The sequence below is a fragment of the Euprymna scolopes genome, chromosome 9, assembly GCF_053919585.1.
Source record: "Euprymna scolopes isolate OS-2025 chromosome 9, ASM5391958v1, whole genome shotgun sequence".
In the NCBI taxonomy this organism is placed as follows: Eukaryota; Metazoa; Mollusca; class Cephalopoda; order Sepiida; family Sepiolidae; genus Euprymna; species Euprymna scolopes.
This window is the reverse complement of record NC_136490.1, coordinates 38,714,190-38,786,278: the sequence shown is the minus strand read 5'-3', so window position 1 is coordinate 38,786,278 and position 72,089 is coordinate 38,714,190. Positions and strand designations below refer to the sequence as shown.

At 34.8% G+C, this 72,089-nt stretch overlaps 1 protein-coding gene and 1 long non-coding RNA gene across 2 annotated transcripts; both read right to left on the bottom strand.

Annotated features, from left to right (window-relative positions):
* Window positions 1-35,040: 35,040 nt before the first annotated feature.
* On the bottom strand, window positions 35,041-56,132 carry LOC145284504 (uncharacterized). The gene is made up of 4 exons (XR_013868853.1): window positions 55,987-56,132; window positions 51,970-52,044; window positions 45,751-45,831; window positions 35,041-35,214 (listed from the first exon to the last, which is right to left on the bottom strand). It is a non-coding gene; the product is annotated as an uncharacterized LOC145284504 (long non-coding RNA).
* A 5,059-nt stretch (window positions 56,133-61,191) lies between these two features.
* LOC145284553 (uncharacterized) lies at window positions 61,192-62,028 on the bottom strand. The gene has a single exon (XM_080133465.1). It carries the CDS (start codon window positions 62,026-62,028, stop codon window positions 61,192-61,194), a length of 837 nt encoding a protein of 278 aa, XP_079989591.1.
* Between the last annotated feature and the right edge of the window lie 10,061 nt (window positions 62,029-72,089).

The following is a 72,089-nucleotide window of genomic DNA, read 5'->3' as shown; positions in this document are numbered from 1 at the left end:
TTTGTGTTAGTTAATAGACTTTCTTGTGTTTAGCATGATGATTCAGGTGGTAGAATACCGATCAAGCATGCAAGTGATTCAGATTTTGAATCTGAACTGCAGATTTGCCCTACTGATGAGCCCAAAGGAGAGTGAAACTCGAATCTACAAATGTTTGACAGACTAAAGTTTCACAGTAGATTTGAAACAATGTTTGCGTTTTTTTTTTTTTAATTTTTTTTTTTTAAATCCTATGATTCACCTGCCTTTATAATGCTGGTCCGGAGTTTTCAAATTAGTTACCAAATACATATATATGCATACTCACGTTAACAGACTGGTTCACAGTAGATCACTGAAGTATCATTGAGTCTGGCTGGTATAAGATGGGTGAACATTTGGGAATACTAGGCGCTGTATGTAGCTCCTGCATCCCACCTGCCCTCCAGCTATCTTGACCCTGTCCTGCCACTGGATCAGGCTTGTTGAGAATGAGAGAGTGAGGCTGGCTCTGCACAAATTAACTTTACTTTAAGCAAACATTCCTGACGTAACTAGGGAATGTGCGCTTAAAGTAAAGTTGGAAAACCACCTGATCATCCCAAGGATGTCAGAACCATAAACTGATCTAGTTATTGAGTTAACATTTCAATTTCATATTGGCTGGGAATATCAATACGAACTGGAAAAATACCATGGATCTTTGAATAGTGCTCACAAAATAGACAGGCAATTGGTACAATGTTTGTTGATGTAGTAGTGTTGAGGGTTAATTGCTAAGTCAGGTTAGGGTTAGGAAGAGGAACTTATTAATTTTATTAATAAGGTGCTCCAAGATCAAAAAGAGTCATATCTGAAATGGTGTATACCTTCTCTGTGGCAAAAGGCTTAGTGGGGGTATAAGAAGTTACTATTGAACTCCACACCCCATTTTTCCCTCTTAAGCTATATCTCTTAATCATTATACCAAAGAAGTTTATTTCTTTTCCAATTCCAACTTAACAACAAATACGGATTGTACCCCATCATTTTCACCTTTTAAGAGAAAATATTTTTCTTTTTTTTTTTTCTTCTTTTTTTTTTGTGAATTGGATATAACTCTACCAAATGTTGACGGATGACAATCGGATACTTTTTTTTTTTTCTATCATCATGGGATTATTTATAAACTCAATCTAAAGAGTGGGAAAAGATAACTAAACCAGCTAAACGGATATTCTTAAGATATGTTTATTTAATGTGAAAATGTAGCAATATAGATGCTATTTCAAACTTAAACAGACCAAACACAAATTTCAAACTTAAACATAACAGACCAAACACAAATTTCAAATTTAAGCATAATAGATTGACAAATTTTTTTAATTTTTGACAAAGTTAAGCATAGCAGATCAAAAAGAAAAAAAATGAAAAATCAACAGATCAACAAAAATATATTTCAAACTTTTTTTTTTCTTTTTTTTTCAATCTTCACTCCAAACAAGGCAAGTGCCACTTTGAAGTAGGGGGCTACTATCGGTGACAATTTGCGGGGGCATTAAGAAGGGAGATGAATAGAAAGATGTTTGTTCACATTACACTTGAACTTCTGCATATCAGTACAGTTGAGAAAGCAGTATCCCGGAAGGGAGTTCCAAAGACTTACAGTTCTGGTGAAGAAACTATTGGAGTAAAAGGCTTTCTTACACCTAGGGATCTCGACTGTAAAGGGGTGGGACTTAGTTGCTTGTCGGGGGTAATCACGTCGAGGAGGTACAAGTGATTTTCAAACGCATCTATTTCGCTCTCCCTTGCCACACACGTACACACAAAACTATTTAGAATTTTTTTCCTTTTTTTCAACTCTTCAAAATTCTGTGTTCCATCTCGGATGTTGATAAGAGGGCTGCCTAATCGAGTTGTTAACATTTTTCTTCAGACTACTGTTCTTATCAGCCGATTCCGCTTTCTGTCAGTTTTATTGTTCGTTTAAAATGATGCTTTCCCAGTATTAACTACGCTTTGGTGTTGAAGGTACATTGACGAGAACAATAGTTTGAAAGATAAAAACAATTTAATCAATGATGGAACTCCTCGGTGGAAAAATTCGGACAGAAATTTTAGGTTTCAACAAGAGAAGGGAAATTATGGCGCGAATTTACCCAATGAGGTTTGATTGCAAAAATAACGGAGCTTTATTTCTGCATTGCATTTTTAGTTGACAAATTATTTTATGCTGATTATGTAAAATAAGTTTAATCTGTTTTAATATTGTAAGTATAGTGTGTCCGTTATTAGGTAATTAGAACATGAAATTTGATGAGGGAGGGAAGTGAAGGGAAAATTAGAAAGAGAAAGAAAGGAGATAGAAAGAAGGTATATATGTACAGAAGGAGAGAGAAAGAGGCTGGGTGTATATATATATAGAGAGAGAGGGAGGATATATATATAGAGAGAGCGAGAGAAAGGGGATAGAGAGAGAAAGGGAAGAAGAGTAAGAGGGAAGAATGTGATGGAGTGATGATGAGGAGGAGGAGGAGGAGGAGGAGAAATGAAGGCGGAGTGGAAAGGATAAATAAGAAGTAAGGGAGGGAGAGGGGGAAGAAAGAAAAGGAGGCTATAAAATCTGAATCATTTACAAAAATAAGGAAAAACTTTCAGACACAATTTCTTCGCATTTGATTTTAAATGCGTAATTGTAGGAATTAAAAAATGTTTAAGCATCCACTTTTATCATCAACAGAACATTATTTGATAGAAAAGAAATATATCGTTTACTTTTAGAAATTTCTCACACAGTAAATAATTTTCAAATATTACATAAAACTTTTTAAAAAATTATTGTAATCATTATGGCAGCCATTTTTTTTTAACCTTACATTTTCCCCAACATTTTGCCTTAAATTAAATTTTTAAAATTAGAAGAAAAATCCTTGGTATTTGTAGTGGACAGATCGATTTTTTTTTTAATATATCGTTTTAAGCAAAACAAAAAAACAGTAGTTGTCATGTCAAAAATTTATCCAAAAATTACGAAAATTCATCGGATAGAAAATTATTTATAATTAAAAGTAATTTTTACGGAAAATCTAGGGAAATTGCATTTTCCCTAGATGTGAACACCTTAAAGATTGCGAATACAGGAGATATACTTATCTCCTTTTTGCGCCACTTTAATGGCGGCATTTTTAAAAAAATTTTTACTAAAAACAAAATAGTAGTTGAATTTTCGTACTTTTTTAATATATGATTATTTTCGACGTGACAATCAAGGAAGTACTGTTGTTTTTTGCTTAAAACGACATATTTTAAAATTCGATGTGTCGACTCTATTTTTACAAGCACCAAATCCTTTTATGTCAAATTTAACTTCAGTACTGCTGGTGACGTCATGTACATGTATTTTTTTCCACTTTTGTTTGAGATATAAATCAATCTTTCATTCAGTTTGGAATTGTAAGCGAATAAATGCGAGCGAATGTTGAAACTAGGTTTCAAAATTTACTAGGATTTTTGTTTTTTCTTTTTAATTATGCTGGCATCATGTGAACGTTTTTCTTATGTGGGCTGAATGTGGAAAAGAAAAAAAAAACAGATATGGATATTTTTTCTATAAATTGAAACTTTTCACAATAAAAATTATTAAAAACAAAACATTTTTTTTTCTTTCTTCTTTCTTTATACTAATGAGTCACTACTTATGGCTAAAAAAAAACAAAAACATTAACTGGTGTTCCTAGTATGAGATATTTTATCTCACCTGTTTTTTGTTCCAAGGCAGCGACAAAAAATTAACAATTGCAACAAAGCATATCTCTAAACTTTGACACGAATTTTCTTTCTTTGTTGCAAAAAAGGAAATGCCTAATTTGCCTCTGAAATAGAGTTGGTAACAATCTCGAGAGGTAATGGTTCATTATCTACAGCAAGAACTGGTATCCGGGTACAGCACTGTTCGAAGATTGGATTAATTGCAGCCGTTTGAAGGGAGTTCTGATGTAAAGATGCAATTTTTGACTTGAGTCGATATTACAGAAGTTCATAATTAATGTTCATTTGAAGGAAACGTAATTAATGACAGGTCGACTATTCAGATCTTAAAAAAGTCTCTTAGAGACACATATAATAACTTAACCTAGTTATTAAGGCTTAAAAATAAAGTTCAAGGAGACGAAGGGTATAGGCGCTCAATTGCCTCATATCCAGAGTGAGTTGAGTTCCTTCCTTCTTATTCGGCTGCATGTCTAGAACTGAAGAAAACGCCTTCAACTTCCTGCCAAGCACATTGCTCAGCGGTTAAAACAATGACCAATTTGATTAGTCTAAATAAAGACAATGGGTGGCCAAATCGGTCAATGAGGGACTTGCTTATAATTGTAGAATTTCTCACACTAGATCAGACTGTCTGAAGATATTGGCTTTCTGAACTAAAATTTACCAAACATTGATGTTATTGTGCTACTCCATTGTGCAAACCGGAAGTCAGTAATAGTGCATATTACGAAACGATCCAAAAACCGTTAAAATTATTATCTTTTTTTGTTTTGTTTTTAAATAGGATTTTCAAATTAAATTCAATTTTTACAATATTTTTGTTTATTAATTTGTTAGATGAAAGTACAAAATAGTTACAAAACACCCTCCATGTTAAGAATGGCTCTCTAAATAATAACGTTATTTCAGCACGGTAACATAGATGCATAGGTACCTGCCATTATGGTTCCAGTAATACCAGACATTTATGAGAAATCCGGTTCGTAATATGCAGCAGTAATGACATCTGGTTCATACAATGCACATAATGTACCATTATTGTTTTTGTTCCTTGTTGTTGCAAAACTCCATGTTGTGAACAGTCAAAAACAACAATTTTTCTCAACAAAACAATCAAGCCAAACACAATGAATAAATATTTGGAGATATAAAAACCTTGAAGCATAAAATTTTGTTAAAAAATCACTGGATTCGTCATTAAATAAACTGAAAAGGATTGATATACCGTAAGACAAAATAACTAAAAAAACAAAATAAAAACAAAAAAAAACACGTGAAGCATGCATGGTCCCCCGTGAGTGCACAGTGAACGAGGCATAAAAAAAAAACTGAGTTCAGCATTTGCCCCCCCCCCCCCATTTAGCCCCAAAAGTCCCCAGGGGATGTCAAATCCTGGTGAAAATGAACAAACGGTGCAGTTTTAGGCCTCAACGTAAATTTGAGTTCTACACCATGCAAAAAAAGAAATGTCTAAGTCCATCATTTGCCCCCCCCGCCCCCATTTAGCACCAAAACTCCCTAAGGCCTTAACATATTTAAATTTGAGTTCACCACCATGCAAAACTGCTAAATAGACATACACAGAAAATTTTGGATAAGTATGGTAAAAGAGTCCCAAAAATGGGGTGTTTTTATTAGTCTTAAAAAGTTATCTCGAAGTATAGATAAACAAAATTATATAGAATCAGTTAGTTACAACTTTTCAGAAAGTTTTATAAAAATCCAAGGCATCAACTTTTTTAATAAGCACAAAAGTGTCAATTTTAACCATTTTAACCCGAAAGGCATCTCTAGGGGGGCAACCGAAGTTTTCCCAGAAAATCCGTTCTGTTACTTTTTTTTTTACTCATATCATGTTTAATGTTTGTGCAAAATTTCAAAAAATTCCAAGGCGTAGAAAAGTGCAGACGAACGGACAAGGGTGAATTTACAGGTCCACTCTCCTTTTAGTCGGGGGGGGGGCAAAAACATTCAAAACTGAGTTAATGAGATAGATTGAAAATTGAATGATGATGAATATATTAAGAGGATTGAAAATCATCCATTCAAAACAACAACCAATCTAGAAAACACTAACAGCATACCTTTCCCCTTTGTCAGAAGTATCACTCACGGAATGCGACGACTAAAGGACAAAATATGTAAGAAACGAGATTTACTAGTCGCCCGAAAGTAAATCCAAAGTAAACTTTCTACTTTTGAGATAAAAGAGAACATTTTTTGTTTTTATTTGAATGTTTTCTTTTTTATCAAATGAATTAGATTAATTCCGAAAGAATGGTAAAACAAAAAGAGTGCACTGTTTGGAAATCTCAGATGGAATATTTAACAGAATATGATTTGTACATTAATACTAGTTGATGATGTATTCTGTATTCATGTTAAGTTCCGGTTTCTGTTTTTCAAAACACATCATTTTATTGTTTTTTTTTGGGGGGGGGGGGTCCACTGCAAAAATTTTCATGAAATAAATTAAAATATAAATAATGGAAACTTTTAAACATTAAAAATATATAAATGCTTTTTTTTTTCTTTTCGTTTTTTTTTTTTTTCAAACATCTTAATAATTTACGTCGTAATACTTTTTAATCTATTGTGCATTCATTTTTTTTGCGGATTGTTATCCTCATCTTGATATTTGTTGTTGTTTCACCACGTTTTGACCAACTGATTCTCTGGCTTTCTTCAGGTGGTTAACCATGACAAGATATGAATGCTGAGTCTCTGTATCGAAACTGAACAATAACAATCCGTTGGTTCTACAGAATTGACAAAATAGGATTCACAAAAGAACCGGGACCGCTCTCATTCGAACCCGGAATCCGTCCAGTACAAAGAAAAGAGAGATATGCAAATTGTGGTACCATCGGGATTAAAAGTGACTGCATAAAAGGACATTTTTTTTTTTTTTTTGAGAGAGATAACGTAATTGTGATTTTGTGAAGAGAAGAGAAGAATATGATTCGATTGCGTGGGCGATGAAAGACAAGTGAGGAAACGTTCTAACTCTTTTTTTTTTTATCTTCAAGCTATTTTGGCATTATTAGTATGACATTAAGATAGTTTGACATTTGGCTGATCCCCGAAGTTCAGCGATGGAAACTCTAATAAGGGAGTGGTTGGAGGACCGGGAGTTGAAATGTGAGTTATGTGAAATAATCAAGGCGGAACGAGTCCTACTACTGAGATTGAAGGGTACGGCTTGGGAAATACAGCAGAACGACATCAAGGAAATTAAACCTTATAAAAGCCTATGAAATGGACCCATTTGTAGCCTTCGAATGATTCACCACTCACTGCCTATGTTCGAGAGAGACTGTAGACGAGTTTCTGACGGACTTGCAATGGCTAGCACAGCTTATGGGCTACCGTACCATGTCAGGGGACTTTTGCGGTTGTCAACTAGAATGGATACCCTATCATTGAAAGAATTGCTCAAAAGAGCATGTGCTGTGTTGGTAGACAACAGGGACGAGGATCTTGCCACTGCAGTGCAAACTAGACAGGCCCTGTACGCACCAACATCTGGCCAGGGTAGCAGGAGAGGTTGTGTTAATGCAGGGGCCTAAACCATCTGACCAGCAACTGCATGCAGTGTGATAGTGGTAGCAATTAGAGAGATAGATCAACCATGCGTTGTTTTTCTTGCAACAAAATAGGGCACAAAGCAAGAGAGTGTCCAGGAAATGGAAACAGGGGCAAGACATTAGCCCCACTTCCTCCCCAGTCAAATTAATAGGGGCACTCCCCATGATGAAATCATGGTTAGTGACAAGAAACATGTGGTGCTGGTAGATTCTGGATGCGCTCAGTCCTTCATGACTGGATCGCTGTGCAATCCCCAGAGTCGGTCAGTATCGGAGGTCCTAACAGTCGACGGTGAAATCCTCCACAGCAAGGATGTCGGGACTATCACATTGACAATGGAAGAGGCAAGCCCAGTGAAATTTGATGTTCTGGTCAATATGCTAATCGGAATGAATGTAATCAAAATGTTGGGCGGAGTTTGCATAAACCGATTCAGCGATGTTACTTTTGCTAAAACGGGGCTTTGTGCCTGCACCGTGATCAGAATAAATGAACCAGACTTCAGTGCTGAGTTCAATGAGCAGACTAAAGCTTGGATGTCATCGTGGAAATGGTCAAGCAATCAGCCACCCAATGGACTTACCAACAAGTGTAGAGTATCCAATGTCCGACCAAATGTCGTGAATTGGAAACATAGTTGAGCAATGGATGGCTACTTCTCTATCCTGAGGAAGAGCTTTGTCCTCCGAAAGGCATGATTCCATTAATAGCTGTTTTCTAAGAAAATAAGTTCAAGGTGCACTCAGTGTTGGACTTTCGTGAGCTGAATGAATCCGTCGAGGCCTACACGGTGCATGACAATGTCTGCACACAAAAGTTAAGAGAGTAGAGGAGGAAAGACTCCAGTGTGTCGTTACTTGATCTTCGAAGGACATATCTACAAGTGCACGTGCATAAATTTTTGTGATTGTACCAGACTGTGATCTTCAAAGGAAAGAGGTACTGCCTAACGCGCATGGGTTTTGGGCTCAATGTAGCACTATCCGTCATGTGAGCGATTGTTGAAGCTACACTTTCAAGGAAGAATGATATCCGGCAAGCAAAATCGATATACATTGACAGTGTGTTTATCAATGAGGACGTGGTTTCTGCAAGCAAAGTGAGACATTTGGCTGATTTTAGATTAGCTAGCAAGGAACTGGAGCAGCTGCAGAATGATGCAAGTGTGCTTGGCCTATCAGTTTGGGAAAAGGACCAGAGTTTGGTGAGGGAATGAGGTCCCCACCGTAACCTGTGTTCTTACCCAATGAAGTATATTCTCATTTTGTGGAAAGTTAGTTGGGCACTTCCCAGTGATTAAGTGGCTCAGGTGGCTACAACCTTCATTAAAAGGAGAGTAGTGGATGTGACAAAAGGTTGAGATGACAAAACAACTGACGGTCCTTTAACAACAATGATTGAAGAGATTGCTGCAAGAGTGCACGAGGAAATTGGTGTGTGGATGGTCCTGAGCTAGATGTGTGAGTTGATGCAAGCTCCTTAGCCACTGGAGTATCACTGGAGCACAATAGAGCTGCCATGGAAGATGCAAGCTGGTTGCGAAAGGAAAGAGCTACGCAGCATATAAATCTGGCGGAGCTGGATGTCATGCTAAAAGGAGTGAACATGGCATTGATGTGGGAAACAACCATGCTGCATCTTCACACTGACTCTGCTTGTGTGCACAAATGGATCATGGACACCCTCACGGGGGAAGGCTAGGATGCACACCAAAGCAGCAAGTGTAATGCTGATTAGACAGTGACTTGACACACTCACAAGTTTGGTCAAGGAATATAAACTGTCAGTAGATGCAGTCTTAGTGATGCTGCGTAGCTGGATACATCATGGGAACAAGACATATTACGGAGGATGAGAATATAATGGTGTATACGACGATGACGATGACACAATTCTTGGAGATTTCATATTATTAATATGAGGCTGAGAGAGATATGAGAGAGAGATGTGAAATGGACAGTTCTTTTTTACACGGAGAAGGGAATTCATTATTGATGATGGGGACAGAGAGTTAAAAGTTTGGAAGGGTGTTTCATATAATACTCATTTACAAAGACGAATCACAAAAACACATTGCCTTTCGGTGGATGACAAACGAAGACATTTATTCCAGCTGGATGAGATGATGATCACGTATTCGATGCCTTGCAGAATTACATTGTCTTGTCTCCCTTTCTGGTGTGCTTCCGAAAGAGGGCTTCAACAACAACAACAACAACTATAAAGATGAAGATAAGTTTGCAAAAAAAAAATAAATACACAAATTATGAAGCCTCATCTCCAAGGATTCTAAAAACAATTTTTTAAATAAATAAAAAATTTTTCACATATCGTAATACTTTAAGATGATATACAAAATTCAACTAATTTTATTGTTTACACTATTGTTGCCATGGAAATTTACATATGAAATGAGAAACCAGAATTTAAATTACTTGAGTTCATTAATTTGGAATACTAAAAACATACACCCTACCGATATATGTTACCAATATACCTGTGATTCATTATGCCACGACCACTGCCACTACCCGGTCATGGCTAGCGGAATGAGAGTATGCTATCCGCATGAATTAAATAAAAAGTTCTGTTTGAAATTCTGTGCAGATTCCTTGAGTTTTACAAGATACACTTGAAGAAGGTTGGAGGTTACATCAGCCGAAACGTTGTGAAAATAAGACTGAAGATGAGAACAGTAGTCCGAAGAATCCAGGTAATACAAATAGTTGTATCTACCTTGCACTGTCCAGGAAACCTTTTGTTCTCATTTTTTTTACCCCCCCCCCTTCCCCGTATTTTTGTCTTTTCTCTCAATTTCTTCAAACAAAAAAATTTACATTTTTGGAAAACTAATTTCGTGAAGGAATATGTTGTTAGAAATCTGTTTTGCATAAAATCGATAGGAAGTTTTATGAAAAGTTGAAATTTAAATCGCATAAATACTTTCAAGTTTGTTTCACCTTTTAAAGACAATATATATATATATAGTAAACTTTTTAGTCCATTAAAAACAGGTAAACGTTACAACCTGTTGACTTAGAATAAGTACTTGTTAAATATTGACTTTGCTGCACATTATCGTAAGAAAGGCCCATACAAAATTTCAACCAGATTAGTCCAGTAGTTTCCTAGAAAACTTTTAGGACAAATGTGGTATTGTGAAATTTCTATTAATCTGTTAATTTGAAATGAGAGCTTTCTGCTAAATTGATGGCTAATATGGTTAAATTTGTACTCATTTTTGCATTAAATAATGATCGCTATTAATTTCTAACTGGTCATTGAACAAATACCATAATATATAGTTCACTGCACCTTATCATAACAAAGGTCCATACAAAATTTCAATCAGATCGACCTAGTAGTTTCCAATAAAAAGTAGAACTTAAATACTAATCATTATTAATCTTTATCTGTGCATTGTATGGATAGCATAATACTTAGTTTGCTGCACCTTATCATAACAAAGATCCATACAAAATTTCAGTCAGATCGACTCAGTAGTTTCCAAGGAAATGTGAGACAGACAGACAAAGAGAGATATAACTAATATTTATTTATGTACATACTAGCATGGGTGCCTGGCGTCGCCCGGGTGTTTGGAGGCATGTGTTGAGCAAAAAAAAAAAAAAGTAATAGTAGGAAGGCAGGCTCGAACCTGTACTGCGTAGGAGGAAAAGAACGGGGGAAAAAACGTGACGTCTCTGTTGTTACGACCACCATCAAACCGGAAGTGACGTAGGTTTAAATTAAGGCTAGACAATCGAACAGAGGGGATGACTTTTGAAAATATCGGCGAAAAAAGCGACCCCTCTCTATTGAAAAGTGCCCAGTTGAGGGTGAAGAAATTAATGTTTTTAGCCAATTTTTCGGTATTTGTCGTCTGAAGGGTCGAGCTTCAAAACGATACTGATCTTGTGAAAATCTGCCGCCTCTGTCAAAAGTTTTAGGTAGACATGCAAACATACACACATAGATTTATATATTTGTAGCTCAAATTTTCGACCCAAACCGATCAAAAAGCTTGCCCTATATCTGAATACACTTTATGTAAAATTTCAAATGTTTAGACCAGAAATTGTCTGAATAATTTGGTAGAGACCGCAGAGGTCAATTTTTTTTTTTAAATTTTGACCTCTATTATGATCCCTTAACATTTATTGTGTTAGGCTCAAATCAAGTTATTAAGTTAGATCCATGTCCAAGGAACCTATATCTAAAATTTCAGTTTGATAGAGTTCTCAAAGGTCAAATCGTTGAAATTTGACCCCTTAACAGCCAAATTTCTGTCCGAAAACTGATTACAAAGATTTTCCCAAATCTCAATACCCTGTATATCAAATTTCGAGTCTGTAGACTGAAAATTGACAGAGTTATTGCGTAGGGAACTGTACACAGACGGACAGACACTTTCACCTTTAGAGATATACTAGCATGGGTGCCCGGCGTTGCCCGGGTGTTTGGAGGTATATGCTGAACAAGAAAAAAAAAAAAGGTCAATTTTTTAAACTTTAACTCCTATTATGACCCTTTAACATTTATTGCTTTGGGCTCAAATCAAGTTATTAAGTTAGATCCATGTCCAAGACACCTATATCTAAAATTTCAAGTGCGTAGATCCAAACACAGACACAAACACACACACACAGACAGACACGTACACTTTTATAGATATATAAACTAGCATTTCAGCCCGGCGTTGCCCGGGTGTTTGGAGGTGTATGTTGAGCAAGAAAAAAAAGTTTATCTTTTTTAACTTTGACTCCTATTATGACCCCTTAACATTTATTGTTTTGAGCTCAAATCATGTTATTAAGTTAGATCCATGCCCAAGGAACCTATATCTAAAATATCAAGTGTTTAGACCCAAAATTGTCGGAGGAGTTTGGTAGAGTTCTCAAAAGTCAAATCGTTGAACTTTGTCACCTTAACAGCCGAATTTCTGGCCGAGAACCGATCACATCGATTTTCCAAAATCTCAGTACCCTTTATATCAAATTTCGAATCTGTAGACTAAAAATTCTCAGATTTATTGGGTATGGAAATGTACACACACACACACACACACACACTTATATAGATATGCTAGTATTTAAGCCAAGCATTGCCCGGGTATTTGGAGGTGTATGTTGAGCAAAAAAAAAAAGAAAAAAAAGCGGTCAACTTTTTTTAACTTTGACCCCTATTATGACCCCTTAAAATCTATTGTTTTGGGCTCAAATCAAGTTATTAAGTTAGATCCATATCCAAGGAACCTATATCTAGTTTGTTAGAGTTCTCAAAGGTCAAATAGTTGAACTTTGACCCTTTAATCACCAAATTTCTAGCCAAAAACCAATCACCGATTTTCCCAAATCTCAGTACCCTGTATATCAAATTTCGAGTCTCTAGACTAAAAATTGACAGAGCTATTGCGTAGGGAAATCTACACACACACACACACACACACACACACACACACACACACACACAGACACGTTCACTTTTAAAGATATACTAGCATTTCAGCCCGGCGTTGCCCGGGTGTTTGGATGTGTAAATTGAGCAACAAAAAAAAAAAAGTGGTAGTAGGAAGGCAGGCTCGAACCCATACCACAACGGAGGAAAAGAATGGGGTAAAACCTAACGTTTATGCTGTTACGATCACTGCCAAACCGGAAGCGACATTTTTTAAAATTAAGGCTAGAAAATCTAAAGGAGAGGATATCTTTCAAAAATATTGCGAAAAAAAGTGCCCCCCCCCCCTGTAGAAAAGTGCCTAGTTGAAGGGGAAGATATTGATGTTTTTCGCCAATTTTTCGATATTTGTCGTATGAAAGGTCGAACTTTAAAACGATACTGATCTTGGTAAAATCCGTCGCCTCTATTGAAAGTTTAAGGCAGACATGCAAACAGACAGACATACATACATACATTTATATATTGGTAACTAAATATTTTCGACCCAAACTGATGAAAAAGCTTGCCCTATCTCTGAATACACTTTATGTAAAATTTCAAATATTTAGACCAGAAATTGTCTGAGTAATTTAGAAGAGACCGCAGAGGTCAATTTTTTTAAAACTTTGACCCCTATTATGACCCCTTAAAATTTATTGTTTTCGGCTCAAATCAAGTTATTAAATTAGATCAATGTCCACGGAACCTATATCTAAAATTTCAAGTGCATAGACCCAAAATTATTGGAGGAGTTTGGTAGAGTTCTCAAAGGTCAAATCGTTGAACTTTGACCCCTTAATCGCCAAATTTCTGGCCAAAAACCGATCACATCGATTTTTCCAAATCTCAGTACCCTGTATATCAAATTTCGAGTCTGTAGACTAAAAATTGACAGAGTTATTGCATAGGGAAATATACACACACGTTCACTTATATATATATATATATATACAGATAGATATTATTATTTTTTTATATAATATGCCAACATCTAACTAGGGAAGATTGTGAGAAACGTATAATGTTTGGCACCAGTCTATATGAAAGAAAAAGAAACACTTGATCCGTCCGCAAACTGGAGTAAACAACATAATCATCGCCATACGAACGGCTAGTGAAATGAGCAGGTCACCTTTCGAGATCTTTAGACAAGATTTGGACATCTAACTCTACAGGATGGACCATGAGGCAACAGAAAAGACCAAGAGGAATGTCAAAGAAGTTGACAATTACATCTAACTTGTGAAATTTGTGAGAAACGACAATGATATCAAGTCTGAAATCAAACGATGAACTGTTCTTGAATAGAAAGCTTTATCGAAACTCAACAACATTATGAAGAGTAGGAAATTCATAAACATTGGATGGAAAGTGTTCAATAAATACACAATATATCTGTTATGACATATCATAGCGAAACTTGGTCACTTTATAATGCAGCAATAGAAAAACTGAGAGCAGAACAATGCAAAATGAAATGCATTATGCTCGATATCAGTCTACATGGAAGAAACAAAACATCTTTATTGGGTAACACACTGGATCAAGCAACAGCATCACCATCATACGAATGGCTAGGCGTAGACGGGAAGGCTAACATGCGGACATCTAGAGTGACAACAGTGGGGTTCCGAAGCACTGGAAAGCAGAGAAGATTACCTACTGCGTCCTACATGACCATGACTAGCCAGTGACAAAACAAGATGGAAGGAAAATAGAAATGAGTTTCTTCTCTAGGAATGATAGAAAAACATGAGGATTTAATTTGTTAGGATAAATTTTATGACTCATTCTCAAATTTAGATGTGAACTACAACACCATTCAAATTAAATACAATAACTAAGAGTGGAACAATGCCAAATGGATGCATTATACTCGACATAAAGAAAGATAAGGAAACACTTGAATCAGGCAGCAAAATGGTATCATCATCAGCATCATCATATGAACGGCAAAACATAGACGAGAAGATGAACAGGTGGACATCTAGAGTGACAGACTGAACTTCACAGTAATGAAAAAGACAAAGGAGACAATCTTGACAGCCAATTGGATCCTACGTTGCCATGTTTAGCTAGCGACAGAACAATGTGAAAGGGAACCAGGGAGGAGTGTCTTCTCCAGTATGATGATAATAAATAAAATGTTTGTCCATTTTTTTTTATTGGATTTTTGTGAAGTTTAATTGGATTATTCACACTATGATTTTGTCATTATATTTATTTAATCAAATTGATGAAATTTTTACATACTTAAAAAAATTAATTTAGAAAGTTATGCTAAAACATGAATTGCCACAGACTATACAGAGTGGAACAATAAAATTATCGCCCTAGAAAAGACAATATGATTACATTTCCATTTGATAAAAACTGTTTTTTTTTTTTGTTTTTTTGTTGCAGACCATCTACTAGTTGGCCAGTTGTGTACAAAACCCAAAAGCGATAGGAGTCTTCTATCATATCTGAGAGTGATACAATGTTCAACGAGTGAGATCGGAGATGCGCCGCTGTACAACTCATGCTCTCTACCGATCAAAATCATGACAACAGGACCATTGCCAGCACCATCAAAATACTTCACTGGATTGTCATGAATAACAGAGATGTACCCAGGGTGATGAAAACAAAGTTTCCGGCTACGGTTATGGTCTTTGGTGTGGTTTAAAGTGAGGGCCATATCATGCCACCTCACATCTTTGAAGTCAGCTTGAAAGTAAACACCAAAATGTACCTGGATGTGCTGAAGAGTGTGGTGATCCCCTGGTGCAATCAGGTGGCTGCTGGGAAACCTAAGATGTCAAAGCAGTACTCAGCGCTGGCTCACAATTCCAAAAAGGCCCAGACTTAGCTTCAGGAGTGCAACGACTTTGTACTCTTCTCTCACTGGCCCCTCTCCTCCCCTCACCTGAACCTGCTAGACTACTTCGTTTGGTCATACATCGAGAACATCACAAACGTGACCTCCCACAACACCAAAAAGCAGTCTGATTGCCACCATTCGCTGAGTATTCTTGTGGAAAAGGCATGCTCCCAGTGCCAGACTCGTATTGAGGCGGTTATTGAGGTTGAAGGCGGCTACATTGAATAGGTGTCAGCTCTACTACATAATGAAGTTACCTGAATTGATATTTTCAATAAAAAGTTTAAAATAAAGCTATAGTGTTATTTTCTTTAGGGCGGCACTTTTATCGTTCCACAGTATGTGGCCTGACAATTTCTTTGCACGAATTTGAAATATTTTTTGACCAATAGTTTTTAACAATATTTTTGAGATTATAGATTGTTAATTACATTGTATGGGTTAATTACATTGTATTTGGCCTTCGGGACAAGATCAAAGTGTAGTATCTGTTCTTCAGATGCTGCACTTCTATTTCTTGTTCTCTTTCGGTGGAGGAGAAATTCTTCACGACTGAGACAATTTTTATTTTTGTACCTTTTCTCCACGTTAAAAAACGACCCTGGTGTCTAACTCTGTCCCGTGTGGAGGCATAGTAAATAGGTACATTGTATGGGCCATCTTGAATGGAGCAGCTAGTCCTGGGAATGTATATCAAAAAGAGCAGTTGGAAATAAGTCACGCACCATCCAGTATGATTATGCAATTCCTTCAACAACGTGCATAGAAAAGGGAGTTATTACATCTGACATAGTGATATGGGACAAGAAGGGGAAAGAAGCAACCTTAGTAAAAGTTAGTGTCCCCCAATGATGCTGGGTTAAACATAGCTGAAAGGGAAAGATAATGAAATACTAAGGTCTTATGTACAACATGAAAAGAAACCGGAATCTTAGGAAGATCTCCATCATTCCTTATTGGAATGATGGAGATTATAGGAGCAACTGGACTCATAAAAAAGAATTTCAAAAACAACCTGGCAAATATACCCGGTAAACCAAGTGCAAGAGAGATTCAAACAATTTTACTTGAAGGGATGGTTAGTATCTTAAAAAGATCTCTCGGTTAGAATGTATGAGATAATGGGTGAATGTCTGGTATCCGGTAGGATGTCCCATCCCCAGTTTGAACAAAATATGAAAATGAAAAAAAAAACAAACTAAAATATAAAAAGAGTAGGAAAGAGAAGAGATCCCCACCCACTAGATTGTGCAGTCGATTTTGTACTTTGTCAAGGCAAGAAAGAGTGCTCTAAGTAGCACCTCTAGTTTTAATTGCAAAATAATTAATGTAAAAGCTTCAAAGCAAAACTTTTATTCCAGCAACAGAATTAACTTTAGTCGTTGGAGAAAGACAACACATATTCCTGCATAATGATATGAGCCAACAGCAGAGGTATGGATTTTAAGTTGATTGAAATATGAATGATTAAATGACTTTGGAAATAAATGATTAGATAGAGTCATCTCGATCAGCACCATCCCCCCGCCCCCTTTCTTGCCTATGCAACAACTAGTAATCTAGAATATTCAAAAAATGCATTAATGCATTTAAAATGATGTTTTCATTTAAAATGATGTTTTCATTTAAAATGATGCTTTCTTCAAGTCAAAAATCATTTAAGCCAAATTTCTTTCAAATGCAGTTGTTATCTGTAATAAATGTTTCCAAGAATATTAGTTCAATTCTTTCATCTATAACACCCCCCCACACACATATATATATATATATATATATATTATATATATATATATATATTATATATATATATATATATTATATATATATATATATATTATATATATATATATATTATATATATATATATATATTATATATATATATATATTATATATATATATATATATTACATAAAAGAGAACTTGAATGTCTACTAGACACTTTCCTCGGGTGTCTAAAGCAAAGAGTCAACAACCTACAGCCTGCAAAGTTTTTTTGTCTTGCCCGTGAACCTGATTATTAATGACTATTTTTTAACAAAAGAGACAAAGCTTTCAAATTCAACAAGAGGCCCGCTGTTATTTTCCTTTACTATGATCGCAAAAACCCAATCAAAACCGAATCATTTCCATTTCTGTGTAAAATATGAAAATAAGGGAAGGTAACTTCGCCTAAAACAGAAAAAGAAAAGAGTTAGCTCCCTTGGATCGTTAGTTCTATCATAAGTTTTTGTTAGAGTGGATTTTTTTAAAATATGTCCTGTTAAGCAAAAATAATATTAGTTAAGTGTCATGTCCACAAGAGTAATGTATCCAAAAGTGAATATTCTTCGAGTAGAAAGTTATATTTTCCAGTATATAGTGTTTATGAATGCATTTTCCACTCCTATTGTCTCCTATATAAGCTCTATATTGAAATTTGTTGAGCTTTATATTATCCCGATAAGTCTCCTCTTATAGAATTGAATTTACTCTCCTCTTATATCTACCCTATTCCATGAACAAAGCTTCTTTCTTAGAAGTGCACGCCCGTAGAACTCTCTTTCCCACCTGTTTCCCACCTGACTGCAACTTGGATGTCTTCAAGTCCAACACAAATTCCTGATGAATCGCCCCCTTAAGTAAGACACTTTATCAAATCTCCAATACTAATGATTACTACGATACTATCCCATTGATTACTGTACACGCAATAACTCTTATCCCCGAGTGGCTTCCGGGCCTTGATAAGTGGTGACGTCCATGTAAAATATATATATATATACAGGGTGACCCCCCAAAAAACCCAGAGGACATTCAATTGTTTTTCTGAGCATTTTACGGTCAACGGAGAAAAAAAGGCCAAAGACCCTAGTGTTTTGATGTGATGTTTGGAATATAATAAACTAGTTATGACCAAAGTTTCATTTCATTCGGAACAAAACACTAAGAAACTGGGCCTAATTAGAGTTGGGGCCCATTTTTTTGGGTCACCCTGTATGTATGTATATATATATATATATATATATATATATATAGTAATTTATAAAATGTATATGGCGATTAAGCTACACTGAATATTCCGCGTTTCATCCACTCTAGGATTCTTCAGGCTTATGCGCATAAGCCTGAAGAGTCCTAGAGTGGATGAAACGCGGAATATTCAGTATAGCTTAATCGCCATATACATTTTATAACTTACTAACTAGCTCTACCTACGTATTGAGCACTTTTGAAGTAAATACTTAAAGTTTATGCATAAATTTATACTTTTATATATTAATTTTATGTGAGTAAATTAAGAAGTTATATATATATATATATATATATATATATATATATATATATATATATATACACACACATACATACACACACACATGCATTATACTAAAACTGATAATATTGCTTGTTTGGTTCTTTGCACAATGAATGTTTTAGATGATGAAGAGAAGGAAGAATAAGATAGAAAGTTGTGAGAAGAGATGGAAAGAGGAAGAAGTAGAAGTTACAGGTAAGGGAAGGAAGGTTAAGCGAGTGAAATAAAGAAAAAGAAGAGTAATGGTAACCACAATGGAAGATATTCTGATCGTTAAAATGTAGTTGTTTATGCAACGACTGATATTTTGATTCATTTTTGGCATGAACAATATCAGGAAAATAGAAATAGCTATAGAATTCTCAAATGTGAAATAATTGGGATTATTTATTTAAGAAAAATCAAGATAGAAACTGGAAAAAGACCAAACTAGAGTCTTTTTTTAGTTTTACGCATAAGTAAAAAAAAAAAAAAAAGAAAGAAAAAAATGGAAAAAAGCCAAACCGAAATAGTTTGCCATTTTTTTTTTTTTTGTTATAGCAAAACAATTAAAAAAGGGCCAAACTGAAGTCTTTAGTTTTGCACAGCGATAAACAAAAACATAAAAAGGTCAAATTAGAGTCGTTTATATTTTTATACAAAACAACTTAAAAAAAGGGCCAAAGAAAGTCTTCTTTTTTTTTTTACCCATTGAGAAGAAAACAACTTGGAAAGGTCAAAGTCGATTTTTGAATTTTACCGATCGATAAAAAAAATTGCTTTTATTCTGAAACATTCTCGTAGCAGTCAACCATCACAAACAAATTACAGATACAAAAACAAAAGTGATCATATACGTTGAAACAAAAAAACAGTAAGACATTTCAAACCAAGAAACAAATATTCAAGAATTAATGCATTAAATACCTCAGCAAAATACATCGATTTTCCAAATTTTTTTAATAGCAAATATATCCATGCAGAGAAAGTTTGGCAGTTGAATACCAAGTACTGACACTAGAAACTAGATTTTTAATTTGCGTAAATTTCTGAGAAAGTAGCGTTAAAGAAAATCAAAGAAGCACTGGAAAAAGCAATAAAAATCAGAATAGTTTGTTTTTTTAACTGCAAAATTTTTGCGTATTTTTATATAAATTTTAGGTACATTTTTAGTGCTAGAGTTGCAATTGATACAATTTTCATAAACTCAGCCTTTGTAATTTCAAATGTACAAATTATGCAAAATAAGAACAGAACTTAGAGACAGGAAATGAATGATAAAATATTTTTTCCAAACTTAAACATTTGTAGACATTTTTTTAACCAAATTTTAGGTACGTATCAAGAACTAATACAGCAATATACATAGATTTCCAGATGCTCAGTCCTTGTAGTTTCAAAAAGTATTTACATTTATAAAATAAGAGCATATGCCAGTTTTTAGAATGCATACCTGTCTGACAATGTAAGGATGGGCCAAAGTTTTATCTGAGCCATACTTCTCCATATTGTATGAAGTATTTCCATTTTTTCCTCCCACCATTTTCTTATCAGTTTCTTTAAGCTGGGAATAGAGGCACCTTACTGGATGCAAAACATTCACTCGCTATCTTATATAGTTCAACCGAGAGATCTTTGTAAGATTCTGACCATTCCTTTAAGTGTAATTGTTTGAATCTCTCTTGCACTTGGTTCATCGGGTATATTCACCAGGAAGCTTTCGAAATATTTTTTATGAGTCTAATTTCTCCTATAATAAATGAAATGATAGAGATTTTAAGATTCTAGATTTTTTTTTATGCCTTACACTTTTTTATGATATACCTTGGTATTTTGTTATCCTTAGTATTTTGTTGTCCTTTCCCTCTCATCTCTGTTTAACCCAGCATCACTGGGGACATTAACTTCTACTAAGGTTGCTTCTTTCGCCTCCTTGTCCCATATCACTATTTAATAACTCCATTTTCTATGTACATAGTTGTAGGAATTACATAGTCACAGTGGACAGTGTATCACTTATTTAAAACTGTTCTTTCTAGTATGTGTTCTCAGGACTTGCTGCTGCATCCGATATTCATAGTCCTGGGCCAAAATGGGTTTTTACACATTTTCCATGATCTTAGCTGGCTTCCCTCTATCAAACTAGAAGACTACTCACACCTGAGAGTATCCTGTACTTCTACAAAGCCACCATTCACTCATGCATGGAGTATTGTTGCCACATCTGGGCTGGTGCATCTACTACTAGTCTCTCCCTCTTGGATAGAGTCCAAAAAAGAGTTTTCAATCTAATATATCCCACTTTGTCAACTAAGCTCCAACCCCTGCCCCATCACTGCAATGTTGCATCTCTGTGCATGTTTTACAAATATTTTTATAGAATGTGCTCTGATGAACTCGTTGCACTTGTGCTTCCTTGATGTACATATCCCCGACAAACCCACTCAGCAATAAAATCTCACCCGTTTACTGTTGAGGTCATTAAATGCTAGAAAGCTTTCTATTCTAATAGTTTATTCCTTCGAACAGCTAGACTTTGGAATTCCCTTCCTGCTACCTACTTCCCTGGCTGTACTGATATGCAGAAGTTTAAATGTAATGTAAACCAACATTTTGTTAATCTTTCATAGGCATGGTCCAAAACAGTAGCCCATTATGTCCAAGTGGCAATATGCTTTGTTAACATGAGTAAAAAAAAAAAAAACATAAATAAATTTATAGCATGTGTAAATTCAGAAAATCTTATCCCTAAAGCTGAATGTATAAAATAATTACTTTGAAAATATAAATGGGCTCTTCTATACTATTAGGATGAAATTTCGGAAATTGTAAAACTGAATTTCACATGAAAACAATGATATCTACATATTCTTCATATTTTTAAGATGATTATATCCAAAAATTATGAAAATCGATAAGGTAGAAAATTTATTAAAGAAAATAAAAATAGAATTTGATTAAAACGATCGTGAGAGTTCAAAAGGCAAGCAATTTTTTTGTTTTGATTTAAACAAGATGGTTGCAATTTTTCATCTGCTAAATACAATTTAATTTTTTTTTTTTTAATAATTCAGTAATATTCAGATAATTTCGAATGCAAAATTTGGAAGCTACCATTGTAATTTATTAGAATTGACAACAAAAAAAAAATCGGTAGAAACTTTTATTTTTTTTTTTTTAATCTGAAGAATCCATTTATCGACTACAAAATCTTGTCCCAATAGTGTAAAAGCGCCAATAAATGTTTTTTGTAGGATTTTTTTTGATTACCATCGAAACGTTGGTAACTAAAAACTATAATCAAGTTAAAATTATTACATGGTGGTTATCGTTAGTAAAGAGAATCAGATTTTGAACAAAAATAAAAGATACAAAATCAAAGTAAAAAGAAGATTGATCATATTTCTAAGTAAGAACCTTAGTCAGTCATGAAACTGCATACCTCTGCCTAACAATGGAACTAAAAACTATTTATTTGATCAGGCTGAGATTTTGCATTTTAGTCACTGTTATCAAAGAGAATCAGATATATATATAGTCTTGGAAGTTTTTAACCTTTAAAACTATACAAAAAAAATAAAAAAATATTTTTTATCATTCGTTAGAAAACTATTTAGTCAATAAGTCCTTTAATCACCTGCAATCACTGCATTAACTTGCTCTCTCGAATTCACTATAGTACTAATGGTAATTTAAGGGATCATCAGTTGTTTATCCTGAAACACTGTTTAGGGGATTTAAAACAAAACAGTATATTAAATCATGGCTCCCCAGCAGTGTTGATCAAACACCACCTCCTTAATCTTAAGAAGAAGACATGTTATAAATATTAGATCTAGTTTCCTATTCTTATATATATATATATATATATATATATCAATTTGGAAAAATTAGAAGCTGAAATTCCATAAAACTTTCGAACTAGACAAAACTTTTCAAAGTAAAGGTCATAAAAGGTGGTACTCCATTGATTACAATATGGAGACAAGGAGTAAGTTTTTATCATGAATTAAACGGAATTTATTATCAAAAGTCTTACTTCCACCTTTTGCATAATCTTAACTGTAACATCCTAAAATAAAATCAGTTCTGACTCTTGTAACATGGTCTAGGCTTCTCCTTTAAAAATGAAATATATTTAAATGAAGAAGAAAAAGAAGAGTTAAGACATATTCGATTAAAAAGAAAAAAAACACTTATTCCTTCTCAGAAGAGGTAGAGAAAGAAAGAGGGAAAACTAAAGGAATTCAGGGTTCGGCTCTAAACCGACCCCAATCTGCCTGTTTAACACCTCCAAATGACGAGTCATCTTCACCTCGGTGACCATGTCAAAGATTGTGACCATCAAGGGTCTGTTTTGACTGCAGAAAAAAAAAAAAGAAAAAAAAAAGAGGAAGAAGAAAAACAAAATGATAGAAACTACAACAAAGAGTCAGTTTTCATACCACATGTTGCGGAGACAAAACAGCGTATCTTGCTCATCTCAATCATGATAGAGGAGACGGAAGAAAAGGGAGGCGATATGTGCAAATACTTTGCATATTGAAAGACATGAAACCATCAAATATCAATGACGATGATATCGAGAGAATCCTTCCCCAAGTACAACTTATCAAATGTCCAACGCACGTTAAAAGACATTGAAAAACAACTACACAGGGAGACAGTCTCTTATTGAATACTAGCGGGAGTACCCAGTGTTGCCCGGGTGTTTGTAGGTGTTATAAAAAAAAAACAAAAAAAAAAAAACGAACCCGAATGCGGAAAAGAAAGTGAAAGAAAACGCAACTTTTACCGCAATGCTAGGAAGCCATAGGAAGTGAAAAGCGTTGAAATTTAGCAATGTCAATCAAAAAGTTGACTTGCAAAAATGAATGTTGGCTGGAGGCCAGTTCAAGTTTCCACCGTTTCATTTTGGGGGAAAACCAACTCCCACAAAAAAGGAGTGTCCAAATGAATGGAAGTTGTTTGATATGACGGGTTTTTCCTCACATTGCTTTTTGGACGTCCCAGCACGAAAGGCCGGGAAGCTGCCTTTGCCGTCGATTTAGTTTCGCTTTTATACAAAAAAGACGAATAAACACACGAGAGGAAGGAATATCATGAATTTTATAAAAGTCGATCAAAATAAATCGCAAATCGTGGATATTATGACCTAGGGAGTATATAAAAAGTTCTAAACAATTGTACCCCCCCCCCTCCGAGAATCCCGACACAAAAAGCCTTTGCTGGACATACAAAAACACGCGCGGACGGTTTGTCTGATAGATAGATAGATAGAACATCTTAAAAAAAAAAAAGAGAAAGACTTGTAAATCCAAAGCCTTTTTTTCCTCTCCCAAACCAATATTCTGTACGATGTACAAGTTTTCATTTTGTTCCTGGATATATTTGTGAAACAACGCGTCCATAATATATTTGCTTTTTTTTTTTTTGTCTTATCTTCTCCCATATCTATTATATAATAAATCGTTTTTTACAATATTTAATTGTGTTTTTTTTTTTTCACAAAGTGTTTGTTTATTCACATTTACAAACGTCTCAAGGATTTGCTCTATCGTTTCTTTGATTGATATATGTGAGCGTTCGAACCCGAGAATCAAAAATTCTTTTCTTTTTTTCTTGTTATGCAATCATTCTTCATCATGCCCAACAAGATGTGAGTGTAACACTATGACCGATATTTTGGCCAAGTATGGCGATGATTGATCAAACAATATACAGGCTAGGCTGTAAAATCTAGTGACAAATCAACAAAAACAATTATATCTTTTAGCTCGTTAAAAACGTTATAAATCATTTACTTGAAATGAGTGCTTTATGCTAAACTTAAGGTTAAATTTCATTAAATGTGTGTTCATTTTTACATTAAATACTAATCCCTATCAATCCCTAACTATGTGTGCATTGAATGGACATCAAAATACTTAATTCGCTGCACCTTATCATAACAAAGGGCCATAAAATTTTCAGGCAGATCAGTCCAAATGTGTATGAGAAAAAAAAAAAGTGGAACGGACAGAAATAGAACATAGAAAAACATAACTTCCTTGGTGGAAAGTGAAGATCGGTCATTGATCGTTGAAATTAATTGCTGAAAAATTGGTGTAAGAAATTTAGTTTTTGGTGACAGCACTCACCATACCAACACTGAGCTTTGTCTGCATGGAGCTATTTGATATTCAAAGTTAAAAAAAAAAAAGGTGCTTTCTCATATAAATCACTGATGCAAGGGAAATAACTTTATTTTACTAAGAGATCCGTCATTGTTTTTATTCAGAAGAGAATTTAAGATGCTAAAAACAACACACTTTAGTGGAATTGTACTTTTTATTAAAATAATGTTATATTAATATAAAAAAGGAAAATGTTACAAAGGAATACTGACAGAAATCCACCCAATAAATCTCAAGGTGATATTTATTGGGTGGATTTGTCAGTATTTTCTTTTTTCGTTTTTTTTCAAGGTTTTCGGGACTCTGAAGGAAAGAGAGCATCATAGCGCCATCTTTGTTTTTGCTTTAACTTAGACACTCAACACTACTTGTGCTTCACACTTAAAACACTTTAAAATAAGTTAAAACATCAAAACCTTATTCAAGTAGGTAGAAGAGTAACTTATTTTACTTTTTATTATTTGTTACTTTATCACTCTTTTCTGTTTAGGTCTATTGTAAAACAAACCCAGAATTTTTATTAAAGAAAACTGTAGCAACATTTTTTTTTTTTGGTCACAAGATTCTTCTGCAACTATCGGTGCATTTTTTGTTGTTTTGTAATATTAAAGACCGTAACATTTTTTTTATTAATATGTTATAAACTTGGTTACATTACAACAATTGTTGCAGTTTTCTGAGTTTTAGCAAGAATTCCAATCCCTCTTTAAATATTGTCGCAGTTTCATTCTTTTTTTTTTTTTTTTTTTTAAATGTTAAAGCCCTTAACACTTGAAGAATGTAGTGGACATAAACAAAATAGATTTTCAAACCTAAGTATAAAAACAATAAAATTGGGCTAGAGAAAACGTGACTGATAAGTCACCTGTTAGATCTTTGTGTAGTCGAATGATGTAATCACAATGAATTAGTTTGAATACATACAGGCAAAGTTATGAGTTAGTAGAGGAGTCTTGAGTGAACAAGTTGGAACGAGGATACAGGACAGACAAGTTCTCAGTTGGTTGGGAATCATTCAGCTAGAAAGACAGTAATATGTAATCCCTGAAAAAGGAATGACGTGCAACCCCAGAACAAAAAATTGCAACAGAAATAAATGTAAATGTGGAAAAACAATTTAATTGTCTAAGTTGTTGGGGTAGAAAATGACTTATATTTTCAGAAACATGTCTGTTACAATATAGCGATGGTTCCGACCAAAAAGTTATGTCCTTCCCTTATCTAGGCAAGTAGACAATGGTGCTATTTGTCCTGTTTGTTTAACTGTTGTTGAAGATATCTATATCTGTTTATTATACGTGTTAAGAATGTATACACACACACACACACGTAGTGAACATTACATAGACAACTACATAACATGTGTACAGTTTGGTCGCTTCATTTATACTTACAGAATATATACACCCCTTACATATACACCATCCCAGTATATAACACTTTGAATTTTGTCTGAATAATCGTAGCTGCATTTTTATTACATTTTCCTGAAAAATTCTAAAAATTGAAAAACAGAACTTTCCCCAAAAAACTGCATCAAAGAAACTGTGCATGTGATCCTGAAACTAGAGTGTTGAAATTTGAAAGGGTCAACTTTGTAATTAAATATATTCAAACTGCTTAGAATTGAACATCTGTATTCAGATTAGGAAAGAAACAGATGTTTCGGTAACCTAAACTTTTCTTAAAAATATGAATTATGCAATTTGATATATATATTAATATGCATATTATATATTAATATGCATATTATATAAAAGAAATGCCTTAAAAACTCTAGAATCGGGGTTGGAGAGCGAGTTCATATATTGGTAACAATTGCAGTGGCATGTACAAATAATACTTAGCCATCAATAAAATATGAAAAATAAGAACTTTTAAAAAATATTAAATTCGCACGACTCTTGAGTATAATTATGGTAATAAAGACTGCTTCAGAAAAAGGGGTCATATTGTTTCCCATTGCAATGCAGAAGTGAATAAAACAAAAAAAAGTATCAATTTCTGAGAAAGCTCACTTATATTTTGTTCATGTCGATCATTTCTTGAGATTTGGTGGCCATTGTTTGCGACAGGTGCATCAAATGTTGGTAACGATATTAATGAATCCTTTTCTCGCTCTTATAATCTTTCTCTCTTGTTCAGTTTACAGTTTTGTAACGATTTTAGAAAAAAATAAAAAAATTTTTGGTCACCCTTGGGCAAAGTGTTCTTCCTCACATCCACCCTGAAATTCATCTTCTTTTACCAGTTGCAAGGAACTTTCCTTTCTTCCATGGGTTCTAGAATATTCTTATAATGACCTTTCTCTGTTGATTGCATTATGAAGCTGATCCTGTGAAGTTCTAGGGGGGTCCATCCTTCCAGGCTTTGCCTACCTTCTGATAAAGGGGTTAGTTTATTACTAATCATCTGAGGCACATCTACGGGGTTGCCCAGGCATTTTTTGTAAGGTCAGAGTGTTCCTCCTCGGAAGCGATGACTTTTCAACCCCACTTTAATGCATCTAAAACCAAACTTCTATCTTTCCATCATCAACGCTCTGACCCTCAGATGGCATCAATTAAAATGAATGACTCTCGTCTTGGGGATGTTTTGACAAGCTTCTGAGCCTGACTTTTATTCCTGATCTGAAATGGAACACATACATCAAATCCATTGCTAAGGTCATTGGGAAAATGGTTGGATCATTCTACTGCTCCAGTAGATATTTCACTGTTGATGCAATTCTCTACCTTACTTTGCAACCTTTTCTCTTCCCTGTAACCTCTTTCCCACAGAAGTTGCGAGCTTGCCTTTGCTCTATCATTATTTTATGGCAAGTACTCGTCTGAACTCCATTCTGTGGTTCCCTCTTGCTAAACTTTTACAAAAAACACTTTTCTAGCTGAAACCACTATCAACCATTTCCCTTTTACCTGTGCCTTAACCTAAATGTGGATTCCATGAACAAAGTTTCTTTCTTAGAACTGCACACCTGTGGAACTCTCTTCTGTTTGCTTGCTTTCCCGCTGACAGCAATATGGCGGTCTTCGGGTCCAACGTGGGCAGGTTCTTGAGTAATCCAATTTATTAAATTTCCACTAATAATGATATTGTTCCATTAACTACTGCACACACATTACCCATTATTCTCAAGTGGCCTTTGGGTCTTGATAAGAAGTGACCCGTTTGTGGAAAAAAAAAAAAAAATTATCACTGTGGATGAGAAATAAAATAACTTCAGTATTTGAAGATATCAAGAACTTGATGGATGAGAAGTGTTTATCAAAATAACTGAAATCAGTATTAAATAACTCAACATTCAAACCGCTGTATTGTACTTTAGGGGATTTGTAGAAAGCTTTAAAACAGAGAGACACAAGATGTTTACATAAACGGGTGGTCAGTGAAGGTTGTTCAAGCAATGTACAGATATATTCAAAGTTGTATTAGAATTATTTTTTTTTATTATTAGGGTTTCATCTGGGATAAGGGTTAATGCAAGAACACCATGATAATCGGTAATGGTGGAAATTGGGTAAAAATTGATTATTTACAGGGACAACTCAGCAAGAATCTGTTTGTGTTGAACTTGAGGGCAGCCATGTTGTAGTCAGTTAGGAAGCAGCACTGGTTATCAAGGCCCAGGGACCACTTAAAGAAAGGGGTTGATGAGCGTTTGATGGCCGCTGAGACAACATTGTGATGATCAGTAATAATAGAACGTGGATAGTGTTTGTTTATTTAAGAGTTTGGCTCTACAAGAATTGTTCACATTGGACTTGAATATGCTCATGTTGTAGTCAGCTGGAAAGCGGCTCTGCATTATTGTGTTCCACAGATGGGCAGTTCTAGGAAAGAAACTTTGTTTGCTAATGGAATTTGTTTCATTTTAGGCACAAATAATAAAGGAAAATTGTTAGTTGTAGTTAAATGAATATCTGCAGTGAATGTTCTACAAGAAAGGAGGAGCATCTCTTCTGTGAGAGAGAGTAAGATGCAAAAGAGGGCTTTGCCCACTAGATTTCAAAATTGATTTTGAACTCTGGCAAAGCAGAAAAGAGTACTCTTAGCAGCTTCTCCCCATGTTATTGATAAGTTGTATTTCCTTGATAATACCATTGGAGCACATAGTGGAGCAGGTGCTAGTGTGTTTACAAGAATTAGGAGCAAATGGAGTATAACTAGGAGTGACGACCCAAGCCCCCTCAGTTAAGATGAAACACAAAGAAGACAGGAATTTCCACACAGTTACAAGTACAGTCCTAAGTGGTTCGGCTTGAACATACACGAAGGTCCTGCAATGCAGTTTCAGTCACTTTCACAAAGACAGGGTTAGTATAACGTTGGGTTCAGTAATTGATGGGCTCCTCTATTTCTTTCTGTCTTGCACTGAAAGGAAAGATCATTCAATGTGGCTGTTTTTTCTCTTAAGTTCACTTGTAAGTATTAGCAACAATAAACAACATTGACTCTAGTTGTAGTTTTTGTATGAAATTAATTATTCACAAAATGGAAAATAGAATATTAAGTGTGTATAGTTTTTCACAGGAGAATCAAAAATGAAAGGAATAAAATGTCGTTTGCAAGTTTACTTTTTTCTGGTAGTTACGATAACTGATGAATGGGCCTCAGTCTGTGTTTCAATAACCAATTTCTTGCTTTTGATCGGTCAGAAGACGTGTGCTTCTCAAATGGTGGGGTGTGGCGATGGGGATAGTTCCCCTGAGTTCAAACTCACTACTGTAAACTCCCTACAGACTCATTTTTTTTTCATCTGCACCAGCTTATGTATATCGGGTTGGTGTGGTTCGCCTAACCAATCATCGTTCAATCCGTCACACCTTGGTTCATCCTTTTAATTACAGTTCCTTCTTAAGAAATAACATGTTAAGCAAAGATTATCTAGTAGATTGTAAAGTGTAAACAAAGTTTATACAAAACTATTGTCAATTGAGAAAGAAAGAATGAAACAAGTAGAAATTAGGATTGGAAAGGGCAGACTAGTATTTGGGTAATAAATCAGTTAAATAAATTGGGGAAGAAAAATAATTATTAAAATAAAAAAAGTATACAAAAGATTAAATTAATATTAGAATAGAAATATTTAAAAAGTAGAAATAAGAAGGCTACCGAAAAATAAAAAAACAAAAACAAAGTATAAAGGTGATGTGGAGGTAGGTCCAACTGCTTGATCTCTTAAAATAGAGATTATGAGTATATTCATATATATGACTAGTGTATTTTGCCATCTGAAGAGTAGCTATTTTGAAATATTTTTAAATGATATAATATTTAAAATTGTCCAAATGGTTATGAAACAATTGTAATGCATAAGAAAAATAAACAGTATGATCTCATTTTATATTTTGTTGTCTTTACATTCGTATACAGTGAAAACATGCCACTTATCCATCCATCTATATTTAACTATACTTACAGAACACGCCATAACCTATATCTTTCAGGTATACCTGTACTAAACTGTACTCCGAATCAAATGTTTTCTTGCATCTCTATTGAGCATATATATCTTATCTTTCAGTTGTATTAAATACTCAGTTTGGGCACCAAATTTTAATTTCTAATATTAAGTAAATCATACTTTAACATGTTATCCTATTCCTGAACTTATAAAACTATATCTAACCATAAATTAACTCATCTCTCTCAAACCAATGCTGTTGCAAATTTAGTTGCTTCCATTGCATGAATTTTTACCTATCCCCTCTCCCATTAAAAATGAAAATGGAAAGCATAGTAATGTTTTTAATCACTTTGAGGGTGTAATTTTTCAGTAGATGTTAAATAATAAATAACCGATTAATATTAACTACCCATGCAGGATTGTAGAAATACTTGGATTAGGATCCAGGCGGGGGCTGAACTCTCTCGGTGCTGATGGACCCATAGATCTTCCCAGATCATCCGTCTAGAAGGAAAACTCTGAAGCTAAACCTAGGGGAGGGAAGCCTCTTCTGTCCTGGACGACAACCTTCCTAGAGCTGGTGACTCAAACAAATCACCGGTTGACAAACCTAAATTGCTTAAGGAGGAGATAGGCTCTGTCTATCGCCCAGCTTTCATACTCCTTCTTTGCCTATTAGCCAGGCGTAGAGGTGCTATCACGGGGACTCGTCAGAATCACCCAGTGGTTGACCTTGTTTCCTGACTAGGGCAATGAAAGAGCAATTTTTTCCCCGCTCCCGCCACATCCCATCCCCCTAAACTGGACACAGTGAGGGTGCTTCAGTACCATATATGTTGGTGCAGTTGGACTGGGCTGACTTTGCCTAATGGATTGAGGGTACCGGATTGACAGTTTCCTGGCTGCTGTTTCCAACTGATAGTACAGGTGCCCTAACTCTTTGGTAGTGCTTAGAGCGGCTGCTCCATCAACAGTTGTATAATATCGGGATGTTTGTAGTGCCATGTACTGCATGGAAAGGGACCCTGCACTCATCCCTGGTGGGCTTTCCTGCGGCCACAATCCTGTGGGTGAGGACAGTTGATGGTCTCCTTGTATTGCATGTCTGATATTCTGCACAACCACTTGTCCAGCACCTTTCACTCATCCACCCTAACTGAAACTTTTAAATTAAATAAAATGAAATGAAAGCTGAAGCAAAAGTTACGTTTAAACCAGTACCAAACTCAAAGAAAACCAACCTGCCTCCTCCCTTGAGGCTTGCATTTACGAATATTCGCGGGCTTAGAACTAACTTAGATGATGTTGAGTCATTTCTTATAAACACCCCAGATATCTTAGCATTAAGTCAAACTAACATTCACTCCTCCATTCCCTCTAACCACTTTAACATGCCTGGTTATCCCCCACTCTGCCGCAAGGACTTGGACAGACATATGCATGGGCTTGGAGACTATATTCATAACACCCTCCCCCTGATTAGAGAAATAAAACTAGGATCATACGACCAGGCCTTTGTGTGCTTCAGACTAAATATGCAACATGATATTAGCTACTTGTATTTTCTCTACTACTCTCCCTCAACCCAGGACTGTACCCTAATAAACAAAGTCTCTGACAGCATAAATATAGCATTCTCCCTTGATACTAGCACACAAGTACAGGGGTCTATCCTTGGACTTTTATTATTCCTGATATTCATAAATGACCTCCCTGATAAAATTGTTTTGGAGATGGATATATTAGCCGATGACACCACTCTCTATAACAGGCATGAGGGGAAAATGAACACATATCTAAGGAAATGGCAGAAACACCAAATCTGTAGTGGAATGGGGACAAAAATGGATGGTCACATTCAATGCTGCCAAGACTAAGCTTGTTTCCTTCAATAACTACAAGAAACCTCTACCACCAATAGCAATGGCCAAGAACACATTGCCTGAAAGTACTTCTTTTAAACTCCTCGGCCTAACGTTTACAGGAAACATCAACTAGAATAGATACATTGAGAGCATTGCCAAAGTTGCTGCAAAGAAGGTGGGCTCTCTCTACCATGCTAGAAAATTATTTATGCCTGAAAGTATCCTCTACCTCTATAAGGCCACCATTCGCCCATGTATGGAGTACTGTTGTCACATTTGGGCTGGTGCATCTGCTGCTTGTTTCACTCCTAGACAGGGTTCAAAAGAGAGTCGCCAACCTGATAGGTCCTGAACTGTCAACTAGGCTTCAGCCTCTGTCCCATCGACGAAATGTTGCATCCCTCTGCCTTTTCTACAAATACTTTAATGGGGAATGCTCTGGCGAACTGCAAGCACTTATACCTCCTCGACATGACTATCCCCAACAAGCAACTAAGTCCCACCCCTTTACAGTCGAGATCCCTAGGTGTCAGAAAGTCTTTTACTCCAATAGTTTCTTCCCCCAGAACTGCAAGTCTTTGGAACTCCCTTCTGGGATTTTGCTTTCCCAACTGTACTGATATGCAGAAGTTCAAGTGTAATGTGAACAAATATCTTGCTACTCATCTCCCGTCATAATACCCCCGCAAATTATGTCCCCGGTAGTAGCCTCCTACTTAAAAGTGGCACTGTGCCTTGTTTGGGGTGAAAATTGAAGAAAAAAAAAAAAATACTGTATTCATAGAAGATGAATGATTAAGAGAGTTGTTTGAATGCCTAATTTGCATAACTGTTTTTAACAGTTCATAAAAAATTGTTTGGTGTTGTTCATTGGGAATTGTCTTATTTTTACTCTATATATGTAATAGTTCTGTCAATTTTAAATTAATTAAAGTGATTTAATAATTCCCTCCCCCTGAATAATTGTCAAATACATGTTCTTAAATTAAGCAGTGCATGCTACGAGACATAAGTGAGGAGAAAAAGAGGAAGGTAAGTGTGGCTTGCTCTATTGGCCTCTTCTGTTAATGACACATATTTGTTGGTTTTTAAATTCCAAGATTATTTTAATTACATAGGCAAAATTATTGTGGGGTTTAGAGGGCCAGGCTTGATTTTCAATATGTTGTCAGGTGTTTCTAAGGGCCCCATGGCCATTTGACAATTTCGTTAAGTTTGAAGCACTAACAAGTTCCACATCTTGTTTAAAAGTCTTTTTTCGTATGTTCACTTTTATTGATAATACATACAGGAAACTCTAGTCCCCTTTGAAGTAATCTCCTCCGGCTGCAATGCACTTGTGGTACTATTCCAACAACTTCTCGAAGGTCCCATGGAAGTCTTCTTGTGTGAGCGTATCAACGACCTTCCTCACAGCCTCTTTCATCTCAATTGTCTCATACCAACAGCCTCTAAAGTTTTCCTTGAGCTTAGGGAATAACCAAAAGTCAAAGGGAGCAAAGTTTGGACTATAGGGATGGTGAGGAACTGTCGATGCCCATGACAACATCTTTCTTTCCAGACTTCTCGGAGCACCCTTAAGACAAACTTTGTGCAAATCTTCTGCATCTCTGGTTCCTCGCAAATAATTGTGTGTACAGTTTCTACACTGACATCAAACTGTGCAGTTAATGTCTATATAGTCACAACGGTCCTTATCCATGAAATTCTTTATTTGGCCAATCAACTCTGGTGTTTTGATTTCTTTACTCCCCATACACCTCTCATCATCCCTCAGACTCCCTGCCTTCCTTGAATCTCTTATGCCACTCAAAAACTGATGCTCGATTCATGTAAGATGGTCCAAAAGCAGTCTGAAGCATTCCATACGTCTCCAACATTTGTTTGTGACATTTTTTCCAAGTTTAAAGCAGAATTTTATTGTATATCATTCTTCTAAAGTGTCATCACGTCCAGATTGCATTTTTGAAATTCACCAGCGGTGACAAGCAGGGTTTAGTAGGGTGTATTCTAATTCCTGCTGTAGCTGTTCATTTGAACCTCAAATCATAAAAATTGATCAGTCTTCTCATAAGATATATAGCAATAAAATACTGAATTTTCAAGGGTGTACAGCAATTTTAAATGTCTATACAAAAAAAAGAGTCTGGACACTTATTTAAGGCACCTCATATATATACCATATATTTCGGCGTATAAGATGACCCTGAAAGTTGAAAAATCATCTTCAAAAACCAATATTTCATAAGATACCGGGTGTTGCAATCTCTAGCCTAGGCTAAACAAACATGGTTTTGTGATTTAGCAATGGTCTTATACAACTGATATATGCTAAATTTATTAAAATTTGTTCCAATTTTGTAGCTTGTTTTATCTGACGGTCATCTTATACGCTGTAATAAGCAAATAACTCTAATAAATTAAATAAATTCACTGCCTTTATTTATATTTATTGTTTCGTTGTTACAGCACACATTTGGTTTGTTTTCTTTTTGAAAAAGAGCTCTCTCAAAATTATCAAAAACACATTTTACATATTAACAGTAAGTCCATATTTACTGATTTAGATGTGAAAAATGCGGCCTTTGCTTTTGTTCATACATCACTTCATCTCAGCATCCTACATTGCTAACAGCCGTCTCAAACACAAAAAATAAAATGATCAAATAAAAAACCATAACAAACAAATAGTTAAATTAAGATTCAGTTTTATTTTATTCTAACGAAAATAAAAAACAAAAAAAACTTATGTTACCAATGCTGCCGCAAGGCCAACTACCATTATTTTGACTGTTTTTAAAAAAATGGTAAGCCGTCAAGAATATAAATCTGAATCTGGGTTCTTCACATCCGTGTCACGTACAACTGGAAGAAAGTGAACAAATCTTTGAATTGAAGCAAAAATGAGATCTACATGGGGGGAAAAAAAAAAAAAAAAAGTTGGGGATCTTTTACATTCATACTGTCACGTAAAAAATAAATAAATGAGAAGTCATGTTTTAAAACTGTCAAACCTTTGGGTTGGTAGCCTAATAGTCATAACTTTATAAAATATCTGTATTTTGATAATATTTTTTTTAATATGACAAAAAAAAAAAAAAAAAAAGTTTAATATTCAAGTCAACTTGATTGGCAACAAAAATAGCAATGTACAAGAAGCCATACAAAAAGACATATGTGCACCCATATATCGTCTTAATATTTGTTCAAGGCCACCGAATCTGAATTATTTATCACTCTCTTACAGCAGATGATGTGACACAAGGGTTGGAAAGTGGGAGATGAAAAGCCAACGCCTTCGAGGAAAAAGGCTCTAGCCTGCAAAAAATGACTGGGCAGTTCTGTCAGCATTCCCCAGTAGAGGTACCTCAGGCAATTAGCAATAAACCAACCACTTCTTAAAGAGAAAAGGCAAAGCGTGGGAGGATGGACCTCCTGGAATTGCACAAGACACAAAGCCGTATCTCAACCAAGAAGGAAAAAGGCATCTCAACAATCGTGTCAGGGGAAAATCTCTGGCTTTTTAACTGGATATGGTAGTCATTGTCACAAATTCGTCTGGCAGGCGATGGAATATTAACACAGATAGAAAATGTTGCCTTTCTTCTGTAGAGATGATATCCATGCAGGCTGCGCTTTGGAATTGTAGTCAAAAACTCCTCAAAAGGTTGATTTTAATTCCTGTCGGTGATGTTGTATGCCAAAATCAGATACCCTTAAGGGAAAACAAATTTATTCTTTGAAATTACTATGCGGGTAAACTTGGAGATTTTGGTCATCATCCTGATTACCAACCATTGAACATGCTCCAGGTATAAAGCGATAAGGATTTGCATAAGAATGGATTATATCATAACTCAAACATGATAATGTTATCGGTGTCAGCCATTTTGTTTACTTAAGTATTAGACTACAAAAGCAGCACAAAATATTATTCCAACATTTTGGAAGTTTTGTTAAACGTTTTTGCTGCCATGAGAACATAATTTTCTGAAATTCTCAAGTTTTGGAAATGAAGAAAATCATAAAAAGTAAAACTTCCTGTCCAGAATTCCCCTATATTAAAAAAAAAAAAAAAAGAAAAAAAAGAAAAAAGAGAAAAGAAAAAAAAAGAAAAAAGAAAAAAAGAGAACAGAAAAAAAAGAGAACAGAAAAAAAAGAGAACAGAAAAAAAAGAGAAAAGAAAAAAAATATGTATAATGTACGTACCAATGATAAAACTATAAAAAAAAAAAAAAAAAATCACGTAAATTGATCAAGTAGTTTTATTTTCATAAAGAAAATAATTTTTAATAGATTAATAGAAATTCATAGACATTACAGCATAAATCTAGTAAATATAAATGATAGTTATCTCTCTTGTATTTTTACATTTCTTTTTCAAAGTAGCCAGCAAGACATTGGATGCTTGAGTGATGCTTTGATTTTCTTGTTTAAAAATAAAACTACTTGATCAATTTATATGATTTTTGGAATATGATCTGTTCGTCAGGGTTACATACATAATACAGGTTTTTCTTTATTTTCGGGTTTTAATATGAAGAAAATTCTGGACAAGAACAAAAGTAAATATTTTTTTATAAACATTTTGATCAATTTAAAAATTTGATGAAACCTAATATTTTGTTTAGAAACGTACATATTCGATTAACGTGTCCTTTCCACATCAGACACAGGGTGCATGTTAGTAATAGCTGCACAATGTGAATTTCCCCATGAAATTCCTATCATTATGGAAAAACTCACCCAAACTGGACATAGTGAGAAATGAAGCAAGGCTTTACAGCTGAATGCCCTTCCTAATGCCAACCTCTTGCAGGTTTTATTGAGAAACTTCTAAGTACGTTATCAGCCAAAGTCGACAGTCATCACTTGACAAAGTTAGTTAAGTTTTTTTAGGTGCCGTAAACCAGCCTGACTTCATTTTAAAAAAAAATTTTTTTACAACTGGCAGCTGGTTTCATGAAGACACATTTGACTAGAATGAATCCCACAATATTCTTTAGAATGAACTAGCAAGGGTGCCCGATGTTGCCCGGGTGTTTAGCTGGTGTAGTAAGGACCCCCCCACCCCGGGGAGGGGTGGGGCGGTCAAAACAACAGTAGCGGAGGTGCCTGGGTATGTGTAGGTGGTGTAGTAAGGACTCTCCCCCTCCCCTCAAAAAAAAAAAAAAAAAAAAAAAAAAAAAAAAAATGGTAGTGGAGGGGGGAAGCACAACAGTAGGCAGAGGTATATATATATTAAAAAAAAAAAAAAAGTGGTAGTAGGCAGGCAGGCTCAACCCCGTAACGTGAAGGAGAAATAAAAAAGTAAAAAAAAAAAGTGATGTCTTAGCCTATGTTTCCAGGGTCCGACCAGAAGTCAAGAGCGATTAAATTAAGTGAAGTCAATCCAACGGCAACGATGACTTGCTAAAATCTCAGCAAAAAAATTGACATCTCCTTGTCCAAAACGGCCGAGTTTAGGGTGAAGAAATTAATGTTTTTGGACAATTTTTTGATATTTGTCGTCTGAGACTTCGAGCTTCAAAACGATACCAATCTTGTTAGGATCCGTCACGTCTGTAGAAAGTTTTAGCGAAACATACAAACATTCAAATAGACAGGTGAGATTTATATAATAATAGATGGTGCTTGTCTGTTATAAATAGATATCTGAAAATTTTTTTAAAAATACATTTAAAATAAAAACACTAGTATGTACTTATGTGTCATGTCAAAATTAGTAAAAATTACAAAAATTATGAAAAATGATCAGGTAGAAGATCTGCTAGAACTATTTAAAAAAAACAAAAAAAACTTGTTATCAATCAGTCGTTTTCTAATTTTTGAATAGAGAAGCAAGGGAGATAAGTCAGTTTTTCATATAAAATAGTTTAAACTGCTCAAACTGCATTATTTGATTAATTTTATTTTTTTCTTGCAATTGTTTTTCTATTCATTGTTTTGGAATTTTTACTAATTTCAATATGACACATAATTGAATAATCATGTTTTTTACTTGAAATGTATTTTTTTTTAGATATCCATTTATAATGAAGAAACATCAAATGAACTGCCAGTTGATCTGAGAGCTTATTCACAGCTGGCCATCTGAGGGCTGGTCCTCGATTTCTGACCTAGAGACCCAGTGGATAGAAGATGGTCACTCCATGCCATAAAAGAGAAAAATAAATTCACAAAGTACCTAGACAGTAAAAATAATGGGTGTTTCATGCTGTTATCACCTCCTAGAAAAACAAACAACATGGCTGACACATAAAAGACTATCATGTAATAAGCAGAATTTTAAGAAAATATAATTGTTCAAGTCACAAAAATGTAAAAAGTTTATGACTATTGGAGTATTGTTTCTCGAAAATTTAAAATATGCAGACCTCTTGTTTTTTTCATAACATCGTGAAGTCGCCTTGATTCATTCATTTTTTTTTTTTCTTTAAGCAAAAATTGGGGCTGATATATTTGAACAGTCCCAAATTTCCGGCCTGGGAAAGTTTAGGTAATTCTAGCATATATTTGTAGACAATGTAATCTTCAAAAACGTAACCTCATCTGAAATTACCAGGTGTTATTTTATCAATAAATATTAGAAAGAACAGAAAACAGTTGAATCCAATTTTATATTTAAAGAATTATAATATACAAAAAAATTAAATTATATTTAATTAAAAGTATGTTTTATGTTATATTTTTTGGCAATCAAGATTTTTTTTGTAATAAATTTATTTCTGAAAAATTGAATTGTTGTTAGTTCTTTTTAAAAATACCTTTTTAGCATTAATTCTAATTTGCTAATTCTTTTAATTTGTTTTTTTTTTTGTCCAATAAAATTCCATGACCATGGCCTTTATCACTCTAGGTTCTTTATGCTACAGTTGGATCTGATGGGGTCTTATTCCACTGGGTTCCACACAAAAGTCCATCTGTTGGTTAATCTATAGTCGACAAAGTTCTCTCACAGCCATGCCTGGGTCTTCCAGCCAGTACAGTCTCACTGCCAAACATATCTGGTTAATCCAGATTTTCACTACCTCATCAAGGTGAAGCCATCAGTGTTCAAACTCAAAAAAGAAGTGAGTGGCACGATGGCACTTTTACTTCTCCATTTTGACAAATGTAATTTTTCATAATAAATATGTGTAAAAATGGTTGAATATTTATTCTCCGAACACATTTCAATATTTAAAATCATGTTTTGAACTCTTGAAACACACACACACACATACAAACACACACACACACACACACACACACACACACACACACAGACAGAGCATGATTGCGCACGTGCCACAAAAAATTTCACATGCAGGCACCCCTATGTGGGTATCCATAGTCTGTCAAAGACTGAAAGAGCTTATATATATATATAACTACTTCATTTACTCACATAAAATTAATATACGAAAGTATAGATTTATGCGTAAACTTTAAGTATTTACTTCAAAAGTGCTCAATACGTAGGTAGAGCTAGTTAGTAATTTATAAAATATATATGGCGATTAAGCTACACTGAATATTCGGCGTTTCATCCACTCCAGGATTCGTCAGGCTGACGAATCCTAGAGTGGATGAAACGCCGAATATTCAGTGTAGCTTAATCGCCATATATATTTTATAAATTACTATATATATATATATATATATATAAAACATGGAAAGCAACTTCAAGATCAGAACAGAGCTGAATCAAGACAGCAGACCTTGCACAAAAAAGGGCTTGATATCACATCAGATTGAACTTTATAACAATGGTCTTTTGCATATGTAAAACACAGAGATTTCTGCAAAACAATGATACCAACTTTATTTTCATATTGAATTATTACCATTCAAAGTTGGTTGAAAATTTTTAAAAATTGCTGTCCCATGTGCTATTGGTCCAGAAATCAACTTTCACAATGTATAACTAAAAATGCAGACTTTAAACAAGTAAAACCTCCTGACAAATATAACATCTTAAGGTCAATAGAAACCAATCATAATAGAAGCAATAATTTTTAGATTAAACCAGCATAGATGTTGCTTCGTTGAATTAGAAAAAAATGTACAAAAATGACACAGAAACATTACTTAGATTGTTTATTAAAGACTAGCCTGGGTGCCTGGCATTGCCTGGGTGTCTGGAGGTGTGTGTTGAGCCAAAAAAACGTGGTGGCAGATAGGGAGGCTCGAGCCTGTGCCATGAAGGCGGAAAAGAAAGTGAAAGAAAATCTGACATCTTACCCCTACTCCATGATGTGACCGGAAGTTTGGAACATTAAAATTAGGCAAAGTCAATCCAACTAATACGATGACTTGCAAAAATGGCTCGCAAAAAATCGACCCCCCTCCTTGTAGAAAACTGCCCAGTTGAGGGTGAAGCCATTAATGTTTTTTTGCCAATTTTTCGATATTTGTCGTCAGAAACATCGAGCTTCAAAGTGATACTGATCTTGTGAAAATCCGTCGCCTCTGTCGAAAGTTTTAGGCATACATACATACATATAAACAGATAGGTGAGATTTCTATTATAGATTAATTTCAACAGCTAACACATTGAATCTTCTTATTATTGATGGTACATTGGACATTAAAGTAGATTTTTCTCTTGATGCCCTTTTCTTTTTCCTGCAACCTCTTTCTCACGGAAGAGACGTGAGCCTGTCTCTGCTCTTTCGTTATTTTCATGGCATATGCTCATCTGAACTCCAACCTATGGTCTCCCCTTGCAAAATTTTCACAAAACCACTTAACTAGCTACAACCACTATCAACAATCCCCCCCACTCTCTATCTGTGCCTAAATCTAAATGCAGATTCCATGAACAAAGTTTCATTCCTAGAACTGCCTGCCTGTGGAACGTTGGCCTGTTTCCCAACCGACTACAGTATAATCTCCTTCAATTCCAATGTAAATAAATTCTTGCCAAATTGTCCCCTTAAATAATCAAATCCTACCCAATTTACACCATTAGCAATTATTAAACTACCACCTTACATTCATTCACTCTTATCCTCAAGTGGCCTTAGAGCCTTGATAAGTGGTGACTCCCTTGCACAACAAAATAAACTCAGACTCGAACAGGGTAAAAATAAGCGGAAATAATTTGATAAGGCAAAAATTCCATTTACTAAAGTTTTCAACTTGAATGTTTTTGTGAAATACAAGTATTTTATAAGGCCAAAATATTGATTATTGACCCCTTTCTTTTATGATCGAGCTATCTTTTTTTCTGCATAAAGACACACACACTACAAACGTGAAAAAAATGCTAACATTAAAAAAATCAATTGCTCATCAACAAAAGTAGTAACTCAATGTGAAGTAGTCTATGAAGAAATAAACTATTTACGAAACAAGAGGAACAACTTGGAATTTTACTTCTCCATGATCTGATGGATTTTCTGGAATCATGAATTTACCCTGGACATCTGTAATTCTGTTTACCATTCTTATGGATTATCAATAGATTTTATTGGATTCATCCTCTTCTGTTGGATTTCATTTCCTTATTCAATAGATTTTTACCATATCCTTTTATACTTCAACTTTTTTCCTTGTTCCTGCTTTCATAATCATTATGAAACTTTATAAACTTTCACTGTTAAAAACTTTTTTATGCAAATATGATTCAATGCATTATTGTATATTTTGCAAACCTCTTTCCTCTGATGAGAAGAATTGCATCTTTGGAAACTCTGCAGAATAAGGTCTTACTTGTTTATTTGTACTCCTCGTCAGATAATTAAAATTTTGTATACCTTCCTTACAGGTTTATAAGATTTTTCTATTATATATATATATATATATATATGGGGAAAAGATTAAATTCTTTTTACATCTATATTTTATTAAAATAATTCCTCAAAATAAATGAGATATCACACATTGAAAGAAAGAAATCTATTTTATGTCTGTCTGTGCGTCCCATGTTTTCACATGGGCCATATTTAATTCTAAATCAACAGGTCATAACTTTTGCCTGTTTTTTAACAGGCTAAAAAGTCTTGTATGTGTATATTAAAAGTAAACATTATGTGACAGAAAATTGTTTTCAACATTGACTTTGAAATCATTGCTCTCGTGCAATGCCAGATTTTTGGTGAATATGATTCCTGTTTTAATATATTTTAAATAGCATTTTGCAGAGTAAATGTGGTATTGTGGTGACTAATCTATTAATTCCTAAATGTGCATCAAATGGATACCATAATACTTATTTTGCTGCACAATATTATAAAAGTGCATACAAAATTTCAGTCAGATTGACCCAGTAGTTTCCAAGAAAAGTGGAACAAACAGACAAATATATATAACAAGAAAACCAACCTCAAAATTGGAACAGAATCAAAATAAACCAGCAGATCTTGAACAAATAAAGTACTCAATATTCTATAAGAGAGCTTTATCAATAATAAATGTACTTAGCACTTTACTGCAGTTTCACACTATAATCATTCGTCAGGTGTCCCCGATTGGCATCAATGGATAACTGGTTTTGTTTTTTGAATGATGTTAGTCAGGAGACACTTCTGATGATCAGTAATACCATGAAACTGCAGTAAAGCTTTTGTTGCACAATTAGTCAGCCCAATCAGTTATAATTTAAATTGTAATCATCTGATTTAATTGTAGAAGTCATCTGACAATCTTTCTCTCACTGTTGCAACCGTCTTCGTTAGCTTGATAATTTTTGTTCGGTCTACTCTGTGTGTGGCAGTCTGCATAATATGACCGTGTTTTTTCGTATACGAGTTGACAACGGGTGTATAAAAAATTCAATTTGTGCTTTTATATTCTTTATAACTTTGTTTTCTCATTAACCTCCTATCAACAACATCACATTTGGTTTAACAAATATTTTACATGCCGAGGCGTTTGATGGCTTTTGGAAATTAACTACCTCATACGAAATACACATTAGCAATAACACGGCCCACCCTCCTGAAGTGCTCCCAAAACATGCAGCCATATCATTTAAACTTCCTGCTTCATTTCTATCCTTACATCATTCGTAGACATTTATGCTGATGACACTACTATCTATGGTAGCACATCTAAGACCGTAAACGACCAAGTTCTCTCTGATTCTCTCTCCTCTGATCTTGAGCAAGTGGTACAATGGGGAAAGAGGTGGCTTGTTACTTTTAATGTATCTAAAACCAAGCTTTTATCTTTACATCATCGACGCTCTGATCCCCATCTGGCATCAATTGAAATGAATGGCTCTTGTCTTGGGGAGGACCCATGTTTTGACAAGCTTCTGGGATTGACCTTTACTCCTGATCTGAAATGGAACACATACATTAAATCCGTTGCCAAGGCCGCTGGAAAAATAGTGGGATCCTTCTATCGATCCAGTAGATATCTCACTGCTGATGCAATTCTCTATCTATATAAGAGCCAGGTACGTCCAAGGATGGAGTATTGTTGCCATATCTGGGAAGGAGCTGCTAGAAAGGATTTATCCTGCCTTGATAGAGTTCAAAATAGACTTCGTAGCCTTGTGAGGGATGCTCCTTTCTCCTCCCTGCAACCTTTTTCTCACAGGAGAGATGTTGCGAGCTTGTCTCTGCTTTATCGTTATTTTCATGGCAGGTGCTCGGCTGAGTTCCATTCTATAGTCCCCCCCCTCGCCAAACTTTCACAAGAAACACCCGTCTTGCAGAAAACACTATCACTAGTTTCCCCCGACTCTTTATCTGTGCTTAAACCTAAGCGTAGATTTCATGAACAAAGCTTCTTTCTTAGAAATGCATGCCTATGGAATTGTCTTCCGTTTTTCTGCTTTCCAGCTGACTATAATATGGTTGTCTTCAAGTCTAATGTAAACAAGTTTTTGATGAGCCGTTCTATATAAGTTAACAAATTTACCGAATCTCCATTACTAACGGTTACTATATTGTCCAATTTCTACTGTACACTCTTTAACCCTTATCCTCGAGTGGCCTCTTGGCCTTAATAAGTGGTGATGCCTATGTAAAAAAAAAAAAATTTTAATGTTAAAGTTAACAATCACACACTCTAAAAGTTTAGCTTAATCCTATGTCATAATTCAAAAATGCTCGATGTAAAACCAGAGTTAAATGAAAATGAGGCTAACAAGTATTCTCTTAAAAATCGTTTTCCCCTTGAGTCCAGGAGGCTTCAAGGCGATCTCATCCTTGCCTACAACATCTTTCATGAATGGTGCAGCCTGGACTGGGACCTATTCTTCACCCCTACCCTGGATCACGTGCCCACAGAGCCCACAAAAAAGGTCTACCTTTGACGGTTCCGGAGGCTTCAATGCCAAGCAATGTTCTCGGTTCAAGTGGCATCTCCATGGAACAAGCTACCCGATGAGGTCGTAAACCAATTAACATTACAGGGCTTTAAGGCGGCCTTGGACAGACGCTGGTTGGACCTCCACTGTTTTCCCCTTGTATAGTTTCTCTTTATACAAAGCTCCCTAAATTCTCACCAACCTTTTTCCCTTGTAAATGGCAATCACTTGTGTTATTTATTTGCTTTCCCACTGAGCAAATTAGGCACAAGGCCATTTTTTAATGTGAAGAGAAAAGGGAGATGAAGGGGAAAGGGGGACCAGCTCCCCCAAGAGGGGGGGGGGGCTGGATAGTGACAATCAATATGAAGAGTTTCCCCTACATTGAATGGTCTGATATGTGGTGTTGCTCCCACATATAACTTTGATTGCAGTATCTGCCGGAACAGATACTACACTTTCAGATATTAAATCTTTTATTCAGGCTAAAAAGTTCAACATGAACAAAAAACTTAGGCACAAAGCCAACTCCAAAGGGGGGGGGGGAGAAAATGGGGGTCGTTGGTCATCCTTGTCACTCCAGAACTAGACAAAAGTTTCTCTTAGCTAGTATCTTCTACCATCATAATATCGCATTCACCCTTTCGTATTTGGGGACGTCCTACTTAGCACCCAATTGTTTAAAACATTTTTTATTTATGTGTAAAAACAAAAAAGATAACAATAAAGGTAATACAATAATTTGTGTCGAAGGAAGAAAAAAATACAACAATGGTTAGTAGGACCCTCCCAACCCCATCTAGTTGATAGACCGCTCGTTCCACTTCAGTTTGTAAAGGAACCTGAGCTCCTGCAGGACAGTCTTTAACTGGGGATGCCCTCTAAATGGGACAAAATGGAGAAAAGAAAAATTTGTGGGTGAGGGATGAAGGGGGGGGGGTGAGTGAGTGATTTCTTTCTCTCCAAGATAGGTAAATTTAGAGGGAGGGGTGAAGAGAAAAGATGCTATACTTTGATCTTTGCCTCCCGGGGCTCAGAAAGCCGGGGGGGGGGGGAGGGGATTCTTTGTCAATTAAATGAATTGAATTGATTGAATGAATGAAGTTATGATTTAACTGATCTTTTTTTGAAAATGTTGAAAAGTATTAACTTACCAATATAACGGTTCTTATACATAAATCTGCGCTCGCCCATTTTCTCATTTTTTACTACTACATAAATAGCAGTAAGTAAACCTAAAAAGAAGTTTGAAAGATATTATAATATATGATTGATGCACATACAAAACTATGTAAATCATAGAAAAAAATAAAAATTAATTATTTTTTTTAAAACTTAAATTTGTTTTTAAAATGTAAATTCATGCGTTTTGGTGCTTGTCCTGAATTCTCGTTATATTCAAAAACAAAAAATATCTATATGATGTACATAGCTATGATGAAATGAAAATATGTAGCAGTAATAGAAGTTTTTATTTTTAAATAGGAAAATTAAATTTTATGAGTAACCAAAGAGTAGCTGTCTTGTATGTCATTTAAAATGAGAAAAGCAAAAAAAGGAAGATAACTCTGATACAAATGTGCAAGATTTGTCATTCATATATATATATATATATATATATATATATATATTATATATATTTATTTATTCATGCCTACGAATTCCAACTAATTACTTAAAATGATTTTTTTTATAAAAATAATACTTTATCAATTTACAAATTTTGAAATATGATATTTTCGTTTCATCAAAAGGTACATCATAACAATTTTTTTTTTTTTTTTTTTTTTTTTTTTTTAAATGTAGGGTGAAATTCTGGACAAGAACCAATGATTTTTTTTTTCTTAGATATACTAGGATCATTTTACATTATATAATAAATTTGATACTCAAATTGTTTGAATAAAGAAGTACCAAACTTCAATCACACACACATAAATCAATAAATATTTAAAAAGGAACATTTTTAAATATTTACTTTTGTTATAAAACTATCTGAAAAGATATCAACTAAAGGTTTGCAGTTTTGAATTGGATCTGATCTGATTCCGAGAAGTTGATTTTAGATGTTACTGGTACATCTCTCTCTCTCTCTCTCATATATATATATACATAATCTACTTTTTTTATTTATTTATTTTTTTTTTATTACATTTTCCCCCCAAACAAGGCACATACATTGCCACTGTGGTGTAGGAGGCTACTATCAGGGGCAGCAACTACTGGGGCACTATGTTGGGATTTGGGCAGCAAGATGTCGGTTCACGTTGCACTTGAACTTCTGCATGTCAGTACAGTTGGGGAAGCAGGGACCTGAAATGGAATTCCAGAGTCTAGCGGTTCTGGGGAAGAAACTACTGGAGTAGAAAGATCTTAATTATTAAATATCTACAGACACTAGTGTTTCATCCTTTCGGGAATCATCAGTGCAGGGTGTCACGATTAAATTAACGCCAGTCGAGAGATTCAGACCCCGGCAACAGAAGTCATGTCTGGCTTCATCAGCAAGGACCTGAACCATTCAGCTACCATCAACCGCAAGAGATACAGTTGAAATTAAACATTTATTCTTATTAAATGCTTTTAATGTCAATCAGAGAGTGATCTAATCATTATATATAAGAAAGAATGCGTGCATGTGTGTGTGTGTGAGAACACTTCTCAACCTATATACTCGACAAATTTTTGATCTACACACTTGAAATTTGGTATACAGGGTATTCAGACATGTGGAAAAGTTTTTAATCAATTTTCATCCAGAAAAAAGGGCTGCTAAGGGGGGTCAAAATTGAAAAATTGGCAGGTGAGGGGGCATTAGATTTTTATCTGCTGGTAAATTGTTTCACAAATGCACATGCATGAATTATTCGTAACATAAGGAATTTGTCATTGGAACAAGTAAGTTTAAAATACTTTTTAAAAATCATGTCAAGCTAGCCTAATGGTTATCATACTTGACTCACTGTCGTTTTGGTTTTGATCTCAGTTCGAATATATTTTTCTTTTACTGACAAGAAGTGAACTGTTTAGAAAAAAACTTGCATGCACATGTCTCAGTTTCTGAATTAAAATAGAACATTCATGCATATTCTACAATCGGACAGCACCGGGCGGCCTGCTAATAATATATAAAGTTATCTTGTCAAATTTTCAAAGTTTGTTCAGTTTTTTTTTTTTTGGCTTAGATAGCTTTTAGAGTGTAGACATTTTCCCTTATTCACTGAAATCAAAGTAGCAATATCCACCGACCATAAAACGCTTTGGAACAGCACAGATTTCAAGAGTGGAGAGTTCTACTAAAATAGCCATATTTTAAAAACCAAAGCACTTTAAGTTCTCAAAATACCATTTTGTTTGGAAATAAATATACTTTGACTTTAATCAATCAATAATCTATAAGATATATTTGAAAAGTTTTAAGCAAGTGATAAAAATGTGAACACAGCTAACCATTCATTTTCACAACTTTTAGTTTTATCTATATATAAATAAAACCGTAGATGTATGTATGTGTGTGTGTGAAAATATTTAACCGATAAACTATTGCTCACATAATACTGAAATTAACGGTAAATAGTAGTCATACACCAAGGACGGTTTATAATGAGTAAAATCTTTGTTTGGATGGATGAATAATGCATATAGAAATATGTCGGCAAGTTGAAATGTAAAATGTTAATTTCAACTTGCTGACATATTTCTATTAGTTTTACACATGTAAATTCATTCATAACTTGAAGTGGTTTGATTTAAAATTTTTCTTATCTATCTCTTGATAGCTCAAATGGTAAGGAACATGACTGGAGTGCTAAATGTTTTGATTTCGATTCTAGTTAATGGCATCCAAGTCATTGTTTTTTTTTTAACTTTTGAAATCAGTAGTAGATAATATAATATATAATATACAGAATTGGCACTATTATAATAAGTTTAAGTGTATTTTATGACTGGGCATAACCAGGCAACCCTCACTAGTTTTTAATAAAATATGTTATAATTAAAACCAGGCACAGCCAAAACGGAAGAAGGAAGTAAGTATTTTTTGACAGAGTCTCTCTTTTAAAAATCTACCAAAAATCAAGTAATTATCCAATCAACACAAAATTTTCACCGATTATTAAGTGAAGAATGAACTTTATAATGACATACTTTTTTTTTCATAATCAATATTTATATCTATATATTTTTTTTGCCTACAACCTCCCCCCCCTTCTTTATTTGTGGGTACAAGTATGCTTAAAATAATCAGCCGAAACTGAACAAAATATATTGTATCATGGGGAGGGTGAGGATTGTAGATAAACAAAAAACAAAACAACTGCGCATGTATCAAATTTTTAGGTTGAAAATCCGAATTTTGAATGTGTTTAATTTTCCATCTTTTGTGTTTTGAAGTGTTTGATTTTCCATCTTTTGTGTTTTGAAGTGTGAAATTCGTTGAATAAGTTAATCTTTCAGATTAGCAAAAGAAAAAAAAAAAAAAACAATTTATATACTTTTATTATTTTTGCAAAAAACACTACGTTTAAATTTTTGAAAAGTAAATTAATAATTTTCTATTAGTGAGCCCAATATTGCTAATATATCATTAAATAGGAAATGCTTTGAAGAATCAATATTAAAAAAAAAAAAAAAATCGATAAATAACTGTGCATTTTGCTAAAAATACAATAATTTCTTTGGGCAATTTCATGTTTATTTACCTATGATGGACCAAGCATGATACAATATGCAGAAGTTGTTATTAACACATAATGCTTAGCATTCCCAAAATGGTCACTCATCTGGTACTGGCCAGCCTCATCATTGCTTAACTTCAGGAGTTATGTAGGCAACAAATATATAAATATCGCTTATGAAAAAAGAATTAAACCCTTCACTTAATCGTCAAATCAAACGTTAAAAATACATGGCTAAATTAAGTTTATTTAGTTCTCTCAAGTCCTACATAGTTTATTTTAAGCTATCATTAAATGTTTTTTGTTTTTTTTATTTTCACTACACGAAGTCTATAGAGTGATATAAAAAGTTGGAATTATTTGAAATTCAGGTAATTATGTTATAATATTTTTGCATATTCTTATAATAAATCATCCTAAATCTTATTTAGATGAAAGAAAAAAAAAAAATTGGTTCAAAAACATTTTTAAAAAATATTAAAAGGTTTTAGCGATAGAGAGACAAAAATGGTGGTGAATGGTGTTGATTTGAAAATTTAAAATTTTAAATTCTATTAAAATTTTAAATTCTATTAAAATTTAAAATTCTATTAAAATTTAAAATTCTATTAAAATTTAAAATTCTATTAAAATTTAAAATTCTATTAAAATTTAAAATTCTATTAAAATTTACAATTCTATTAAAATTTACAATTCTATTAAAAATAGTAGAAAAAGTTTTATATTATTCTGCTTTTCATATGATAAAATTCAGGCTTTTCTTTTTCTTGAAAAAAAAAAAGTTGCTCAAGAATAATGGATTTTAATAGATTTTAATTTGTTTTAAAAAAAGCAACTACTTGTTCATTTGTCCATTTTTTGGAAATGTCTAATTAAAACATTTTTTTTAGTTTTTACTTTAAAACTTATTTTCAGAATGGTCTGATATAATAAGAAATATATTTTAAAAGTTTACATAAAAAAATTATTTTTTAAATGATTTTTTTCAAGATCTTGTAATAAAAAATATACTATATGAAATGCGTTTCTAATATTTTTAATATAAAAATATGGCACTCCTGCATGTCAGTGACATGAGGCGAATGTGTGTATTTTAGCTTCAAGAATTGCGGACAGATGTCACTTGTCAGCCAAAGAACAGGCATTGATAACTCTTCTTTTTCTAAAAGTGTGTGTAAACTAAAATTATATTCTGCTACATTTTTATACAATCTTTCTGTACAAAAAAAAAACAAAAAAATATATATTCTTAACCTCTATAAATGTTTCATGTTTTTTAAATTATATTTTGCTACATTTTTATACAACTTTACCGAAAAAAAAAAAAAAAATTCTAGAAACAATCTATAAATGTTTCATATTTTTATCATATTTATTATTTTATTTTTAGCTATGAATCACTCATTGAAAAGAAATTATATTAACACATTAAAATTATATTTTGATACATTTTTTTATTCAATAACTGTTTCGAGTTTCATATTTTTGTGTCATTTTGTTATTATATACTTTTGCGTTATTGTAGACACTTGTTTATATTTGAGGTTCACATAATGACCGCTAGAATCAGTTCTCTTTCGAAGAACAGGGGTCGATAACTCGTCTTTGTTGCTAATATGTCACTGATATGCAGAAGTGCCAAAAATATATTTTAGTCTTTACTTTGAAAGATTTTTTTTTTCAGAATGTTTTTATATAAAATAACATTTTATTAAAAAATAAAACCATTACAGGAAAGCATTTCAAAGTAAGAACTAGTTTTCATGCAAAGTTTTAAAATTGAACTGAAATTATGTAAATATTAGCTTTAATAGACTTTTCCTCGTTATACACTGGCACGACTTCCGCTAAACAGAAAGCGACATACGTTTGCTTAAGCAGTTTTGTTTTTTGAAAATATGGTTAAATCAAGGAATTTTGGAAATTATTGATTGTTGAATGGAAATATAGTCTAAGTTTCTGTATATGGTAACTAAAATACCAAATGGCACCGATTTTCTTTCAAACAGTTTCATATTATAGACTAAATACACAAATTCATAAATTGTGCGAGTATCATTTTTTTAAATTAAAACTTTAAAAAGTGAGACTTTTTTTTCTCCCAATTTTACAACAGTTACAAAATATTTGCTCTTAAATATGCCCTTAAAATGAATCTAATAGTGAAACCTTGAATTGGGTTTTTTTTTTGGGGGGGGGGGGTGCAGAATCACCCTTTAGTTGCTACTACTCTCCAGGTCCATTCCAGCCTGAAGACAAACTAGAGACATTGCAAGCCTATCTTTGTTTTATTGTTATTTTCATGGCAGGTGCTCATCTGAACTCCCAATCTCTGGTCCCCCCTCGCCAATCTTTTACAAAAAACACCCATCTAGCTGAATCCACTGTCAAAAACTTTCCCCACTCTTTATCTATGCCTAAATCAAAACGTAGATTCCAGGAACAAAGCTTCTTTCTTAGAACCGCACACCCGTGGAACTGTTCCGTCTGCCTGCTTCCCTCCTGACTACAACTTGGATGTCTTCAAGTCCAACGTAAACAAATTCCTGATAAACCGCCCCCTTAAGTAGACACTTTAAATATCCACACTAACGTACTGTACTTACAATAACCCTTATCCCTGAGTGGCTTCCGGGCCTTGATAAGTGGTGACCACCTTGTAAAAAAAACAGATAGGTAGATTCTAATACTTACCAACACCAGCCATGGCTAAGCCACCAACAATCTCTGGATTTTCATTCCAACCATCTTTGACGACTTGATAAAGGCCTAAAATGAGAAAAGATTTAACAGATCAAATATCATGATTAAAATTTGAGTATTCTTATAAGAATGTTGTTTCTTTGTTTCTATGGAAACGACACTATTTACAACCTTGTATCATGGATTTTACCAAATGCAAACAAATGTGTATATTTATCTGATGTTTTTTTTCGTCTTTTTTTGAAACTTTTTTTCATATTGCCACTTTGATTATTTGGGATCATATTCAACAGTAGATTGTGGGGAATTGAGCAGTGAGATGTTTGTTCACATTACATTTAAACTTCTACATGTTAGTACAGTCAGGGAAGTAGGAAACAGAGTGAATTCTGAAATCTATTCAAGGGGAAAAAATAGGCTTTCCTGTATCTAGCGACCTCAGCAGTGAAAGGATGGAGACTTTGATGCTTGTCAGATTAAGTTAGGAGTATGTATGTCAAGGGGGAACAAGTGCTAGGAGTTCAGAACACATTCCATGCAAGTAATTTTCTAGCACGGTAGAGGGAATCCATCCTCTTAGCAATGTCCTGCTGTTAATTTTTTTTTTTCAGATTAAATCTGGATAGAATAGAGAAATGTGTATGGAAGAGTAGACTGCGATCATATAACTATGTTTTTTTTTGACGTTCAATTTCAAAAGATCATAACTCCTTTCATAATAAACTTTATTAATCGAAATAAGAACCATTAGAAGTTTTGTCAATGAGAAACAATTTTATTTATTCCATTAGCATAGAAATCCGGAGGTCTGGAAGCGATGAAGTGATTGAAGGCCGATTCAGCATCATCTCGGCTTTTTAAGTATTTTCCACACAGGAAGTTGTTGAGATGCTTGAAAAAGTGATAATCAGTAGGTGAGAGATCCGATGAATATGGTGGATGAGACAGAGTCTCATAGTCCAATTCGTTCAGCTTTTGCAGGGTCGGTTGAGCAACATGCGGGTGAGCATTGTCATGGAGGAGAATTGGTCCCTTCCTATTGACCAATCTCTGGCACATACGTTGGAGCTTCTGATGCATTTCATCAATTTTTCAGCAGTACTTCTCCACCGTAATTGTTGAATTTAAGAAGCTGTGATGGATGAGATCAGCCGCAGACCACCAAATAATAACCTTTTTTTGGTGCAATTTCGGCTTCGGCAAGTGTTGTGTAGCTTCTCCAGCATCCAATCACTGTGCCGAACGTCACCGGTTGTCGTAGAGGATCCACTTCTCATCACACATCACAATCCACTCAAGAAATGGATCGTTTTTGTTGCGCAGAAGCAGCGTAGAAGACACCTTAAAACGACCATTTTTTATTATCGTTCAATTTATGCGGCACCCATTTATCCAACTTCTTGACTTTCCTATTGGCTTTAAATGGCAAACGACTTGAGTGGTTGACCTCAAGTTCAACAGCAACTTCTTGTCTAGTTTTGTGAGGATCGGCTTCAATTAAGGCTTCCAAACCTTTGGTACCAACAGCAGTCGGCTGGCTGTGACCATCATCTTCAAGGCTCTTGTCACCATTGTGAAATTTCTTGAACCACCGTGTTACCATATGTTCATTAGTGGTTCCTGGGCCAAATACATCATTGATTATCATGAGCTGTTTTGTCAGTTTTTGGCCAAGTTTGAACTGGAGCAAGAAAATCGTGTGGATTTGAATTTTGTCCATGCTGTCGAAAAAGCCTACAAAAAACTGAATGAAGAGATTGAGAACGGTAACGAATAACATGATTCGATAGAATGAAAAATGCACTTCAAAATGATATATAACATGGCTATGCATATTAATGAATTAATTCAGAAATCATATATAAAAGTAACATTTGTGAGAAAATCATATTGTTTTTGCACCAACCTAATAAAAGAATGGACGAGATTGAAAGTTCTTGGATTAGTAAATGTGCAACAGCTGAGTAGAGGTGAGAGTGACTAAAGAAAAAAAAAAAAAAAAAAAAAAAAAAAAAAAAAAAAAAAAAAAAAAGATAAAAATAAAGCTGAAATCGAGATGGATTTCCCAACGATGTCTCTTTCACAATTATGAACATTAAAAAAGTGTCTATAATCAATTTTTCTGCAAAAATGGAATAGAAATATAGTCACTGGTTTTATGACAAGGTTGCCAACGAAATGAAAAACAAATATGCATCAGATTAAGTTGTAAATTGTGAACAGATATTGTGCACACCCTGCATGGAAGTAAAAACACAAATTTTGTATGGCCTTATTTACCCTTAACTGGTCAGGATGTGGGTGCTCATTTTATGTTGAATTCATATAAGAAAATGATTTTCCATTCTAAAATCTAATTATATATATATATATATATATATATATATACCTTTTTGAGGATATTTGCTCAGGATGTTTACATATAATCGCCTAAAGTAGAAGTACTTATGTTACCATACTAAAATAACATTATTTAGAAAGTCATTCTTAACGTGTAAGAAAAAGAAGTTAAATAACTCCCTTGATTTGAGAAGGTTGGAAGTCAGAGGAGGGTCGGATTCTCATTTGACCTCGCAAAACCTGGTGATGTTTTGGCACTAGCTTATACCTGCTGTTAGTTGGAAGTGATTTGCATATGTGACAGTTGTTATTTAAGAGCGTCGCTTCTTTCCAGCAGCAGTCTTTGAGTTGACTCTTTGAGTGGGTCCATTTGAGGTATCTTGTCTGCCTGGAAATACCCTGGTGTACTTCTAATACATATACACCAAACTATTTGGGTGAGTAAGGTGCTCTTTCCGTGGCTTCCTTCTGAGACTCTTTGAGAAGTTTTGATAACGGTTACTTCTGGAGAACTTTCTTATTTGTTATCTTCATTAGAGTTCTGACATACAGGTTTATGATTAATAATCTTGTGTTTCTTGACTCCTGCCATAGCTGGGAGTCGTGATTTAGGAATATTTTGCAATCTTAACACCAGACCCAACTTTGATTTATCCACTACTTTGGTGCCGGAGAATTTAACATATGGGGAGAAGTGGGAGTTTTGTAACTATTCTGTACTTTCATCTAACAATTTAATAAAAAATATATCGTAAAACTCGAACTTGACTTGAAAATACGATTTTAAAAAATATCACAGTGACATAAGTGTATAAGCACCGAAGTAGAATCTTATTTTTATTTGGAGCTAAAAAAAAATGTTTCTACAAAATTTCAGCTGAACTAACCACATTTGTCCAACTTAAGACCCGACATCAGGTAAAATTCGGTCACTATAATGTTCTGATTTCGTTTATTCACATAATGTTTACACATTTCAAGCGTGTTTTTCTCAACTTACATGCGTAATAGTAAATGGATTATAACTTGAAATAATTTGGATTTATTAATATTTAACAAAATAAAACCATTTTAAATGTCTATACAATTTTCTCGCAAATGGCTCTGGGCGCAATCTTTAACATTTACCCTTAAAAATCAGGTAAGGGTTTTGAAAAAGTTCGGTTCAAATTCTGTAGAAGACAAAAGTAATCTCTTTAATAACACTGAAACAAGAAAGGTCCAATAAATGGCTTAAAATAATAAGTATTTACGCAGAGAAGGTGCCGTGTTGAAATAACGTTGCTATTTAGAAACCCATTCTTAACATGGGAAAAGGGAGGGTGTTCATCTAACAATTTAATAAATAAAAGGTACCGTAAAACTTGAATTAAACTTGAACATACTATTATAAATAAATAAAAAAATAAATAAAATAGGACGATACCTTCCCTGCATAAGTATCAAATAATATTTTCAGAAACAAAAACAAACATTCTAATAGGACTTATACAATTTCTCCGGACTCAATTCTGAAGGACGTTTTTGTTTTTAGTATCAAGCGTCAACAAGATAATAAAATAAAAGAGTTTTAATTATTCTTCAATCAAAATTTGAAATAACATCCACAGTTAATGTTTTGAAAATGGATTTATAAAAAATATCTTTGTAAATGAGTTTTTATCTTACTTTTGCCCTTGAAAATCCGACTCCAACCTCCAATAAGTGGACGCGACATTTTGGATGGTAAGGATTTCACAGGAAACGGAAATAAGCAGAAAAGACGGTGTCGACCCACAACAGTTCCTTTTTTACTTTTTACCCGTGGACTATTTACAACAAATATTTCGTTGGTATTTTAATAATCTAGATTTAAAAAATGGTGTGATTATTTCTTGTTCCACCCTTTCTCGCGCCGTGTTTCTCGTATCATTGTAACTTTAATAATTACACGTTTAATTATATTTTTAAATTTATTATCAAACGAAAATTTAAAATAAAAACTATATATAAATAAAATGAAATCTTACAAATCCTATATTATAAAAAAAAATAATTACGCAATTAAAAGCTCAATACAATTAAAAAGAAAAAGTAATTATTTCGTAACTTTTCGAAATTTAGAATTTACATGCGTAAACTGTCAAATGGGGAGTCAATTCTTGCCTTAAAAGTTTTAGCAAATCCTCATGCCATGCAATGCACAATGCATTAATAGATTTGTAGGGGACTAGGATATATAAATACCCCAATCCCGTTACAAGAGAATAATGAAACGAATGAGGAATTGAAGGAAACAAAGACTCAACTAATGGAGAAGGTAAACGAGGTTTATTTGCTGTTGAAGGAATGAATGTTTTAGTTACAATATGTCCGCGCGTATGTGGCCAATGTTCGTTGCAGGACTGGTGTTGTAGCAAGAAAGGAAATGTGTTTTCATCTCAAGTTCGGGTCACTATTTTTTGTTCGCGCGTGGGAAGAGAAATACATGTTGTAGGAAAATTGAGAATGGTAGTCCAGCGTGTGTATGCATTGATAAGGAATTAACTTCTGTGGGGGTAGTATAATTAAACAAAGCGTACTTATCTTTTCAGACGACGGGGGTGGTAAGTGGCGGCCAGTCGCGCTACTTCGGTGATATGTGTCAGGCTTTTAACTGGAGAGCGACGACTACATTTATCAACCTAGCGGCGCGGCGTTTTTGCCTCCTGTGTTTTTCTTCTTTTTCTTCTTTGGTTTGTGTAAGATAGGCATTGTTAGAATTGAAGGCGTCTCGGCTCATAACGTGAGAGCGGAGTTGGCTTCAGTTCACGGGTGCCTTATTTCTTCTTCTTCTTCTTCATCTCTTTAGGTCGGGTGGAAGAATGTCTGTGCGTTCACTGACGCAGCTAGGCGAATCTCTTTTTCTTTTCTTTTTCTTCTTCATTTCTTTAGGTCGGGTGGAAGACTGTCCGTGCGTTCACTGACGCAGCTAGGCGAATCTCTCCTCCTTTTTCTTTCTGGTCCCCTCCTTTTATAGTCGTAAACCGGCTCCCAGCGGCTGTGATAATTTAGGCCTTTATTTTCGGCGGGGAGCTCTGCCATTGGTTCATAATTCTTTTATGGTTTCTTATTTTTCTTTTTCCAAACGGAAGCGATGCGTGGAGCCATGTGCAAACGACGATTTTTTTATTTTGTCTCTTATACTGGAGACGTTAGCATCCGGTTGGCATGTTCCCACAGATTGAAGGAAATGTTGACCCATTCATGCCCAAGAAAAAGATGGTGCTTAAAATAGAGTTTTATGTAAAAATGGAAACTAACTGAAAGTAAAACGAAATACGAAATCAGCACATTAATCAATAAAATGAAATAGTTTTTATATATATATATATATATATATATATATATATATATATATATATATATATATAAATTGAAGTTTTATTTATTTTTAAAATACCATTTTATGCCATCTTTTTTCTTTGGTAGGAAAAAAACAACATTACCAGATTGACACTTTTTAAAACTTTTTACATCCAATCATTAATAAATTAAAAACAGCATTAAATTTATGATTCATAATCATTATGAACAATTTTTTGTAGTTTTATAACAATTTGGTTCAATTAATAATTTGATGACGAAATGGTACTATAGCAATTACATTTAAATTTCAAAATTCTATTACGTCTTAACTAGTTTTATTTTCTCCTAAACTGTTTAAATCTAATGTATATTTACTGATGACTTTGAATTCCTGCTGCGAAAACAATAACATTTACATTAAGTATAAATTTACAATATGGTTCAACATCAACACATTTTCAAAAGAAAATACCTTAATACATTTAAACATTTTGCAACAAAACAAAAAAAAAATAAAATAAAAATTCGTTACATTATACATTTCAAAAGTCCGTTAAACGGACCGTAGTCTTTGGTTTCTGCATGTGTGTGACATCATCGTCAAAAATCGCTTTCTTTAAGCGATCAACACTGACCAAGTCACGTCTGCCGTTAATCTCGATTATGAAGAATTTTGGGTATCTCTTGAGTACTTTGTAAGGGCCGGAATACGGCGACTGAAGGCGGGTAATCACGCCACTATTCCGGACGAACACGTGGGTCCATGAGTTCATGTCCTTGGGAAAATGCGTGTGTACATCTTGTGCTCTTGGCGCGATGTTGAAAGGTATTGCCATATAATCCTTTACACGAGAGGTGTAATTCGCCGGGTCTGGCATGCGTTCGGGGGTGGTAGGTGTGACCATCTGCCCAGGCAAGGTCAGTGAGGCTCTGTAGACCATTTCAGCTGGGGTTAGACCAATGTCCGTTTTGATGGTGAACCTAATACCTAGGAGAACGAAGGGAAGGTATTCCATCCATCTGTTAGGGTCGGAGTATGCTTTCAAGGACGCTTTCAATTGCCTGTGAAAATGCTCAATCATGCCGTTTGCCACCGGATGGTATGAAGTAGTGCATATGTGTTTACATCCGAGTAGGTGAGACAGTTCCGAAAAAAGGTAAGAGTCGAATTGTCTACCTCTGTCGGTTGTAATGGTGTTAGGCACCCCGTAACGAGCTATCCAGTGTGTGATAAGGGCTTTGGCCACAGTTTCGGCAGAAGTATCTTTATCAGACCATCTCGGAAACCTGTCAATGCAAGTCAGCAGATGTGTACAGTCTCTGGAGGGTGGGAGTGGGCCCACTAAGTCTATATGGACGTGCTGAAAGCGAGCTTCAGGGGTTGAGAAGGTCGAAAGTGGGCTTTTAATGTGCTTATGAATTTTAGACTTTTGGCAAGGTATGCAACTCCTGGTCCATTCACGTATATCTCGATTGATGGCAGTCCATATAAAACGAGACGTCACGAACTTCTGTGTAGAGCGGATGCCAGGATGCGATAGGCTGTGCAGCTGAGAGAAAACAGCTCGCCCATGTTTGGGAGGAACATAAGGGCGCTCATGTCCGGTTGAGATATCACACCAAATCACTTCGCTAGAAAAGGGTATGGGAAACTGTTTGAATGATAGGCTTTCAGAATGTAGCAAGTTATTCAACTCCTCATCATTTCTTTGGTCGACGGCGATCTGTTTAAGATCGATACTATCAGTAGGCTGAATGGCATCAATGTGCATGCGCGATAATGTGTCGGCGACAACGTTCTCAGTGCCTTTGATGTATTTGATGTCTGAAGTGAACTGAGAAATGTAGTCTAAATGACGAGCTTCTCTGGGTGAATGCTTGCTGGGTTTGGCGAGCAAGGCGTGCGATAGTGGTTTATGGTCCGTAAAAAGAGTGAAGTCGGATCCCTCTAGCATGTAGCGAAAATGCTTGACCGCACAATAAGCGGCTAAAAGTTCTCTGCCAAAGGTACTATATTTGGTCTTAGCATTCTGAAGTCGCCTGGAGAAAAAAGATAGTGGTTGCCACGTGTTGCCTACACACTGCTGTAATACCCCTCCAATGCCCACATCAGATGCGTCTACTGACAGGGATAGGGGAGCGTGTGGGTGGGGAAAAACCAACATAGTGTCAGCCATTAACGCTTCTTTTACTTTGTTGGAGGAGTGTAATTCCGTTCAAAGTGATTGTCTCATTTTTTTTCTTTTTGTTCCTGAGTACATCCGTTAAGGGCTGTACGATTTCGGCACAGTGAGGAACGAAACGCCTGTAAAAATTTATCAACCCGAGGAATTCCCAAAGTTTACGATGGGAAATGGGAGGCGTGTAATCAACAATGGATTGGACTTTTTCCGGGAGAGGGCGGATACCCTCCAAATCAATTAAATGTCCCAGGAAGGGAAGCGAAGAGACTCCAAACTCACACTTGCTGGGGTTGATGATACACCGTATTCCAACAATCTGTGGAACAGTTGCTGTAGATGCTGCACGTGTTTGCTTTCGGATGAACTTGCTACGAGTAGATCATCAATGTATGCGCAAACGAATGGTAATCCACGTAAGACTGCGTCTATAAATCGCTGGAAGGACTCATCAGCATTTCTCAGTCCAAAGGGCATTCGTAGAAACTTGAAGAGTCTGAATGGAGTAGTTATAGCAATTTTGGGGATATCTTCAGGGTCCACAGGAATCTGATTGTACGCACGGACGAGATCAATTTTGGAGAATATCAATTTACCATGGAGAGAGTTTGAAAAATCCTGGAGGTGAGGAATGGGGTAATTATCTGGAGTCGTGCGACTGTTCAGTGCTCGATAATCCCCGCAAGGGTGCCTGCTGACTTTTTGGGCACCATGTGGAGTGGCGATGACCAATTACTGTCGGAGGGTCGAATAATACCCAAATCCAACATGTGCTGAAATTCTTGCTTGGCGACTTTCAGGCGGTCAGGTTTGAGTCTGCGCAGGCGCGCGCTCACAGGAGGTCCTCTGGTCTGGATGTGGTGGGTAACATCATATGTAACCCTGTCGTTGCTAAAAATAGGACGAGTTATATTAGGGAAACCTTTTAAGAGGTCTGTGTATGGGTCCGTAGTATCCTTCAATATGACCGGGCTTATCGTCATCTTTCTATTAATCTTCCCTTGCACGGTAAGTCCAGTGTTATTGTCAATTAATTTGCCATGTTTGACGTCCACAAGTATGCCAAAATGATGCAAGAAATCCGCTCCTAAAATTGGAATGGGCAGCTTCACGATAGTAAAAATCCATTGGAAGGTGCGTCGGAATCCCAGGTCTAATGTTAACGACTTTTCTCCGAAAGTCGGAATAGATGAGTGATTCACGGCTTGTAGACAGAAAGTCAATGGGGTACGTTTCTCTTTCGACAGTTCCTTGGGGATTATGCTGACTTCTGCACCGGTATCAACGAGGAATCGTGTACCAGTGTTCTTGTCTGTGACGTGAAGGGTGCCACAAATGTGGTTTCTGCCAGGGGTATCGGTCGCCCCTACCACCTGGCCTGGCCGTTTCCCGCTTGCTTATCGTTCTTCATGAAAGAGCAAGGCCTGCGGCATCGGAAAGCCTTTTTGCCATAACGCGCATGGAATCGACACAGCCTGTCACCATTTCGACTGTTACTTCGTGGTCGAGAACAGTCCTGTCCGCTTGGATGCGGGTATCTGCTTGGTCTGAGCTCCATATCACGAATCTGGTCACTCAGGTTTTGGATTAGTTGGGCTTGTCTCTCCAGTTTTTCACGGATATATGTGGAGGTGCCTGAGGTTTCGGGAAAGGAATCCTCTGGTGCCTGTGCGTGCACCAGGGCATCTGAAACCGTTACTTCCATGATTTTGTCTGCCAACTCCGCCAATTCCTCGACCAAGGTGGTGTCTTTGGAAGACGCTAGTATCATCTGAATACTGGACGGCAGCCTACTAACGAATAATTGTTTGAGGATGTCCGGCTGTAGAACGCTTTCACCCATTAATTGTTTCATCCGTCTCAGTAATTGGGATGGTTTTCGGTCGCCGAGTTCCTCCTCGATCAGCAGTTGCCGGAGACGCTTTTGTTGGGAGTCGGTTGTTCTTCTGATTAACTCCGACTTAAAAGTGTCATAAGAAATAGATCCTGGAGGTGCCATTATCAAGTCGCGGACTTCAGCCATCACTTCGTGCATGAGTGCGGCCACCACGTGGTTCAGCTTAGTTAATTCGCTGTGAATTCGCTGAGTGAAAAACTGAGCTTCCACGTGGGTGAAACACAACATCGTGTCGTGTGTCCAGAAAGGCGGAATTTTAAGAACGGCCTGTATTGCCGTTGTCGCTGATATGGTATCACTATCCATGGTTGGTTTGCCGCCCTGGCCTGGGTTGAGAAAAACTTAGTTTGAAAGTCTTTAAACTGCCGAATTGGGAATGTCCAGCTCCTCGCGTGTTCTACCAAAGTCTGATGAAAAGGGGTCACCAGTGAAGTGAGCTGCTCGCCAGACAAAACGACGAACAGCTCCTTAAATATAATTTTTCATAAACATTAATAAAAAACAAATATTCAGAAAAATTAATGAAAATAAATAGTCAGACTTGGCTTATTAAAAGAAGTGTAATTTTATTTACCCTTTTGTGTATCACACTCATGTGGTTTGTTTTGTATCTGTAGAAAAGAAAGAAATCCTTACTGACTGGGTAAATGTTCTCTTTTTTGGTGTAAAGTCGAAAAGAAAAGATAAATTAAATATTTTTCTTTGGGATAGCCATTCGAGTGAAAAGTGGCGTGGAAAGGTAAGAAGAATGTTTTTTTTGGTTTCATTATGAGAACTGGCATAGCGCGTGTCGCGCACATGTGACAGATACAGCAGTAGCGCGTGTTAACTCCTCAAGAGTCAGCGAGCGAAAGAGGAAGAGAGGGCACTCGAATTTGGTGCCACGGTTTTTTTTGTCCTCTTTTTTAGAGCCCTCCGGAAATGGTGACAATTCAAAAGTCTCTGTCAAATTTTAGTTCCGGGGTAGATGCTACAGATTCCTATATATAAAATGTTCATACTTAGAAGTGTAGTGAGGAGGTAGTGTTGAGACAGTCTTAGTGTTCACATTGTAGATATGAGATGTTGAGACATTGTGTATGTAAAGACATTTTAAAACACATGATACATAAAACATATAATCACTTTACCTTTTGGTAGAATTACAACACAAAGATGACGTTTATAAAAACACATGATGGGTTTATTTCTTCTCCGACCGGTCGTGGTTTTCTTAGTCAAGAATTCAAAGTTTTTACATTCTATGTTTCAAAGGTGACCATCTCGCTTCCAGACGTTTAACTCCCATGTCCAGACTGTCGTCTGTCGTCCTCAGACTCTCTCACAGATTCTTCCTCAGTTTCTCTCTTAACTCTAAAGTTTCTAACTATATCGAGAACTTCCCATTTTCCATGACGTCATACACATGTTAAAACATGTGTTTTCTTTCACGCGTTCTGGAAATGCGTGTCCAAAACTTTTTCCTTTGTTTACAAAAGGAATTTTAACCTATATTTCCAATATGTTAAAAACATGTTTATTAAATTATCTTATAGTTGCATTCTTCAATTGAATTTTCATAACAGAATTGACAATGCACATTCTTTTCTTAAAACTATTTTATCTCTAAGCTAAACAATGGTTTGTTTTTTACATTCCATTTGCTAATTCTCTCTCGTAATCTATTTCTAAACCTAAATTACGAGGTTCGAATTTCGTCTATTCTATTTAATTTTCATTTTAACAAAATCTCTCTATTTTTATACTTACATGAAAAGGGGACAGCCCTTATCATGTAACACCAGCCTATAGGCCGAGAACCGCACCTTAGTTTCACATGAGTTTCATTTTTATATGAAAAAGCTGAATCAACACAAGAGGGGCCAAAATAGCAAGAATTGTGTAAAATTCGATGTAAATAAATCTAGCCATGACCAGTGTTCGCAATTCATACATATTATAATCTACAGGGCATATAAGAAGTTCTAAGCGATAGTAACCCCTCAACCCCACCCAATAACCCCCGAAAAAAAGCCTTTCTTGGACATACAAAAACTTGCGCGCACGTTTTGCCTTTTATACATATACTAGCGGGGGGGGGTATCTGGCGTTGCCCGAGTGTTTGGAGGTGTGTGTGTGTGTGTGTTGGGGGGGGGTAGATCAAAACAACCCTGTTTGAAAAAAAAAAACGTTGGCCGTGTGTTTGGAGGTATAAAAGAAAAAAAAGTTTTAGTAGAAAGTTAGTCTTGAACCTTTGATGCGGAGGTGGAAAGGAAATGGAAAAAAAAAACCCTGCGATCTAGCCATCTCGACCACAGGAATAGATGAATTGATAAGTGTGTTAAGTTGACATTTATAAAGCGAAATTAGCAGGTGCGAGAGCGTTAAGTCGCTTGATGTTTGTTGACCTAGTTTTGCGCTGGAAGCCAGTTTCTGTTTTCCCTGCAAATAGCTTGGAAAAGCCAGGTAAATTAAAGATAGCTACGACCAAAGTTCCTTAGTCGTAGATATTATTATTTAGACAGCATATAAAAAGTTTTAAGAAGGAGCGAGCCAACCGAGAATCACGGCGAAAAAAGCCTTTTGTAGACATACACAAAAAGCGAACAAACATACATACATTTTTGCTTTTATATATATATATATATATATATATATATATATATATATATATATATACTTGTTACTTATTTATTGGTTACATATAGTTCACTCTCTAGGATCATGTCAGCATGTTTTATTAATAAGTGGCAACCCAATAATAATAATAATAATAATAATAATAATAATAATAATAATAATAATAATAATAATAATAAATTCAGAGTGCAGTCCATAAATCCTCCCTCCTTTCATGAAAACAGAAATACCAAAAGATAAAGAAAAATCTTTATGGTGTGAAGCCACTCGATGTAAGGTGCTAAAAAAATAATACTTCAAGGTCAAAAACTTGCGAATGATAAGATAGATAGATTCCTACCCAGAAAACAGCATTTTTTTTCTTTTTGTCAGAAGCATTGCTTATGAAATGGAAGGACTTAAGGAGAAAATAAGAGAAACGAGAATTAGGAGGTTGCCATGGCCCATTTTCTACTCTCCTTAGAATAAATGAATGAGAAAAATAAATAAATGAAAATAAAAACTTATAGCTTTCGACGCCATTTTGCAAGACAATGGAGATAATACCAAATAATTCCAACTTTTGCAAGACTTTAGAAAACTATTCTTAACATGGGGAAGGGACATTGGAAAAACTCAAATTCGCTTAAAAAAGATTTTCTTTATAAAATAAAACTATTTAATCAATTTACATGATTTTTGGTGTGCAATATTTTTTCCTGTCACAGGTACGTACATCATAAAGATTTTTTGGCGCTTCTACACTATTGGGACAAGATTTTGTAGTCGATAAATGGAGTTTTCAGATAAAAAAACAATGGTTTCAACCGATTTTTTTGTCAATTCTAATAAGTTACAATGGTAGCTTCCAAATTATGCAGTCGAAATTACCCAAATATTATTGAATTATTAAAAAAAAAAAAACTTTAATCTTGGTAGCAGGTGAAAAATTGTATAATTCGAAAGTAAATATAAAGAATCACTGCACCCTCAAAAATTCCTTTAAAATTACCACTTTTGTAAGTTTTCAGGGACACTGAAAATGAAAACAGCGTTTAAAATTACGGCAAACGAACAGTTTCCCAAATATGAAGAAATGTCACTTTTAAAAAATGGGGAATCACTTTTCTATAACAATTTAACGTAAAATGAGCACCCACTTTGTGGTCACCATTTTTTAGGGGGGGGGGGAGAGACTTTCTTTCCACCCTCAGAAAATCCTTTAAAATCACCACTAACGTTTAAAATTCCAGGAAACAAGTAGTTTCAAAGATATGAAGAAATGCACCCACTTTATGGCTGCCGGTTTATGTTTTTCGTTCTTTTTTTGGAGGGGGTGTATAGTTTTTAACAGGCGTTTCTGCAATATAATTAACCATTTTTCTGTAAGTAACGTGCCAACATTAACTGAGCAGAGGAACCGTTTAATATTTCACAAAAATTCTGTTTACATTTGCTGGTAGGCGGTGGAGTTTACATTTGCTGGTAGGCGGTGGAGGGGCTAGGGTGTTGAGGGGCTAGGGTGTTGAGGGGCTAGGGTGTTGAGGCGAAAATTACCTCCCTTTTGAACTCTCCTGTGTCTTGCGATCGTTTTCTTTAAATTCTATTTTTTTCATTTTCTTTAATAAATAATTTTCTACTTAATTAACTTTTGGATATAATCATCTTAAAAATATGTGGAATACGTAAATACCATTGTTTTCATGTGAAATTTAGTATTACGATTTCCAAAATCTCGTCCCAATAGTGTAGAAGTGCCAGGTTTTTCTTTATTTTGTTTCCTCTTGTGGTCGAGAGTTAGTCTAGCACTAGGTGTATCAGAAAGTGGCCATTAAAAATGATAAGAACTTTAATAATTCAACTTACTATCTTTCGAAGCTTATAACTACTTGAAAAATGTAATTCAAACCCTAATTTTTTTTTCAATTAAAAGAGCAAAGACCAAATTAAAAAAAATAACAGGTTTAATAGTAAATTATACAATATTTGTTTTTTGAAAGCGGTTTTCTTTAAAAAAAATATAAAGAAAATCAACATATTTTGACTTGCTTATAAATATATGTATATATATATAAATACCAAAAAATCACTTACCTAAAAAAAAATACTATTAAATGGGGAGCTCCATTCTTCATTGTTAAGAATTTATCCATATTTATATTTTAAATTCCATGTATTTTTTAAATAAAAAGATTTTTTAAAGCAAGGGTCCTAGAAAATCGCATTTTCACGCGTTTTGCACGAAGCTTTAAAGAGCTGCTGCTAAAATGAAATTTATGAAATAATGTCCAAGGGACATAAATAATGTCTCTTTTTTATTGCGTGTGTTAACCAAAATTAGTATTTTTCATCCTCCATAGTTAAAAAGAAAACGCACATTCACTTATAAGTTTTTCCCTAGAACAAAAAAATCCGCTTCATCGATTTTTAAAAAAATTCTTTTAATGAAATTCACGAGTTTTTGATTGATATATTTTAATACTTCTTTATCGACTAATTTTTTTTTTTTTTTTAAATATCTAAAAACATTCAATGAAATAGAAAAATTTGCCCTCAGCGTTTGGTATTTAATTGACGATGTAAGCATAACATAAGCTCCCATTAAAAAAAAAAAAATCAACGTGGTTTAAAAAAAAAGGTTTTACACTTTGGACTTTACAGGTAAATTTCCAAAAAACTATTCTTTTTTTCTTTTTTTTTAAATTAGAATATTTTCTTTATTGATCTTTTATCTTCAATTTGTGATATATAAAACTTTGGCACATAAATTAATTATTAAAATTTTAAATGGGGGGGGTGAATTTGAAAAAAAACGTTTCTCTAAAATATTTGGTTTATTGGAAAGAGCATAAAATTTCACATTGATCTTGAAAATATCGTAAAATTTGAACCAATAGAAAAATTGATAGATTTTTAAAGTTTAAAAACTGAAAAATATTTAACTCGTAAAATTCTATTGGTTATATTACGTAAAAAAATGGCTGCATGAAGGCACGCCGGCATTTTGTAAACATTTTGAAAACACTGTTTTTAAAAAATAATATTTCTATTATTTTTTTAAACAACTTTAATAATTTATTTTGGAAGTATATTCCATATAGAAAATAAACAACCCACTTTAAAAAGAGAAATTATGAGTTTTTTTTAATTATTTTATTCGCAGTTTTCTGTTAGGGGTGTCAAAAATTTCTCCAAATTTCTGATACACCTAATCTAGCACCAAATTCATTTAAAAAACGGAAAAAAGTTAAACAAATTAATTAAAAGGTTATTGCCCTTAGATCTTGAGAATGAAGAGTTATTTCCCTTTTTGATTATAAATTAGGGTAACTATTGTCAAACATTCTTTTTTAATTTAATTTTTACTAAAACTCGCAACAGAGTGGTCTCCCTTGGAAATCTATTAAAAAGAAAAAAGCATTAGTAAAGAAATTTGTTATTCCTATTTACAATGCCTCCCCATGCGACAGAGTTAGACACCAGGGTCGTTTTTTAACGTGGAGAAAAGGAACAAAAATAAAAATTGTCTCAGTCGTGAAGGATTTCTCCTCCACTGACAGAGAATAAAAAATTGAAGTGCGGCATCTGAAGATACTACACTTTGATCTTGACCCGAAGGCCAAGAAGCGTCTATGGCATTTTTTTTTTCATGTTTCTGACTTTCTTTAAGATTTTCTCTTCCTTTTTTTTCAGACTATTTTAATAAACTTATTCTTTAAATTCCTAACGTAAAGGTTTCTTTTTCTCTATAGATTTGATTATATATGTCTTGATTTTTCTTTCATCACCACAAACAAGGCACATTGCCACTTTGATGTAGGGGGCTACTATGAGGGGCATAAGCTACAGGGGTACTATGTAAGTTGGTTGGTTGTTTTTATTTAACGGCATATCAACCCTTTTCAGGTTATTTAATGCCGAATCCAAAGATTTTGAAGAAAGATTTTTTAATAGAATATACAGGGTGACCCCCCCCCCAAAAAAAAAACGGGCCCCAACTCTAATTAGGCCCCGTTTCTTAGAGCTTTGTCTGAATGAAATGAAACTTTGGTCATCACTAGTTTATTATATTCAAAACATCACATCAAAACACAAGGGTCTTTGGCCTTTTTTTCTCTCCGTTCTACAGCATATGTTCTAGATGGCCCCCATTTAGCTTTTGTTTTTTTTAGGTCACCCTGTATTTGTTGTTTTCAAGTCGGTTTCTATTTAACCCATAGTTGGGGCCCTAACAGGTACTACTACTCTGGGTCAGAGTAGACCTCGGAGAAATGGCAATTAAAGGGTGGCTCCACACTCCCCAAAGCCCACAAGCTGGGACCTCACCACTGGATTTAGTTTAAGGCCATATCCAGGATCAGAGTACTATGTAGGGAGTTCAGTAGAAAGATGTCTGTTCACATTACACTTGAACTTCTGCATGTCAGTACAGTTGAGGAAGCAGGGGAATGGAATTCCAAAGTCTAGCGCTTCTGGGGAAGAAATTACTGGAGTAGAAAGCTCTCTTACATCTAGGGATTTCTACTGTGTGGGGGTGGGATTTAGCTGCTAGTTAGGTTTGTCGGGGGTATTTTAAGTGATTGCAGTTCGTCAGAGCATTCACCATTAAAATACTTGTAGAACAGGAAGAGGTATACAACATTTCGTCGATGGGACAGAGGCTGAAGCTTAGATGACAGTACAGAACCTATCAGGTTGGCAACTCTGTCTAGGAGCGAGAGACTAGTAGTAGATGTACCAGCCCAAATGTGACAACAATATTCCATACATGGGCGAATTGTGGCCTTATAGAGGTACAAGATACTTTCAGATGTTAGTAGTTTCTAGCAGGGTAGAGAGAGTATCTTCTTCGCAGCGGTCTTGGCAATGCTCTCAATGTAACTGTTCCAACTAACGTTTCCTGTGAATGTTAGGCTTAGGAATTTAAAAGAAGTACTTTCAGGTAATGTGCTTTTGGCCATTGCTATTGGTGGTAGAGAAGGTTTCTTGTAATTATTGAAGGAAACAAACTTAGACTTGGCAGCATTGAATGTGACCATACATTTATGTCCCCATTCCACTACCGATTGGAGGTCATCTTCTAGTGTTTCTGTCATTTCCTTAGATAGGTGTTCATTTGTTTTCCCGTCATACCTGTTATAGAGCATGGTTCCATCAGCATATATACTCATCTCAGAGACAATTTTATCAGGGAGGTCACTTATGAATATTAGGAATAATAAAGGTCCAAGGATAGACCCCTGAGGCACTCGCGCATTTATATCATATTGTTTAGATGTACGATTTTTCTCTTACTTAAGAAGGATTTAATTATGCTAAGTATTCGTCCAGTGATACCGTATGATCTGATTTTCCTGAGAAGACCATCGTGCCATACCCTGTCAAAAGCCTTAGATATATCTAGGACTGCCGCTCTCTCCTCCACTGCTTTGTCCAGTGAATGGTATATATGTTCAGAGATTACAGTTAGGATATCTGTTGTGGAACGGATTTGCCTAAATCCATATTTTTGGTCAGTCAGAAGTTTAGTATCTGTAAGGTGATGGACTAGAGCTTGGTTAATTATGGACGCAAATATTTTGGTGAAAAATAAGAGGAGGCTAATGGGGCGATAATTTAATGTCAGTTCTTTCGCCAGAATTCTTGAAAACTGGTACCACAGAAGCAATTTTCCAGCAGGCAGGAAAGCAAGATTCGTTAAGGCATTTGTTGTATAGTTTGCTGAGAACTGGAGCTACCTCGGTGGAGCATTTTTTTAATAGCACAACCAGGATGAGATCAGATTCACATGCTTTTGAAGTGTCAAGGTTTTTTATGATATCATGCACCTGAGAAGCGGTGATTTCCAGATCATCTAGTGTGGCGTCTGTCTACAAAGGAAAGTCAGAGAGAATGAGGGGGTGGCTTGCAGGGTCCAATGTGTAGTTTGAGGCAAACCGACTGGCAAGCATGTTAGCCTTCTTGGTTGCCGTGCAAACAACCTCGTGATTGTTGGTTAGTGGGGAAATTGTTGATTGCCCATTATTTATTACACTGTTGTAGATTTTCCAGAAATCACGGGTTCCTAATTTTTGCGCTTTGATGCATTTTCTGGTGGTTTCAGTAAATTCTCTCGTAGCTGTCACTATTTCTTTCTTACAATTACTTCTAGCTTCTATAAACTTCTGTCTGCTTGAACTGGACTTATGTCAGTTAAATCTGCAGTATGTATGCTGCCTTTGAGCAATAGCAGCTGCACAAGTAGAAGTAAACCATTCGGAAGAGTGGGACTTACTATAGAATTTCCGCATGGGAACATCTGCTTTAATTGCTGTTTTGAACCATTCAGTGATCTCATTTGCACACTGTTCAGCAGGAAGAGAAAAAATGCTTCCCCACAGGGCATCACTGATAAGATCTCTGATGGCTTTCCAGTCAGCCTTTTTATAATATCTCGTTGTTTTGAGGAATGGTTCTTCAGATTTGGGTCTAGAGTTTAGAGCGATTTCTACCACTATCACAGCATGATCAGCATTCCCGAGTGGGCTATTGGCATTCGTTGTATAATCATCGGGAGCTGTGGTCAGAAACAAATCTAGAAGTGAGGCTTGTTTTAGCATACAAAAATGAAAATGTGCGATTAAAGTCTTTACATTATTGACACCTTAAAACAACATTCCTATGTAGCGGCCATTTTTAACAAGCAGACATACATATGTTTAATAAATCTAGCAAAAATCAACCAATGTTTAGATTTTCATGAAATTTTCGATAGTTATTCATTTTTGGATTAATTTATATTTAAAATGCGGTTCTTGTAAAATATATTAAGGGAAATATTTGTTGGTACATGATAAGCCTCCATGTTTCATTTGACAAAATTTGAACAAAATATATTCAGAATTGATTGAAATTTCAATATTCTATACAACTGAAAAGTTTAAAAAAATTGATTAATATTTACTTTTTTATTCTTCTATCATTGAGCTTGAATTTGTAAATAAAAATTGGAAATAAATTCAATATTATAATATTTTGTAAAAAAAAAAAATTTTTTTAAATAAATAAATAAATAAATAAAATAAATAACGTTTTTCCTTACGCTATCATCAATTGAATTGCAAAGAAAAAACATTCTCAAAAATAATTAATTTTTAAGAGATTTTTAATGATTTAAATTCCATTCTTCTGAAAAGTTGGGTTTTAAACATAAAATTTTGAGTAACGGTTTTCCAATTTAAAAAAATTTCTTAATATAATACAAAAAAGCTATTGCCAAAAAAACTATTGTAAAATAGCGAAATTAACAACAATTTAAAACTAAATTATTAGAAAAATATGATTTATTTGTCACTAGTGCCTCCATATTTTTAATTTTTTTTTTAGAATTGGAGGTGCCTAACGAACAATATTTATCTCTATCTACTGTTATATAAAAGGAACTTTGTGTGTCTGTGATTTCGATTGCTATGTACTCTAAAATGGCTGGGCCGATTTTTATGAAATTTCACACGAAGGTACTTTATGTGCCTGGCAGTGTTCTTATAAAGGTTTTGTATTAGAATGTCTTCGAATATATCGATAATCAAAATAATCTAACGGAAGAAAGAACAGGCGAATTTTGATTAACACAGCCTAACACCACAAGTGCTTTCGAGAAGTTTTATTACCACATAAATCGAAAGGCCCCAGCATATAAAATCAACTGTAAGTTCTTTGATATGATAGGGGTGCGCTCGAAATGAATTCTTCTGTTTAGAGCACAATAGCACCATGATACTTGACTTTTT

What these genes read in the sequence shown, in the direction of transcription:
- LOC145284553 (XM_080133465.1), bottom strand. Translation starts at nt 62,028, where the DNA reads ATGGATAGTGATACCATATCAGCGACAACGGCAATACAGGCCGTTCTT.